This window comes from Dendrobium catenatum, unplaced genomic scaffold (genome assembly GCF_001605985.2).
Source record: "Dendrobium catenatum unplaced genomic scaffold, ASM160598v2 fragScaff_scaffold_827, whole genome shotgun sequence".
Classification (NCBI taxonomy): domain Eukaryota; kingdom Viridiplantae; phylum Streptophyta; class Magnoliopsida; order Asparagales; family Orchidaceae; genus Dendrobium; species Dendrobium catenatum.
In genome coordinates, this window is record NW_021319289.1 from 104,180 (window position 1) to 176,268 (window position 72,089).

Here is a 72,089-nt window from a genome sequence, read left to right on the forward strand (position 1 = left end):
AGACATCTATCTTATGAATCATGTTCCCTTTCTCAACAGTTTCAAGCATTTCAAGGTGCTCGGCGGCACAGCGAGCTGAAACCACATTGTATGCATTGAGGGTGAAGATCATGCCATAGCAGAATTTGGCACAAACCTCAAAGGCTGCAGAGCCACCAGGGATATCAGGAATGGCAATCTCATAGCTTCTTTCCTCATCAATAGTTGCTATCAACCTCTGCAATCTAAGGCTCTTGGACAACAGTGGAAACTGCATACAGGTGGTCAATAAATTTTTTAAAAATGCAAATTAGTTACCATTTGCTAAGTAAATAATTGTTTAGATAAAACTTCATCTAATTTCTGAAGAATAAAAAATGGGACTGCTACTATATACATCATTATGATTAGCTTTATCATAGTAATATAGGGACCCCTTAATCAATCCTTTCATTCTATAGGAAAGCAAATGATGGTAATTCTAGTTTTATTCAAATATATCATGACATATTTCAGCTACATCCATTCATTTAGTACTCTTTGCTTTCAAATGCCTGTCAACAATAATTTTATTTCCCTTCTTTCACACTTTCCAACATGCTCAAACCATCTAAATTTGCTTTGACAAAATAATTTTGATATTAACACTTTCACATTTTCCAACATATCCATCTCAAACGTTACAATTTCGCCTTACGAAAGTTAAATGTTTCTATTTTCTTTGTAGCCAAACATTCAAATCCATCCAAAAAAAGTTGTGCTTATAGATTATTTAGACAAAATTTACCTTTCTTAGCCATAATCATACTATTATGACATAGGCTTCATTTAGGACGACTTTCTTACTGCTTTTTAAAGAAGTTTTTTAGTACAAAAATTTTAGTAATAAATTTTTTTGATAAAAATGGATTAGCAGGTTAGGATTAATTGTTAGTAGGTTGAGATCTAGGAGTGCAAACAAGTCGAGTCGAGCTCGAGTCAAGGGGTGTTAGAGCTCGACTATCGAGTCATATATTGACCTTGAACTAGAGCTCGAACTAGAGTCGAGCTCAAGCTCGACTCGCAATAATGTAATGAGATTATCGAGCCTCTCATCCGGTTTTCCTGCCGGATTTTTGTTTTACCGCCCAGTTTTACCACTTGGTTTTAGCACAAGAGGAGAATAGAAGCTGCTGCTTCTGGAGAAAAGAAGGTTGCAACATTTATTAGCATTGATATTTGAGAGAAAACTTTTGAATTTGTTTGAATTTTCTTGCTGTTGAAGATTTTAACATAATTTTTCTAAAATTTAATTTTTTTTGAATTAGCATTTATTAGCTCGAGCCAAGAATACTGTTGTCGAACTTAATTGTTCTAAAACTTAATTTATTACTTTTAAGTGTAATCAAAATATTAATAATAAAAAATATTAGCTCGAAATATTGTTTTCGAGCCGGCTCACGAGCTCACGAGTCGAGACTCAACAAGCTCGAACTCGAGATTGTTTACTCAATGAGCTCCAGTTCGAGCTCGAGCTAGACACGTGAGCTCGATAAGCTCGGCTCGTGACCCCATAAAGAAGTCAAGCTCGAGCGGGCTCGGCTCACTTACAGCCCTATTGGGATCGTGTTCACTTTGTTAACCCATTTATTAAACAGGTTGGATTCGGATCAGGTCAATTTCAAATAAGACCCAAACCTGACTCGTTGGACACCCCCTATTTAATGGAGTTCAGTCACTACAAAGAGCATCAAATGAATAAAGTTTTCAAACAAAGAACAACAATACCTTGTGTAGGTAAAACTTCACATCACCCACATTAACAATAATGTCTGTTTCCAGCTCAGTTGCAGCAAACCTGCAGACAAAAATATTTACAATATCATTTCTGATTATTACCATAAAAGTAAGAAGTAAATAAGATTTAAAAAAAAAACATGGGATAGCCCTATAGCAGCACAGAAAACACGTTTATGTACAATAAAACAACGTGCAAGAACAAGCCTAATGAAAGATGAATTTAATAACTGCTTGGATCTCTTATTATAAGCCAGAAAAAGTTAGAAGGAAAAACAATTTTGCAGAACAAAGATATAAACAGAAAATAAGGTAATCAGCAAGCTGGCACATATGACATGTGAAAACTACATAATGGAGCCATAAGGTCTTCATAATTATATTAAGACACCAGAATCTCACTATATGAATATAAATACAAGTACTCGATCATTTTCTTTTTGATTAAATCCATATACTAAGAACAAAAGGAAGGCCATATTACAACTTGTCTAGTTGTATTATAAACATAGTTTTTGACAGCAATAATTGCAAATCTCATGGAATCATCAACACAATAACAAAAGTAATAACTTATTTTGTATGAGTAAATTGAAGGATGGACTTACGCTTTGTTTGAGCTTTTTAATGCTTTAGGAAACAGTAAAAAAATTGTTCCAAATGAAGTTTGAATTGGTTGCTTATTGATAGAAAATGAGGATTTAATTTAACTTAGTTTCACCTATTTCGAATGTGTAAATGAGATCATAACATTTGAAAGAGTTTTAAAGGAGCTTATTGAGTTTAAACCAAATATTGATTTCCTGCTAAATCAAAGTAAATGATGAAATCTAGCAAATTTCATATTTTTTCAATACATCTTCTCAAATTTCAAGCAACCAAATGGGCCCTAAGTCATCGATAAAAAAATAATCTAAATAATTAAAAAAAAAAACTTGATTTTTTATTTGCCTTTCCTATGTGCTCTGAAGCCAAAAAAAATCTAAAAATTTTGAATAATAACTGCACATGCATTATCAATAAATACTAGTTTACTCATTGGTCATCCAAGGGGTAAATTATTAGGTGCGGACACCGGACAGAGAGAATCATCCGGTTTTCTCTCTGTCTACAATGAAACCGCGGTCAAAGCGCTGTTGCTATAGTAAATGCGCTTTTATAGTAGACAGAGAGAAAACCGGACTGTTCTCTCCCTCCGGTGCCTTCACCTAATAATTTCTCCATCCAAGGTGACAACTCCCGTGTAATGAAATGGAGCACAAACAGGAAAACAGTTAGCAATAGCTAGAAAAAGATGATGTAACACAAAGAACAGAACTACAACCACCAAAGAAAAAAACACAGAAACTCTTTTAAAAAGGTTATAGAGTCATACCTGATATTTTCCCCATCGGACTGAAAGGCATCAGGCTTGGTTCCAAGCTTCATGTATTTCATATTTGAAGAAAATTTTGTGACCTTAAGCCTTCACCACCTCCTCACGGCTCATACCATAACAAAAAAACAAACTGGAAGCAACCATAAGAAAAATGATAAGGCTATCAATTGGAGTTTGACAAGACAATGGAGCCCTGACTGATTAAAAAGATGGAATCTTTAGCCTATACATAGGCTGAAGAAAGGAGAAAGAGATAGAACTACAATATTTCCGCACGAGTAAGAAAGGTTTGATTTTTAGGGTTTAAACGGGCATTGAATTCAACTATTTCCTTGGTATAAGCGATTGATGTTTCCCCGCCCAGAGACAAAGCCCACAGAGTCCGGAGACAAAAGGGACAGCAACTTCTCTACATTCGTAAACTAGTAAGAAGAGCAGAAACAACTACAAGCATTGAGCTAACAGCACCGTCAACTTGGAATTTCTTATCTTTTTTTTTTTAATCTCCCCTCTTTCCTCCTCGTTCAAATTCTTTTGTACCTATTTTACTCCTCTTTTGTTTTGTCAGCTATAATGGCGGAAAGCAGAACCAAATTCCTCCAACTCTGTAATCAAATCATCTGCAAAGCAAAGAGACAATAGCATCTTGGAGTGAGGAAATGAGAAGCTTAAACTGCAAAAAAGAGGCATCTTTGTAACTGAAGCATAAGAGATTAGGGGGACAAAAAACAACTACTGCAGAAAGAATCTTGGCAAGTGGAGGGAAACCTAGATCCAAACTCGGAGGTAACGAAAGCACTTGAAAGACATAGAAAAGGCCCTTGTGAATGCAAAAATCCAGAAGGAGAAAACGCCATTATAACTACAAAAAGGGGCACAAGCTTAGAACTAATGCAGTTTAAACCCAATCAGATGAAAAATCCAACCTTTGGTAAAAGGAAAGGCCTCTGATGATCAAAGGCGGAAAAAGTGGGAGACCTCTCAAATCCTCGCAAAAAACAGGAAGAACTGAGAGAATGTCGGGAAACTGACACTGCAAACTCAGTTTTTTTTTCAGCTTTAAGTGATTTCAAGCAAAAACACAAAAAAGAAGGAAATTTATCACATGTAACCAGACAGATAGCCATGAAAATCTCACTCAAGCTGAAGGAGTAAGAATAAAATCAGGTACAAAAAAAGGGAAGGCAGGTTGCGTAATCTAGAGAGAGATGAAGAGATACAATATGATGTCGAATTAAACGAAATAACATTACCGAATTTCAGGTGTCCTATAAGAATCACACTGAAAGGAATAACAGAGCAAATCAGTAATTTCCAAAAAAAAAAAAACAGAGCAAATCCGTCACCTTGGTCCCTGTCACGACCCGACCCGACGGGGACGGATCCCGTCCGAGCCGGACCGCGACCAAACCTTTTATCCAGGATCTGGCTTTGGAATTTGGTTACTGAACTGAATCTTTCTCTCACTCCCAAACAAACGCAGTGTATCTTCGATCTCGCGCGCTCTTATTTATCACATTGACAGCAGTGTAAGCCCTCTGCCTAACTTTAAATTGAGCCACAAGCAGGGGGAACCAGCTTGAATTTTGAGAGGGGGCAAAATACAACAGAAAAATAATTAAATATTTAAAAAAATTATTATATATCTATTTATTACGACAAGTTTTTTAAAAAAAAATTAAACAAGAAAAATAAAGGAAAAAAATGTAATTAAACAATCATGAAAAGCATGAAAGAGAATATTAGAACTAAATGTGAAGAAATTGAAGATTCCTGCAAAACAATGTTAGGTAGAAGAAGAGAAAACAGAGACAGGGAAGGAAAAGGTGTATGAGCTCATATTCTTCATTAACTCATTGTAAGTGTAAAGCTCTACAGTACGCAGGTATATATTAAGGTAGAATATGAGTTGGTTAGCTGCCAGAGAGGAGACAAGCCGTTGGTGATCTCAGACTGGCGCGGCAGGCTTAGTGACCACGTTCAGAAATGATTTCCTGTAAGCGGTGCTGGAGCAGATATAATGATTCCTGGAATATTCTGTTAGTCAACAGCCCCCCGCAAACTTATGATTCATGTAATTGAATCGTTAGTTTGGCTCGTAGTGTTTTGAATCGAGGTATCCGCAGGTTGCTCCAAGGTATTTAGATATTGAACTTCAACTTCTTTGGAGAGAATTCGATCCCGGATAAAGTGAAAGTCAATTTCAATATGCTTTGTTCTCGCATGGAAGACTGAATTGTTTGCCAGTGCTAATGCCGAGCTATTGTCACAGGAAAGAATAGTGGGTGTGGGGGATAGACCCCGAAAGTCCTGTAGTACTCGTCTGAGCCAAATGATGTCTGATGTTGCAGATGCCAGGGATCGATATTCTGCTTCAGTGGAGGATTTGGCAACAGTGTTTTGTTTCTTAACATGCCAAGAGATTAAGGAATTGCCGAGATATGTACAGAATCCAGAAATGGATTTGCGGTCTAGAGAGTCTGTAGCCCAGTCGGAATCTGAGAATGAGTGAAGTTGAAGAGTACCTTTTGTGATTGGGAGACCGTATTGTTGTGTCCCTTGGATATATCGGAGAAGGCGTTTGAGATTGTTGAAGTCCTTACCGGTTGGTTGATGCATGTGCTGACATACTACATTAGTGGCAAATGCAATGTCGGGTCTCCTAATTGTTAGGTATTGTAAACTCCCTGCTAGTTTGCGGTATTGGACAGGATCCAGATCAAGAAATGTACTGTGGTTCGAAAGTGGCTTAACAGCCATTGGAGTCTGGGCAGGTTTGGTCTGGAGAAGACCGGCTGCTTGTAGTACATCTTGGGCATATTGTTCCTGACTGAGAAAGTAGCCATTGGCTGTGTGAGATACATGAATGCCTAGGAAAAATGAGATCAGACCGAGTTCTTTAAGAGAAAATTTCAGCTGAAGTTTGGAAATGAGTGTTGAGATCTTGAGTGTGTTATTCCCTGTGATCAGTATGTCATCGACATATAAGAGTATGTAAATCTCGATGTTTCCTTTTGAGTAGGATTTCCTAGTCTATACCCTTGTGCTAATCCCAATTTGGAAAAGATAATGTATGATCCTTAATCGAGAGTTTTCTCGGGCTCCGGCCCGGGATGTAATTAACCATGGGGGCTTGCGCCCGTGGGAAACTTGGCCCCGCAATCTACTTTACCCCACTCGATCTCTCGTATCGGGTGGGGGAAACCCGTGACTAGGTCGTGTATATTGCTACCCATCGGGGTGTGCTGGCGACAGCATCTATCCCCAATGGTCAGTTGTATGCGCGATCCAATCTGCCCTCCCATCGACCCGTTCGTGTCGAGTGTAGAGGCCTACGATCGTTTTGTCCCACAGGGATAGTGCGGCCGTACCCTCTGCGTTCGAACCCCCGCGAGCGGTGCTCCTTCGGAGGTCCACAATGCATTAATGAGATTATGTGAAGATCTAATTAATTAATTATTCTCTTAGTACGTCTTTAGTTTGTCAGCACATGTGGACATTATGAAAAATTATATTGAATTGTTAATGGTATATGTTTATATATATATATATATATAAGATGGGGATGGGGATGCATCATAGTAATGGGGAATTAAATATTCTATGAGTTGATTATGCTGAGTGAACTATACATGTATTTTGTTTGCATGTATTTTATTATTTTTGAAGTTTGGTTAGAAACAAAATAAAAAAAAAATGAAATAAAGTTTTGCAATTTTTGAAATACTCAAGCCAGCAAAAACATAGTGAAATAGAAATTCGTTTGAATTAATAGAATTTTAAAATCCTGCAACCCCTTGCGCCCAGGCTGTGCTTCTGGCCAACTTGTGAGCAAGCTCGAGCTCATCTCGTAAATGAGCTCATAAGTCAAGTATATCGAGCTTCGAATTTTAGCTCAAGTCGATTTCATTGCTCGTTAATGAAACGAGCTCGAATTTGAGTCAAAATAAACTCCACTTGTTAGCTCATCGGGCTGCTCTAGCAGGGTAGAATTGCGAACTAGGGGCCTTCATAAATTACAATTCTCTAGTTTATGATTTGGCGTTTTGAATATAACCTAGGTTGTTGTTTTTGGCAATTGCACCTCTCTTGCCATGTTTGCCTCACATTGCCACTGCCTTCTTCTCCTTCACCACCACAATTTCAAAGTTTTTCACCGTTGGAACCATCATAACATTGCCTTTGACACCTTATATAGCGAGCTACCGTTGCAATGCCTTCTTTGACAAGCCATGTCATCGATACCTTCTCCAATGAGCCATTACTTCGTTGGTGCTTATCCATCAAGCTCATGTCGCGATACTTTGCTAACAAGTTATCGAGTCGAGTTCAAGCTTAAAATTTAAAAATTATTTTGACAGGTAGAGCTCAAAAAACAAGCTTGACTTGAGCTCGAGCTTGAGTTCGTGCTTTCTTAGATGAGTCAAGCTCGGATTCAATTTTTTTGAGCTCGAGCTTGAGTTCGTGCTTACCCAATTAGACAAGTCAAATTCGAATTCGATATGTTTATAGCGTAGCTCAACTTGTTTATAACCGTACTCTTCTCTCATGCCACTATCCTCACATTCACTACAACACGCCTCTTGTGACCTGCTATAAAACTATCATTCTGAATGTGCTCCATCATTTTGACCTGCTATAAAGAAAAAAGAGAGATTCTTTATTCTACATTTGAATGCATCATAACAAGCAAAAAAGTTTCTTTTTTTTAGTTTTGTATTTATAATTTTTGTAATTTTGAAATGCATATATTTTGGTCATTTTATATATTCAAAAAAATATATATCTTAAATTTATCCAAATAAATAATCTTTAATTAAAAAAAATGTTATGTTAGGGGTGGCGACAAGTTTGGCATATCCTTTTGAAGCCTATTTTTATGGAAGCCTCAATATTATCGTTAGATTGGTAGTGTGAGATCTTGCTTTAGAGAGGAAGAAACACTTCCTCATCTTGATCTTGAGAGAGGAGGGAGAGAGGGAAGGGGAGAGGGGGAGAGGGGTAGAGCTGAATTCAAAACTTTATTAGTTTATTTCTTTCACTCTTATTACAACCTATAAGGCCCCTAATCCCTATAAATAGGCACAAAAGCAACATAACAAGCTACACAACTAGCTACTCTATTGATCATACAAGCCATAAAAACAACCCAAATCTAGGACCAATATTTAACAATTCTCCACATTAATCATAAATTTACACACAAAAGAAAAGATAACTACTATTCGCAAAGAACAGCCTTTTCGGTCTTCCCCGCCAATAGCGTCCATCGGACGGTCAACATCACGCACCATATGTTTCTTATTTTTCCGCGTCCTATGCACCCACCTGCACCCTGTGCCTCATGCCCGCGACATGCGCCTCCAGCTCGCGTCCTACGCCTCTAACTCGCGCCCGCGCCTTGCACTCATGCGGTCTGACTCCAACCACATCCTGCACGTATCCACCCCTGCACCAAGCCCTGCGCCTTCACCCACGCTCTGCTCGTCACAATCCCACGCCCTGCACTGCCGCATCCGACCAGTGCTCTGCATGTCTTTCACTAGTGCCCTGCGCTCATATGCGACCTCCTCGTGCGCCGCACGACCTCGCACCTCCAAGCGTCCCGCACTCCCGGCACTGCTCCTCAAGAACAGGCCGACTCCACTTCTATCCCTCGGACTCCACCCGAAGTCCAAAAACTCTACCTCAAATCTTGATCGAACTTTAATCAAGAAATGAAAGGCATGCTTCCAGTCGGTTCGCTACCCTATCAATGCAGCCTGCAATCCCCGGCCAAATCAGTCCAGCCGACTTCTCGGATTCAGATTTTGATGCTCGATCCAAGCCCGTCTTGCAACGAAACCGCGTAAGTTCAACGTCCGAACTCGACTTCGGCCCGTACTTCCGCCTCCAGCATGTATGTCTCCGCACCCAGCGCCTGAACTGGCTTCTCCTGGCACCACCTCCACCAAGAAGCACATGCAGCTCCTTTGCCGCTCTCTGGCTTCCCTTGATTAGGAAGATCCATCCGCACCATAGCCGGCCGAAGCCTTGCTCAAGCTCGCGGAACCTTCTTGGCTCCCCATCGTCTACTATCTTGATTTCATCCCAAGCAAGTTGGATCTGCCTTTTGACAGTGATCACCGAACGTATGGTTGAACTGCTCATGTATCCTTGATCATTCCAATTCAACAGCCCTCTTACGTCTGAAGAATTTCTGGATCTTGATGGTAGCAGAAGTGTAAAATCCTTCAAAAAGCTGATTTTTTTTAGTGCAGTTCGTCTGTACGAACTGGATTTAGTACTGGACGAACTGAAGAAATTTGTGAAGAAATCTGCCATTTTCGTCTGTACGAACCTGGAGCAGTCGGGACGATCCGTCTGTACGAAATCTGTCCAGAGAGCTAGTCGCCCGGGACGAATTTGGTGAAGGCTAAATCTAATACATCTACTCTTCTAACTAGGTCATCAGAAGGCTGACCAAACTATCTAAGAGAACTCTCTCAAAGTTTATCTGTCACAAGAGTTACTCCAACCTTTTCACTTATATACATGTTTCACATTATGCTCATAAGACTCAGCCAATCATCCACCTGAGCATCTTCATCTCTGTAACTCCTAACTTAATTTTATGATTCTCTTTTAATAACTAATATTATGCATCATAAGGCATTGAAGGCTTCTCACCTCATCTCATAAATAATACTATTTAAAATAGGAAATAATTTTTTTAAAGGAAATAAATGAAACAAGAAAGAGCATAAATTTCATAAAATAATAATAATAATATTATTATTATTATTAAAATTCTTGAATGGAAAAGTGAAGGGGACAAGATCAGTTGGAATTCCAACTGTTTTTACATGTCGAAGAGGCCACACACATGAAATCAACATAGGATACCTTCGATTTGCAGAAAATTTAAGAAGATTAACGCACTGATAATCATTTGTTTAACATAATAGTGATGCTAACATGATGCATTAATGAGATTATGTGAAGATCTAATTAATTAATTATTCTTTAAGTACGTGTTTAGTTTGTCAGCACATGCATGCGGACATTTTGGAAAATTATATTGAATTGTTAATGGCATATGTTTTTTTTTTTTTTTTATAAGAAGATGGTGATGGGGATGCATCATAGTAATGGGCAATTAAATATTTTATGAGTTGATTATGTTGAGTGAACTATATATAAATTAGTGAGGGATTGGTTGTTTGCATATATGCAAAGTGTTATGTATTTTGTTTGCATGTATTTTATTGTTTTTGAAGTTTGGTTAGAAACAAAAGAAAAAAAAATGAAATAAAGTTTTGCAATTTTTGAAATACTCAAGCTAGCTAAAACATAGTGAAATAGAAATTCGTTTGAATTAATAGAATTTTAAAATCCTGCAACCCCTTCCGCCCAGGCTGTGCTTCTGGCCAACTTGTGAGCAAGCTCGAGCTCATCTCGTAAATGAGCTCATAAGTCAAGTATATCGAGCTTCGAATTTTAGCTCAAGTCGATTTCATTGCTCGTTAATGAAACGAGCTCAAATTTGAGTCAAAATAAACTCCACTTGTTAGCTCATCGGGCTGCTCTAGCAGGGTAGAATTGCGAACTAGGGGCCTTCATAAATTACAATTCTCTAGTTTATGATTTGGCGTTTTGAATATAACCTAAGTTGTTGTTTTTGGCAATTGCACCTCTCTTTCTAGTTTTGCCTCACATTGCCACTCCCTATTTTATTCTCCTTCACCACCACAATTTCAAAGCTCTTCATCGTTGGAACCATCATAACATTGCCTTTGACACCTTATATAGCGAGCTACCGTTGCAATGCCTTCTTTAACAAGCCATGTCGTCGATACCTTCTCCAATGAGCCATTACTTCGTTGGTGCTCATCCATCAAGCTTATGCCACGATACTTTTGCTAAAATTTTGTCGAGTCGAGCTCACGCTTAAAATTATTTTGACAGGTAGAGGTTGAGCTCAAAAAACAAGTTTGACTTGAGCTCGAGCTTGAGTTCATGCTTACCTTGTTTAGACGAGTCAAGCTCGGGTTCGATTTTTTTGAGCTTGAGCTTGAGTTCGTGCTTACCCTATTAGACGAGTCAAGCTCGGGTTCGGTATGATTCTAGCTTAGCTCAACTTGTTTATAACCGTACTCCTCTGTCATGCCACTATCCTCACATTCGCTACAACAGGCCTCTTGTGACCTGCTATAAAACTATCATTCTCAATGTGCTCCATCATTTTGACCTGCTATAAAGAAAAGAGATAGATTCTTTATTCTACATTTTGAATGCATCATAACAAGCAAAAAAGTTTCTTTTTTTAGTTTTGTATTTATAATTTTTGTAATTTTGCAATGCATAATTTTTGTCATTTTATATATTCAAAAAAAAAATCTATATCTTAAATTTATCCAAATAAATAATCTTTAATTAAAAAAAATGTTATGTTAGGGGTGGCGACAAGTTTGGCATCGCCTTTTGAAGTCTATTTTTATGGCAGCCTCAACATTGTCGCTAGATTGGCAGAAAGAAGCTAGGAGAACCAAGTTATTTTACTTTGAAGGAAACAGTTTTAGAAAGAGTTTTGTTTGGGGCAGCTTTTTTTACTAATTTTTAAACTAAAAAATTTTTGTACAAAAAATTATTTTAGAAATCAGGTAATAAGTTGTCCTAAATATGAGAAATTATTACGTGGGGTCATTGGAGTGTTTAGAGGCGACTCATGATGATTGGTAGAAAGAAGCTAGGAGAACCAATATTTGACATGACACGAAAATCCAGGGCTCGGGAGCAGGAGATAGGAATTGATCCAGATCTTCAGGTTTTTTTTGTCTTTTGATCGATAGATGATTCTTTTGTACTCAGGACAGGATAGATTTCTCTACTTGTATTGATAGTTTAGTTCCTGAGTATTGTATATGATGTTTTGAGATATGAATCGACTTGAATATTGATGTTTAAATTTTATAGATGTTTGATAGATTGCTTACTGAAGGTTTATAGATAACTCTGGTAAATTGTTGTGAAATTGATTGACATTCTTTCCAAGTTAGATCTCGGGGCATCACAAGAAGTCTCCAGCCAAAGGGCTAGCAACTGCTTCTGCTTAGCCCGCTTTTGTCCAACCATCGATCACACCTCCAAGATTCAATCTCAGGCTCCTTAACACAAAGCTGCGAACGAAACCACCTCTGGTTTCTCCAGTCAAACCAAGCCTCCCCGCCAAGATCGCGTGCCTTGCATCTGATCCCAAAGTCAGAGGCTCCACCTCCTCATGATCAAGACTCCCGCACGCGGATGCTCATAAACTAACCGGCCGGCCGCCACCTCTTCCGGCCCAACTCCAACGCATGCTGCCACGCCGCCAAGTCCAACCCCTCTTGGCCGTGTCCGTCCCTGCTCCCGATCGTGTTCTTCCTGATCTAAATCAATTTCTTTAGACAAGAAACCTCCTCTCCTCCACCTCTAGATCGCTACTCCCTTAGCTCTGATACTAGATGTGAGATATTTCTTTAGAGAGGAAGAAGCACTTCCTCTTCTTGATCTTGAGAGAGGAGGGAGAGAGGGAAGGGGAGAGGGGGAGAGCTGAATTCAAAACTTTATTTCTTTCACTCTTATTACAACCTATAAGTCCTCTATAAATAGACACACAAGCAAAATATTAGTTAAAAAAGGATGAAAAACTATTTTTCAGAATTAAAATAGCTACTCAGTCATTTTATAATCAACTTTATAAAAATTGAACTTGTCCCAAGCAGGCTCAAGGACATATTTTTTTAATTTGATTTAGACTTTTATATTTTTTTGGTACACAAAACTCTATCATAAAAACACTTGCATCATATTTTATCAATAGCTTTTCTAATAAATTTTTATTAAACTAACAAATAAAAATAAAAATCAAACTAGTGATTGCATAACTTTATCCGTTTAATTAATGTGATTACGAGAGATTAAACAGACATTGCCAATTAAATAATATTTAATTTAATTAGTTATATAAGAAAGAAACGTAATGTTGTTTTAACAAACTTTTTGACATCTTTATTGACTTGAAGTCTTCCAACTTAACAATCAATGCAAACATGCCAAGTCATGCCTTTCTTGTTGGGTTACTTCCACTCTTGAATCCCAAAAGATTTAATTTTCCCAAAGAAAGTATCCTAAATATTACATTTTTATGTTCCAATTAAATATTTTTTATTTATAATTAAAGGAGAAAACTTCTTATACTCTTTTTTCATTTTAATTTCTCCAAAATAAAATCATTATTTTTTTAATTTCTCAAAATAAAATCATTTTTTTATAAGGACAAATTATTTTGTTGAGTTTTTTGGAGGTAGGTGTGTTTTTAAATGAGAGGGAGAGGGAGAGGTAGAGATATGGAGGTAGAGTGCTCACAAGAATCTCTTTTATTCATTTCTTAAAATTAGTTGTCTAGACAACTAATTTACATTGATGTGATGTCTTGTGGATCAACATAACTAAAATTGGACCAATCTTAACATGTTTTTTTTTAATCAATTATTCCGAAGGGACGGAACCTGCTTTACTTTTAAGGATTAGCAAAGTTGATGGCATGTGTTAAAAAACGTGCAGGTGGTTGATGGGGTGTTTTTAGTGAGTTGCAGAGGAGGTAGAGTCTAAGAAGCAATTCAACAAACAAGAAAAAGATAGGAGAAATAATGAGTGGTTGGGCCTGTATAAGTTTGGTCGAAACTTGTTGCGAGCAAAACTCTTTAAGATAGGGCAAAAAACATTTTTATGAGGGTAAATTTTTTAAATTGCCCACACTCGGTTCAATGTAGTTCATCTTAGCCTCTTTTTAGCAACAAAAGTTTATATTTTTCTTCACAGATGGGAGAGAAAACAGAACAAAGGGAGAGGGTGGTGTACAAGCAAGTTCCTGGAATGCAAACCAACGACAATACCCATATATCACAAAGAAATTTTTAATGTAGATGATGATGAACTCATCCTCAACGCCTTATAACAACACAAACGACTTGTTGGTAGACTAGTCGACCTCACTCTATTCTGACCAGATATTACTTTCTTAGTGCACAAGCTCAGTTAATTTTTGGCTCTATCGCAGGAAAAAATTATTATGTGCGAGTCCTCATCGATGTCATTTAGAGACCAACAAAAAATGCGTCACGTCACCCAAAAAATGTACCGCACTCATGCGGTATCAACACTCGGTACCAAGCGGTACCAAACAATTCTCCCGTCCGGTATCCGCAAAGAATAATCTCTCCTACCCCCAGGCTCCACATTCTGCTGCAGCTTATGATTTCCTCAAATATCTCATAGCCACAATCAGCCAGGGCTTATTTTCCAAGCACACACGACGCTCGATTACGGAGCTTATGTCTTCCTCAGGATTCATCTATTGCTTGGAAGGTAATTAAAGAAGCATCAAACTGCTTCCTTATCTTTAGCAGAAGCGGAGTATTGCCCATTGTTTGCTACTGCTAGTGAATTAACTTGGCTAAGTCAACTTCGACAACATTATCGGCTTTGTTTTAAACAGCTTTCTTACTTTTTTTTTTAAGTAACTTTTTTTTTTTTTGTGATTAAAAACTATTTTAAAAAGTAATAAAAAAACCGTTTAAAATGAAGTCTTAATCTTATCATTTGTTGCTCAGCTCCTGTCCTTTGTGATAATAAAGTCAGCATGCACATTAGTAATTTTTTTTCTTTTTTGGAACGGGGGTATCTACTCGCTGTCACTCTAAAGGGAGCACTTAGATGCGTAACTAATCCCTCGGCGGAATCTAACGAGGTCACTCACCTGCATCGGGCCCACACTTACCCCACTGAAGAGGCGAGGCAGTAGTAGCTAGAGGGGATTCGAACATCTAATACCTCTACTCTCCTAATCGGGTCATTGGAAGGCCGCCGTTTTATGTGACCAAACCATCTAAGGCGACTCTCTCTAATCTTATCTTCTACTAAAGCTACTCCAACCTTTTCACGTATATGCTCATTTCGTATCCTATCTCTAAGGATAAAGCCACTCATCCACCTGAGCATCCTCATCAAACCATCTAAAATAAAAACTTGCTGATGTTTTAAAAAAGTTTTCTTACTGAAAAATTACTTTAGAAAATAATAAAAGAGATATCCCAAAGGAATCCGAAATCATACGAACTTGCTGAACAAAATTCATTAATTTCATTGAAATCAATTTCCTAAGGCGCAAGCCGACTTGCTACATATGAAACAAGTGATTAAGCTAATGAACCAATTGGCCTGGGATTACTGATTTCTCAAGCTTTTTTTTTTTTATGTGTGCACAATTTATTGTAATTGCATTTCAGAATAAAAAAAATTGCTAGAGCTCAATAGATAGCCGGCGGTTGACCAACCAAACAATAGGGAAAAAAACAAACTCGATTTGTCAGCAGTCAAACTCCACGTGGTAAACTTTGTATAATTAACACACGTGTCAAGAGAAGCTTCGTTCACATTTCTTTGGCGTGGCGGTTTGCATAATTGGGTGAGCCTGAGAAGCTTCTTACCGCGAAACTATGATGCCGTCCACTTAAACGATGCCACGTAAGCGGGATAAAGTTAAGGCGATCATGCCACGCCAACAACTCACATTAATTGAAGAGGACTGTATCGGTCCCAATATTGACACGTAAGTTGGATATTTTGTCGGTCATGCCTACTTATGCATAGACGGCACATGCTACACAAAGTGATCAAGAGCTTCGCATAGGAGTGTAAATGGTAGGGTGGAGCCCGAGTCATGACAAGCTCGAGATCGACTCGTTATAAAGTTAACAACTCGAACTTAAGCTAGAGCTCAAGTCAAGCCTAGAAAACGAGCTCGAACTTGGCTCGAGCATACGTACTCCGGCTCGACTTGATTCACAATGGTCGGATATCCGCCTGCAAAACAAATTCACGGACCGCGGCGGAGCCAACAACAGGAGCATTCTCTACCGATCAACTAGATATCGAGTTCCGAGAAGAAGAAGGAAGCTGGTATCCTCTTAAAGCTTTTTCTTTTTCTTTTCTTTTGAATAAGCCGACAACAACTTTATTTTAGACAAATAAGTACAATAAAATTAATGTAATAGGACAATTGCTTTTAAAAAGTTATTGTTTGGTATAGTACTTTTAAATATTTTATAATTTAAGCAATATTTTTAAATAATTATTACATCTAAAACCTATTTTTTAATATTTAATTTATTTAAACGGGCTCGCAAGCCGCCTTCACTTCACATGCATCTAACTTTCCTATTTCTAACTTGTTGATATAACCTTACATTGTGGATTATAGAGAGAATATTCAATAAATTATAGAGAGAATCAATGATTTGGAGTTGGTGGATGATTAGAGGTGATTAGGCTGATCCCTCTCTTTAGAGAAGGGTGAACTAGACAACACAGACTTAATGGGTATTTGAAGGCGGCTTGAGTAGTCATTTTCTATAGGTAGGTGAATCAGACAATTTGAAATCAACAAGGCTTATTAGAGTCAATGTGATATTAAAACACTAAAAATGGTTGAATGACATTCCACAGAGTCTTTAAAGCTTTAGAATTATTTATAATTTATAGATTCATATTGGTTTTAAATATTTAGAAAGTGTAAAAATATTATATAATTTGAAAATTTTGGATTATTTCTAGGAATTGAGTTGGCTCGATCGCGACAATTTAAAACGAACAACGAAGTGAGGATCTCGAGTGACGTATTTGATAATTCTAGAGTAAATATTAAAAATGTTTCCCTCATTCAAACTCTCTCTCGTACCAACTCCCTTGGACCGTTCATATTTGCCTATATCTCGAATTATGACATCCAAAATAATTAATTCAATTTTATCATTAAAAATCATTTTCATTTTGTTAAAAAAATTATTTTATTGTAGTACATGGCACAAAAATAATATTATTTATCTTAAAATTAATCAATAAAGTAAATTTAATGATATGTGGGATGCTTGTGATGGACATGAATGTAATAACCTCAATTTTCATTTTCTTGAAATTCTAAAAAATGGCCTGTGGGAGTGCTGCAGCATCGGTATGGGCAGCATCACGATCTTGAGCTCTCGAATTTTTGGGGTGTTATAGTTGGTATCAAAGAAACAAATTCACGGACCGCGGCGGAGCCAACAACAGGAGCATTCTCTACGGATCAACTAGATATCGAGTTCCGAGAAGAAGAAGGAAGATGGTATCCTCTTAAAGCTTTTTCTTTTTCTTTTCTTTTGAATAAGCCGACAACAACTTTATTTTAGACAAATAAGTACAATAAAATTAATGTAATAGGACAATTGCTTTTAAAAAGTTGTTGTTTGGTATAGTACTTTTAAATATTTTATAATTTAAGCAATATTTTTAAATAATTATTACATCTAAAACCTATTTTTTAATATTTAATTTATTTAAACGGGCTCGCAAGCCGCCTTCACTTCACATGCATCTAACTTTCCTATTTCTAACTTGTTGATATAACCTTACATTGTGGATTATAGAGAGAATATTCAATAAATTATAGAGATAATCAATGATTTGGAGATGGTGGATGATTAGAGGTGATTAGGCTGATCCCTCTCTTTAGAGAAGGGTGAACTAGACAACACAGACTTAATGGGTATTTGAAGGCGGCTTGAGTAGTCATTATTTATAGGTAGGTGAATCAGACAATTTGAAATCAACAAGGCTTATTAGAGTCAATGTGATATTAAAACACTAAAAATGGTTGAATGACATTCCACAAAGTCTTTAAAGCTTTAGAATTATTTATAATTTATAGATTCATATTGGTTTTAAATATTTAGAATGTGTAAAAATATTATATAATTTGAAAATTTTGGATTATTTCTAGGAATTGAGTTGGCTCGATCGCGGCAATTCTAAAACGAACAACAAAGTGAGGATCTCGAGTGACGTATCTGATAATTCTAGAGTAAATATTAAAAATGTTTCCCTCATTCAAACTCTCTCTCGTACCAACTCCCTTGGACCATTCATATTTGCCTATATCTCGAATTATGACATCCAGAAGAATTAATTCAATTTTATCATTAAAAATCATTTTCATTTTGTTAAAAAAATTATTTTATTGTAGTACATGGCACAAAAATAATATTATTTATCTTAAAATTAATCAATAAAGTAAATTTAATGATATGTGGGATGCTTGTGATGGACATGAATGTAATAACCTCAATTTTCATTTTCTTGAAATTCTAAAAAATGGCCTGTGGGAGTGCTGCAGCATCGGTATGGGCAGCATCACGATCTTGAGCTCTCGAATTTTTGGGGTGTTATAGTTGGTATCAAAGAAATGATTGTTGGAAAAATTGGATTGTAATCAGAGCTATATGAATTGAATGAGATGGGTAGACATGAGTAGTGTTAAGATTTATTTTTTTTACATGCATAACATGCACATGTATGATTGGGATATTAATTGATAGAAAAGAGAATTATATTTAGTACAATGGAACCATATATAGTACAAAATGAACATATTACAATATCTCCAGTGAATTTTGATAGTATGATTTGCTAGTCTGATGGCACATTCAATGAGTGATATACAGAGCTAACATATTAGGATCAAGGAAACTAAAAAGGATAATTATTTACAAATATTCATAAATTGAAGCCTCCACTATATAAGGGAGTTGTAGAACCATAGGTAGCAAAGCACTGATTGTTAAAAATTGAAAAGATATTTAATAGTGTGTGGTGTCTAAACAGTATAAAAGTAACACTAGCAATGTTATTGTTAGAAGGTGAAGCTGAGAGATTGTAAACATGACAAACGAGAGAAAAGTTTCATGACAAGTTGAACTCACTGATTACATATAAGTGGAATTCGTTAGCACTTTTAGAGATTGGTTCATATCTCCATTAGATTGACTATAAATATATGAGGATTTCATGATATTAGAGCAGGAGAACATGACAGTAATGCAATATGAAGCTAAATTTACTTATTGTTGAGACGTGCACCTCAACTAGTCAGTACTACTAGGGATAAATGCTATAGGCTCTTGAGAGGATTCAAGGATGAACTGAGACATTTACTTATACCTTTGAGGATTCAAGAGTTTTAAGAGTTAGTAGAGAAAGCGAGACTAGTAAAAAATGATTTAAAGATTTCTTAGCTTAGACAGAATATGAGTAGGAAGATGATAGGTGAAGAAATAAGTAGAGGATAAAATAGTGAGAAGAAGGGAAGGTATACTAATATTAGGAGAGGACCTATGATACAAGCTGACAGTGTGTAGGAGTGCCCTAGATGTGGAAGGAGGTATACATGATAGTGTTGCTTAATCATATGATAGTTTTTTTGATGTGGGTAGTATAAACATACGATGATGGATTGCCCACAAAGAGGATTTGAAGAGAGATCTAGATTCATGACAGATCAGTCTAAACAAACATATGAACATATTATTGCATAATCTAGAATGTTTAGTCAAAGTTTTGTGATTGGGACATGTGGAAGGAATGTGAGTGGAAGCCAGAGACAGCCTACACCTTCAATGATGACATCATCCTCAGTACAATCGTGGGTATATAATTTGAATCAACAAGAAGTAGAGATGCACTAGAGAGGGTCATTAGCACTAGTTCTTTGTCCTGAATATTATTGAAAAAATCTTATTACTTCTTATTAAAATGGAATTAAATAACGTGTTATATAATTAATTGATTGATATGAATACATGTGTGAATGAATGAATATATAATTTAATTGATGATTGATGTGGCCAGTGATAAGTGATTTTGTACTGTCTATTAGTGGTTTGTAGTGAGAAATATCAATGTCGATATTTTATTTAAGGCTAATAGATTGTAATAACTCCAAATTTCATTTCCCTGAAATATAAAAAAATGGTATGTGGGACAATGGGAGTATTGTGGCGTCAGGATGGGCAACTCCGTGATATTGAGCTTTTGGGTTATTGGCTTATTACAATGAAAAAGGCTAAAAGAAGGTCCTGCACACAATTGGTTAGGCACTGAGCGCTATTTTGGTTTCATGGACTTCTTTGTTGACAAGTTTGATGGCAATGACAAATGGAGAATGATTTAACAGTGAATAAGATAAATGACATGTGATATACATTTTATTTTTTATTTTTGAAAATACTAAATCCATAAAAATAATTATTATGTTTTTCTTATATATGTATTGGACTAAAAGCAAATAAATAAAATTGATTCTAAATAATCATTTAATGATTAGAATCAGAATTTATTTTAAATAATATCATCTATATCCAAACATTTGACAAATTATTGAACACAATGACAATCATTAGAACTTGTGAATGCTTTACATATCAAAGTTGAAGAAGTAAAACCATGCGGCGAAAACAAACAAGAAAGAAAAAATGCAAGGGAAGAGAAACAACATTAGGATTTAAAGTGAAAAAGTGAAACCATGAAAAACTATGGACCCACATCACACAAAAAAATCACTATGAAAATTGAGAGAAATTATACAAATCTCTCTTTCCCTCCCTCTCTCTCCTTGTCTCGCTTCTCTATTGACACCGTTCTCTTACATAATTGATAAAGAGACTCACATTAACAGCCCCAAGGGACAACCATGTCAAGTTAAATATGAAAAAAAAAAAAAAATACTTGACAAGACTACGAGCATCACGTCGATGGGGTTTGGAGCACCTCGCCACTTCGCTCTCTTTCTCCAGCTTGACTAGCAGTGCCATAGTGCTGTATTTTGAGTGCCGCAGTGCTCCACTTTCTGTCTCCATCCAGATATAACATTGTATGGTTGTACAGGAAAAAAAAATTTCCTAGACAAACCCCCCCTGCAATTTCCCACTTGTTGGGCTCGATCGATGGATTGAAATTTGAGTCAATAGTACAATCAGAGTGATCAACACAATAAAATTCCATACAAAACTAACAATCGAGACGTACAACAAAACATTCATTTGAGACAATTTTCTTACTACTTTATTTTTTAATGTCTCGACCAAATTTTTGTTTCACAATTACATTCTTGGTGCTTTCAAAAAATTCCTATCATAAAAAGCAAACATTAATAAAAAATATTTTCACCAAAATAATTTTATTATCATCTTTATGAAAAGTTGAAACCATTCCTAACAAATTCCAAGTCTCACTCTTCTTGATTACAGCACTATTTTGTAATTATATTAACCTTCTTGATCTTTCTTAATTATAGCCTCTAATCATCGCCATTATGTTAATCCACTCCTAATCCCACTAACAGGCGTTACCTTGTGGACAAAGAAACCTGGGGGAATTAGCCGCCGGATAATCCAAGCCAATTAAAATAATAATAAAGAACAGCACGTTTTTTTTATTTAAAACTCCACACCTCGAGCTGCTTTCCGTGCAACGGCGCAACTCTATTGAATTCTTCAAGTTGGGAATGAACACGGAAAACTACGGCAATCTCTGTAAGTAAAATATTTAGCTTTCGAGATAAATTCATTATTCAGAAAATTACAATATATTTTTCTATTGATTAATTTATACTAATTTTATAAATTTTGAACAGAAGTTTGGCCCAAAATTTTCCATTGTACAGATAATTTTTATGAAAAAGTTCGTCAAAATTAATCTTTGAAAACACTCCCCTTTGAAATTCACTGTACATTAAAAAATAAAAATAAAAAACTGACCTTGAAAGCACAATTGTTCTACAAAGAATAAATCAAATATTCTGTAACGCTACTACTTAGCCAGAATTCGATCTAAATTCAAATGAAATAATAGAAATTTTCAATCTTCACTGTAAGAAAACAAATCCAGTCACGATTTAAACCTAACTTAAAATATCTAAAATAATATGAATAAAATCAAATCAGAGGCTATTGGCCCAGAAATCAAATCCCAATCGTCTTCTTCTTCTTCGATCGAAGACTATCCCATGAGAAGAAGATGCGGCTTCTTGAATGGAAGAGGGCTCTGTACTTCATCCTCTTCCTCAGCTTCCAAACACTGCCGCGGTATGTCAAACGTAAACTCCATCATCGGCGGCATATTCAAATCCAACCCAAATCCCCGTTGACCGCCGCTTGCGGCCTCGGAGGAAGACGACGCCGCGCCTCCGCCGCTGGTTCCGACACCGCTGCCGGCGCCTACGGCACTCCCAATCGTCCCGTCGTAGTGCCTCCGTTTATGTCCGCCAAGCGCTTGCCCTGTCGGGAACGTCTTAAGGCAAATCAAGCACTGGTGGACCTTACCGCCGGCGGAGCTAGAGGAGACCATGGAGGCCGCTGGCGACCCGGAGGACAAGCGGTCATCAACGCCACCGCCGCCGCCTGCGACGGCGGAGGGGGGAGGTTTCCTGTGACTGGCCATGTGGCCGCCGAGGGCTTGGTAGGAAGGGAAGGCCTTCCCGCAGACGGAACAAGAGTGCTCAAGCTTTTGCGGCGGCTGCAGCGGGGAGGCAGCGGCAGCGGCTGCAGCGTCACGGGAGAGCATGAGGAGGCAGAAGGCGAGGTACTCTTCTTCGGAAGGGGCGCGGTCGAAGAAGCGGGGGTGCCGCTTGGAGCGCTTCCGCTTGGTCCAGCCCTCGACATGGAGGACGTGGGATTCGTCGGAGCTTGTCGAAGAAGACGCCGGGGTTGGGGCCGGAGGCGGCTGAGCCGTTTCGACGGAATCTATGGCCATCAAAGCAGGCTGCTTTTTTGAACTTGAAGCAGAGGAGAAACAGAGGAAGGCTTTGGCCAAGAGACTTGTTGATGAGGAAACTAAAGATTGCTGTGTCAAGAAAGCTGAAGAGCCCCGTTTATATGCATCTTTGACGCGCACGCGGAGAAGGTGCGTGTGGATGTGAATTTGACTCCATAAATAGAATATAAATTAAAAAATTAAAAAGATTTACGCAGTTGTTATTCAAATTAGGAAATAAATCAGGTAACTATATTTTGATTAAGATAAATTTATTTTATGGTTAGTAGAATATATGTACATATATTTTTATATATAATTAATTAATTTTATATTATATTCATCTCAAAGTAAAATTAATAATTTTGACATTTATTCATCTAAATAATTTACTAAGATATTCTAAGTCAATTTTTTCCTTGAAAGTACTATATTTATTTAAAAATATTTGATTTGTTGAAAAAATTAATGCATAATAAAATGAAAAAAATACAGTAAAATAAAATAACTGTGCATTCAAAGTAATAGTTTATTAGATGTAGCTAATAAAGAGGATATTGAGTGATAGAGGATGACAGTGGAGATCTCAATAGGTTGTGAAGTAGGTTGGAATTAGACATCTCGCAGACGAGAGATGAGGGTATAAATAATGGCATGTGATGGCTGATGACGAAGTACGATGGCAATGAATGGCATCTATAAATGGTAGCGGCATCTTGTGATGGACTATGACAACATAATTGTGGATGGGTGATAGTTGACTGAGCGTTACTGTTTACGTATGCTGCATATTTGAAATTTAAAAAATGAGAGAATTCCAAATACACTAAAAAAATCAAGAGAGTAATTTCCAAATATTATTCCCAACATATATCGCATTTGAAACACAGCAGTTCAAACATCAAAATTTTCCGGACTTCTTGGAATGCAACGAATTAAATAGCCTCTAAATTGTTGGAAATTAGGAAAAAAAAAACTACTGAATAAAATTTTGTCATAAAAATAGGAGATAATTAGTTTTGCAAAAGCTAAAATTTAGAAATATGCTAAAATTATCCAAAAATAAATAAACTTTTTTTAACTCAAATTGATTTTGTACAAAAACAAAAGTGCTAAATTTAGCTCTAACGAAAATCACATAAAGTAAAACAAAATTGAGAATTAAAATTACACCTAACTGAAAGAGAGAGAAAGAGAGAGACGTGGGCCGGCTGAAGGAGAGAGGAAAGAGTGGGAGAAGGAGTCTTCTTGGAGAGTATAGTAGTGGAGTGGAGGGCGGCAAGAGATTGTTGACTTGACACGTGGGAGCAGGAAAGTCTTCGTTGAACGGCCAGCAGTTAATATATGGCTGATGGCAAGTGGGAGATAGGGAGGTTTCTTATTGGCTTATATTTGTCTTATGAAGATGCCTTCTCTCCATCTGTAAGCTTAAGAGTTTAGAATAATGGGTTTTGCTTATAATTACAAATTTTGTTTGTGGGTTAGTGATATAGTTGTCTGAGAAGTTGTTTCTGTTTTGTGGGCTTTATTAGTTCTCTTTTTATTTATTAGAATTTTACTTGGTATTATTTTAATATTTATATTGTAGAAATTATTAAAAATAGTGAAAATATGGATGCCCTAAGTACATTTCATCTTGTTTATTTAATATATTTTCTTATAATGTTTATATAATTAAAATGAGATGTTATACAACAATCAACATGTTATCATCATTAGGATCAATTGATCAAATATGTTTGGGCTCTAGCTGCGCAATAAGAGTTGGATGGATATCTTCCTCCACTCATTTCATGAGGTTCTCCCCCCACTCTTTTGTGAGTACTAAACTCTTGTTATTATTATTATTATTGCAGCTCTTAGGCACAAAGTGGTTTGAAACAAAGTTCTACGTGATGGGGTCATCACTTGAACTTACAGGGGCAACATATAGAATCATAAATGTATGGTGGATGATTTTAGGATAAAGATGCTGATGAGGATATCAACTACTTAAGCAAGGGAGATTGTGAAATCCAAGTAAAAGAACCTAAACTCTTAAACATCGATACGACATCTTTTATTGTAATGATTGAAATTTCATTTAAGCAACTTCATAGTAAAGCCTGGTCATCCCGGAGAAATCCTAAGATGGGTGACCTCTTGGTAGTTACATCAATATGACAAAACCGTGAGACCCTTAGGCCAAAACAGGCAATATCTCGATAGTTAAAAGTTTGAGTTATAACACATCTTAAGGAAGTCATAGCTATAAATTATTTAAAAACAAATTATCCAAATATTGGTTGGAGAGTCATAGTCGGTTGATTGTGGGCAAAAGGTTATAATAAATCAATGATGGTTAAAGGATTATAATCAAGAGTTGATGGTCAGTAGACCATAGACAAGTTAAGGTGGTTTTAAATTGATAGTCCAATAGTGGTGATTGGATGGTGGCATCTCAAAAGCGGTAGTCTGATTAGGGTGATCAATTGGTATTCCGATGGAGTTTCATGACTTCTTAGGCCTCTAAGCTCTTCTTAATTTAAAGACGAGGGGGTATAAACTCCTACCTCATGTAGAGAATGAGAGCATATTTATATATTTTTTATTAAAGTGACATGCCTCAATATAATTAAAATCTAGAACACTCCATCTGATGACCTGCATTAATTCTCTGGATCATATATTATTCTTTCAATACTTAAGTATCTTAATGATGTCAACATTAGATAATTTTGAGCTCATTAGATTTATCTCATTAAGGCGCTCGATTGGACTATAAGCATATAAGATTTGGATAACATTTGATCTTTAATTAATATTTATAAGTTTTCGATTTACTTTAAGTGCTTGATTTGAGCTCATTTGAAGCTGGATCAGATTAGTTTTTGTGTCGATGGATGCATATTGTTAAGATATTCAATTTGACTTTAAGTTAGCTAAAATTAAAGTTTGTATGGTCCTAAAATTTATTTTAAAATTTTCTAATTTAAATGTGTGTTGAGATTTGTTCTTCCAAGCTGGTTTTTAATGACATGTCACTTTTTATCAAACCTGGAAATATTGATATAAACTAACTTTGAAAAATAGTTGGGGAATTTACTTACATAACAATCCAAATTTTCTCAATTATATATTAAATATCTAAATTTAAATATTTACATGATTAAACACCTTCATTAACCTTGATATATCATCAAAAAATTATCTTGATCGGGCATGAATCTCGAGGCAAAATCAATTCGGAAACTTCAAAAAATTAAATCTGTGATCACCTGAACTCTGATTTCAGTGAACTTATAGTCAAACAGAGTGTCTTGGAAATACGAACTCAACGACACCAAATTCGACTCAATCCGAGCCCAAATGAGTCCAAATCAAGCACCCGAAGCGCTATTGGAAAGTTTGAACCACAATTTGAGTTACCAAACAGTTTCCAAATATGAATTGCTTATAGTCGAATCGAGTGGCTCGACGAGACGAATCTAACGAGCCCAAGATCGCTAAATTTTGACATCATTAAGATATTCAAATGTTTGACAAACCGTACACGATCAATAGATTCAATATCGGCCATCCATCCGAACGACTCCACCTTTTCGCCTTGCCCTAGCGAGATCCATCACAGCTTTCTTTTTTTGGTCCCGTTGATGTGTCGTGGCTTCCTTTTCTCTACATTGATCCTATTGATGCATTGCCATAGTGGGCTTTGTCTCAACTTCCTTATGCTTCTTCATTGATGAACGTTTTGGAAATAAAAGAGGCAGGGTTACTGCGTGTTGGCATCGTAGTGATGCATTGCCATATTGTATGAAGGTAGCGTTTAGATAGGTGACAATAAAAGGTTTGTAAAACCATGATGTGATTTAGATATCATGGGCCAAGTGGTATTTTTGTTAATATTAAAAAAAATGTTAAATATGCAATTTAAAATATTTAATTTGAATACTATATATGTAAATCCTCCAAAATAGCTTTTTCACCAAAGGGCGAACATACAGATTTTAATGGTCAGTCAAAGTCCCATCATAAGCCAAATTCCTATAGTGCGAACAAACAAGCACTAGAGTAAAACAACTGCTACCTGGTAGCATATATTGATCCTCAAAGATAGTAGACTAAGTGTGTGGATGATGTGGCTCCTAGTGGGTCCATATTTCAAGATTATTCGATGTTTGAACATTTTTTGCCTAATTTACCACTCATCATTTGAAAAAAAAATAAAAATTAACATAAGCCATAAGGTAACTCCTTGCTTGATTGATCTATTCATCCCTCATTAAAAAAATTCAAATATTGAATATGGCAAATTGGTTGGTATTAAACATTTATGTTAAATATTTCTCTTGAAATCCTTAAAATTTAACATAAAAGTTATGTTAATTTAAATTTATTTTTTTATATAGTAAAATATAATATATAAATAAAACATTAATTACTAGAAAATTCAATATATGATCCACATCTTAGTTTTTATGAAGATTCACACACACATAAAAGAAAATATATAGTTACATACAAGTAGAGGGTATGAAGAATTTTTATGAGAAAAAATAGAATGGGAAAAATCATGTGGTTAATACAATTGAAATAGATTCCATCAAAGTTTGAAGTTAAAAAGATTTATCATTTTGCATAATTGGAGAATACATGGATACAAAAATAGAAAATCTTTTCTAATTCTGGAAAATATTTATAGAAAATATTTTTCATCAGTTCTTGGTTGACATTAATGAAGTATAATGAAATCTATAGGGATGTTGAAAATTGAGCAGCAATGTTTGTGAAGGAAAATAAGGCTTCGTTTGGGACAACGTTCTTATTGTTTTTAAAGTAGTTTTTTAGTACAAAAATTTTAATTTTTATATTAGAAAATTATTTTAAGAAGCAGTAAGAAAGTCGTCCCAAACGAAGCCAAATCTTGACAACAGGAGCAAAACATTAGGAGTCAAAGTTTAAGGGATATTGGGATATTGAAAGCTGGTCTTTGGTTAATTTTGATCAACTACATATATTGAGCAATATTGGTCAGTGATTTTGAATTATTGTGAGCTGACAATTGTGAGTGAGGGAATGACATAAGTAGTTATTGAGATTGATTGTTTTTCATATATAATAGGGATCAAGTGGCCTCACATACAATTTTCAAACATTGATTATTTTATGAATAAATTATATATGCTTATAAGATTTTATGATGCCAAATTACTTGTGTTATTTAATTTGTAAAATTTTTGTTATGTTTTTATATCATATCAAAATCTTATTATCATAAATTTATGAGAAAAATGAAATAATTATGTTTATGCTCAAGCAATGACTTCAAAGGTGTAGACTGGATGGTCAATGTTATTTTTTATGAATGTAAAATCATACAACAACAACAACAAGCCTTTATTCTACTATGCCGGGTTGATTACATGAATCATTTTTCTTTATTGTGTCCTATAAAGAGTCAAATTCTAATTTAAATCTAATAAAGAAATGTTATTTCTAATATTTTTTAATCAAGTATTTTTTGGTCTACATCTATCTTTTTTAACATAAGTCAAATCTAATACATCTACTTTCCTAACCGAGTCATCGGAAGGCCGCTGTTTTATGTGAGCAACATCTAAGACGACTCTCTCTAATCTTATCTTCCACCAGAGCTACTCCAACCTTTTCATGTATATGCTCCTTTTGTATTATGTCTCTAAGAATAAAGCCATTCATCCACCTGAGCATCTTAATGTCTGCAACAGTTAACATAATATTATGCTTCTCTTTTAAGGGCCAACATTATGCACCATAAATCACTACATGTCTCACTACCATCTTATTGGAATTTTCCCTTAAGTTTGAGAGGGACTTTTCTATCACACAACAAGTCTGATGCATTCCTTCATTTCAACCATCCAATTTGAATTATACTAATAATATCCCAATCTATTTCACCATCACACAAAATTATAATTTGAGTAAATATTCCACAATATATCACCAAGCCAAACAAAAATATATCAATGACATTTTTAGGTTGGAATAAAAGTGAAATCACTTAATATTAACGGGCTTTGAAATTATTTAATTTATTTTAAAATAAATATAAATTATGGATACTTATTATTATTTTTTTTTACATTTCACTTTAAATAAATTAAATATGTTTAAATCAAAATTATGTAAAATTATGTACGGGACATTCTTTTTCTATCATTTGGTCGCACCTTGCTTGTCCGCGTTATATTTGTCGGTCTTTCGCGAGCTTCGTTACCACCTGTCGCCTCTGTCCACTTTTCTGGAACCCGCGGACTCACTCTTTTCCAGCTTCTTACGCGCTTACACCAAGTCACTCTCTGCCGCATCGTCTGAAATGCTGAATTTAGGGTTTAGGAAGAGCAGTTTTTCAGTCAAGTGAGCACCTTATTGCTAACAACTTCTCATCTCTTTGGATTTTAGATCATGAGTTCAGATCTAAGGAAGTTACTGTGAGGTTGAGGAAATCCGTCGACGCTTTAATAGTGTAGATTGGAAGTTGGAACAGTTCTAGAATCAAGACTAGATGTTAGTATGGTTGTTTTCACAAAATTTAGTAAAGTCCAATTGAATGTGACCAAGCCCTTGCTGGCGGATGTTGATCTATGGTTCCCTGTGCATTCATTATTTGAGGTGACTGTGTTTCAGCTATTTGAGCTTTGATTGTACATTTGATCTATACGCTGTCAGATTGCTCTATTCCAATCTGAAGCTTAATGCACAGTTTACCCTAGCTATTTTTTTTTCTTATTTGACGAGATTCTGGTTGTGTATATTTGTGGGCCTAGCATGTGGCTCATTAACCGTGTATTCCGAGTCTCTGACCCTAATTTTGACTGGAATTAGGTGAATGAGCTCATTCATGGATGCTCTTGTAGATAACACATTCACTTGTTCAACTATTTTACGGAAGATGCATATGTGGTTCGGCATGGTGGACTTGCATTAGGAGACCTGATTCAAGTGATGCCGAATCTAAACTTTGGTGGCCATTGTTGCTATCCTTTGGCGAGTTCCTGTACCATTCTTGTGGTCAGTTTAAGGATCTTACTGTTTGCATTGAAAGATTGAATGTCATCATGAGCGAGCGTAGTCTGGTTTTAGACTTGCATGTTGACACCTGCTGAAGTATTGCAGTAAATGAAATACAGAGCAAGAAGACTAATAAGGAAGAAGCAGCTTTGTTTGATATTAGTATTCCGTACATATTTACAGCAGTAATGTAAGTATATATATAAAGAGCTTGGAAACAGAAACAGAAAATCAGCCATTAGATGAAAACCTTTAGCCATCAAGGGTGCTGATTGCAAGCTTGATAAAAAGGTCAGAATGCTGCAGCAGTAGTTGTGGCCCAAAAGGTTGAAGATAAGAGCTGGTGATAGGCGATATAAAAGTGCATATCAGTGCTTATTACCCCCCTCAAGTTAACAGTCTTCTCATTTTCAGTTATTAACTTGTGCCACAATTGTTTAAACAAATTAATTGGCAAAACTTTGATGAGGATATCTGAAATTTGATCCATTGTATTGATATGTCGAACTTGGATAGTTTTATTTTTAATGCAATCATGAATGAATTGAAAGTCTATTTCAATTTGTTTGTTCTAGCATGAAAGATCGGAATTTCATGGCTTACTAAACTTTTTAATACTATTTTGAAGATTAAAAAGATGCCAGATGAGTGGAGAACGAGTGTGTTAATTTCTATTTTTAAGAATAAAGGTGATGCACAAGATTATGCGAATTATAGAGGTATTAAGTTAATGTGTCATACTTTAAAACTATGGGAGCGGGTTATGGAGCATAGGTTGCAACGTGATACTAATGTTTCTCAAAATCAATTTGGATTCATGCCGGGTAGGTCGACTATGAAAGCCATACATTTATTAAGAGGTTTGATGGAGAAATATAGAGAAAATAAGGATGATCTACATATGATATTTATTGATTTAGAAAAAGCATATGATAAAGTTCCAAGAGAAGTGCTATGGAGAGTTCTTGAAAAGAAAGGAGTCAATAATGCTTATATTCAAATCATTAAAGATATGTATGCAGGAGCTATTACTTGTGTTCAAACACAAGGTGGACGGACCAAGTATTTCCCTATTTCGGTTGGGTTACATCAAGGATCAGCCTTAAGCCCATATCCTTTTGTTTTAGTCATGGATGTCCTCACTAGACATTTACAAGAGGATGTACCTTGGTGTATGCTTTTTGCTGATGATATTCTTCTTGTTGATAAGACTAGAGAGGGAGTTGAAGGTAAACTTGAATTATGGAGGTCAACTTTAGAGTCTAAAGGTTTTCGCTTGAGTAGATCTAAAACGGAATATATGGAGTGTAATTTTAGTAGTAATATACCTAGTGAGGGGATTGTGACTTTGGGCAATCAAGTCATTAATAAGAGTACACGTTTTAGATATCTTGGATCTATTGTTCAGAGTGATAGTGAAATAGACGGGGATATTATCAGCAGAATTCAAGTTGGATGGTTGAAGTGGAGGAATGCATCGGGCTTGTTATGTGATAGAAATGTACCCATCAAACTTAAGGGAAAATTCTATAAGATGGTAGTGAGGCCTGCAATGCTTTATGGTGCCGAATGTTGGCCATTAAAAGAGAAGCATAATACTAAGTTAAGTGTGGCAGAGATGAGGATGCTCAGGTGGATGAGTGACTTTACCCTTAGAGATAAGATACGAAATGAGCATATACGTGAAAAGGTTGGAGTAGCTCTAGTAGAAGATAAGATTAGAGAGAGTCGCCTTAGATGGTTTGGTCACATAAAACAGCGGCCTTCTGATGACCTGGTTAGGAGAGTAGAGGTATTAGATTTGACTTATGTTAGGAAAGGGAGGGGTAGACCTAAAAAGACTTGGCTAGAAAATATTAGGAATGACCTTTCTTTATTAGATTTAACGAGAATTTGACTTTTAATAGGACACAATGGAGAAAAAGGATTCATGTAGCCGACCCCACGTAGTGGGATAAAGGCTTGTTGTTGTTGTTGTTGTTAGCATGAAAGATCGGATTATTGACAAGCACGATGACTAATATATTGCCACTATAAAGATCAGTTGGTTGAAGAAGGAGAATTTGAAATTCTTGCAGAATATGATGCAACCAAATAAGCTCTATGGGAGCAGTTGCTCATGCCCTATATTAAGCTTTAGTAGGTGATCGAGCAATGGTTTTTAGCTTTTTAACTTGCCAAGAAACTAATGTATTTTTCAAGATAGGCACAATAACCAATTGTTGATTTGTGATCTATAGGATCTCCAACCTAATCTAAAATAGAATATGCATGAAGAATAAGAGTGCTTGATTGAATCGGTTCCTAAGAAATCTTTTGAGAACCTGAAAGTGAGAATTCAGCGGATGCTGCATAAATTGGTAAAGTTTGTTGACTATGAATGCCATGTCATGCCGAGTGATTGCTAAATGCTACAAAGAACCAACAATTTGCCTGTGTGAGCAAGATAAGTGTAAGCTTCATTGCTATCAGTTGAAGTGTGAAACTTGGTGGGCATTAGATAGCAAGTGACTTGCAGGTTGTCATTCCAGCTTTGTACAGCAAATCAACAATATAATTTGATTGAGTGAGATGAAGACCAATAGATGTTTGTTAAACTTGAATACTGAGTAAATAGTGGACAACTACATGATTTTTTAAGCTGAAAAGCTTGATTTAAATCAGCAAGAAGTTGCTGAATAAGAGTTATTATTGCCATTAATAAGATATCATGGACATATATCAAAATACAGGTAGAAAATTGTTCTTGATGGTAGAGTAACAATGAAGGATCTACCATGCTAGTTTGGATGCCAAATTTGAGTAAATGTGTGGAAAAAGTAACTAAACGTTGTTGAGGAGATTGTTTTAAACCCTAAATTGATCCCTTTAGGAGACGAACATAATCCAAATGTTGTGGATCTTGAAAATTGGGTTGTTGAGTCATAGTTAGTGTCATGAAGTGTACCATGTAGGAATGCATTTGAGGGAGCCAATTGCAGTATTTGCCACTTACGGGTCAGTTCCATGATGAGAAGAATGCGAATGGTAGGCAATTTTACAATTGTGCTAAATGTGTTTAAATAGTCTAAATTATATTCTTGCTTAAAGCCTTGAGAAACAAGGCAAGCTTTATGTCTAGCAATTGAACAATCAAAATTATGTTTTGTTTTATAAATTCATTCGCTATCTAAAATATTTTGAGACGTTGAAGGACGAACCAAAGTCTAGGTGCCCTGATTTTGAAGAGCTTCAAACTCTTTTGACATTGCTTGTCAGAAAACAAGCTCTTTGCTAGCTTGAGAATAACAGGTTGGATCCACAAAGGTTAGGACAATGAGACATGATAACTATATGGTTAGGTTTCAAGGAATGAGTTTATTTATTTGTTTGCCTAATGAACGCAATCCAAAAGTTCTTTCTGGATCTAGCATCAATCAAATTATTTATTTGCCTTATGAAAATCCATATTCCCTTGCCTAATGAACCCAACCCTCTGCAAAACACATACAGGTTAGAAGTCAAAAGAAACTAGAAAGAGAAAGAAACAAGATCTTCCTGCACTTTCATGCTTCTTCTATTATTTTTCAAGTGGTTGGAGTTTATGAACTTTGTTAAGGTCTTATTCACCTCGAGTTAGATGATTTAAAGATTTTTCTCATCTTATCCTTCACATTAGCGTGCATTAGTTCATTCAAGAAAACTTCCTCATCTGATACCATGTCTGGGTAAGATCTTCGATTAAATTTTCTTTTGCAAAGATGATTTTTGTCATGCTTCTCTCAGAACTTGTATGAGAAAGGCACCCCCATAATTTCACTAGTGTTTGTTTGAAGTACAAAGACCGATTCGTCTCACAAGTTGAGACAATCAGTTTACAATCAGTTTCTAACAAAGTTACAAAGTTCTGCAAAATACCGCCATTTTCCGAAAATCCGGCAGAGTTCCGACGTATTCAGGCGGCGGGAAGAGCTCCGGCGGTGGTCGAGGAGGAGAGGATTTTCCCTTTCCCCTTTCTCTTCTTCTTTCCTTCTTCTCTCTCTTCACTTGAGTCCCCTTTGTGAAGAATGAGGGCTCTATTTATAGTTTTTCTGGAGTGAAATAGCTCGTAAATAGTCGTGAGATCAGGGGCGAATAGGGAGTGGTCGAATGGACGGCCGATATTGAATCCTACGATCGTGCACCGTTCGTTTGACATTTAAAGGCCTTAGTGATGTCGGAATTCGGCGATCTTGGGCTCGTTGGATTCGTCTCGTCGAGCCGTTCGATTCGAGTATAAGTTTGTTAAAATCAGAGACCGTTTGGTAACTCAAATTGTGATTCAAACCTTCCAACAGCGCTTTGGGTCCTTGATTCGGATCCATTTGGGCTTGGATTGGGTCGAATTCGGTGTCATTGGGTTCATGTTTTCGAGACGCTCAGTTTGACCATAAGCTCGTTGAAATCGGAGTTCAGATGCTCCTGAATTTAATCTTTGAAGTTTCCAACTAGTTTTTAGCGTTGAGATTCATGCCCGATCAAGATAAATTTGTGATGACGTATCAATACTGTTCTTAACAAAGACAAATCCTAGACAACTTTTAAGTCAAACCCAACAATACATACAAAATAAAATTCTAAGTTCAATTGTATTGTTGAGTTCTTCTCAAGTAAAAGTAAAAAAAGAAAACTTTGAGAACTTAGAAGCCAAAGCTAGTCTTACTCCTTGAAAAGTAGGTTTGAACTAAGTTATTCATTTCTGCACTCCTGGCTTCGCATATGGTGGCTAAGAAACGTCTATGAACAACTCTAAAATAGATGGAAAATACTTACATAAGAAAACTTCAACAGTCAAGCCTTAGAATTGCATATTTGTAAAGTCAATTATATAGACGCCGTAGGGGACATATCTCATGTTATGAAAATGAAACACATTGAACTAATTTCCTGTAAGTGACATAAATGATAACTGATATGATGCAAGATATTAAAAACTGTTGCTGAACCTAAGAACTATGAAGTTATTTACCCTAAAATACAATGCACAGGTTAAACACTCTAATTATCAAAGTAGAAACTACTATATTGTCAATCATATTGAAGAACCAAACATAACTCCCTTCTTTACCATCTTAAAAGGGGTTACAATCAAAGAAACAATGAAAAACTAAGCTACAACATACAACATACAACATCAAGCCTTTATCCTACTATATGGGGTCGGCTACATGAATCATTTTTCTCCATTGTGTCCGATTAAGAATTAAATTCTCATTTAAATCTCATAAGGAAATGTCAATTCTAACAATGAAAAACTAAGTTCTTGACAAAATTTCATCAAAGATCCTAAATGAGGCCTAAAATCTCACCCAGTCGTATTGACACTTAGCATATGATAGTTGAAATGACACTTAGAACACCTTGGATTAAAACTTGCTGTGGATTTCGCCAACGGTGTCCCCTTTCCTCTTATTTGTTTATACTTTGTTCAGAATTACTGTCTAAAGCATTTGTGCAGATGGGGCAACAAATTGGGATCAAAATCACTGGAAATTCAAAAAAGATTACACATCTGCTATATGCAGATGATATTCTAGTGTTTGCTGATGTTTCTAGGAAGGTTCCTATGGAGATAAAACAGATTTTCCATTATTACTGTTTTTGGATTGGGCAAAAAGTCAATAAACAAAAGTCTGTTATGATGTCTAGCAAAGTGTGTGTTGGATGGAAGCAGAGAAGAGTTGCCAACATACATTAGATAGCACAGGGAATTGATGCGGAGCATTTTACCACCGGACTCCTGCGGTTTAACTTATTAGCATTACTCAACTTTCTGTTAGTTAGGATGTTTCCACTACCTATATTCCCTTTTTATTCTCTGCTGCCATGTGTTTGCTTTTTAATAGTTTAGCCATTTTAGTCCTTTCCTGTGAAAAAGAATACTTAGGCGATAGGAGGAAGAGGTCAATGCATCTTTGACATTCTCAAAACTCAATTGCTGCTCTTCACCCCACATGAATTTCTTCATTTTCAAAACATCTGTTATCAGAGCCATCAACATACTAAAGCCTTTAATAAATCTTCGGTAAAAATTAGCCAACCCGTGGAAGCTACGGATGTCGGTGAATGACACAGGCGTTGGCCAATCTCGGATGGCCTTAACCTTTGCTGGTTCGGCACTTATGCCCTCACCCGAAATTCTGAAGCCCAAAAATGAAACCATAGCTGTAGCAAATTCACATTTTGTGGTATTCAAATACAACTTATTTCCTCTTAGTGCCTTCAAGATTTCAGTCAAATGGTTTAAATGCTCCTCCAGATTGTGGCTAAAAACCAATATATCATCAAAATACGCAACGCAACAGCGATTTAAAAATGGTTTGAGTACCTCATTCATCACCCGCATAAAGGTTGCAGGAGCATTACATAATCCGAAAGGCATTACCTTCCATTCATAAAGACCTTCCCTTGTTTTAAAAGCTGTTTTCCACTCGTCACCGGCCTGATTCGTATTTGGTGATAGCCGCTGCGAAGATCTAGTTTAGAAAAAACTGAGGAGCCGGCCAGCCTTTCGACCATTTCTTCCATTCGTGGCATAGGAAATCTGAACTTCACAGTTATTTTATTAATTGCCCGACTGTCCATACACATTCTCCAATTACCATCCTTTTTTGGTACCAACAAAACCGGTACGGCACAAGGGCTCAAACTATGTTGTATTAAGTTCTTTTCCAATAGTTCCTCCACTATTTGCTGGTTATACTTAGGCGATAGGAGGAAGAAGGCAAGTTTAGTTTTTCAAGTTTTCTAATACAGAACTTCTGCTTCCAGTGCAGATTTCGGAACAAGCTACTGTTCCATTGAATTTCTCTGTTTTACTTAACGTTTCTAGTGCAGGTTCCTACATCAGGAATGCTCTATTAAAGTATTATTTTTGGATCTCTAATTGATGTTTGGCAGTAACGATTGTTTGCTTAGTCATCTTCAATTGCCCATAGTCGAATTTCATAAGGACAAGCAAGAACCCTCATTTCTCACTATGGAAGAAACTAAAAGAACTACAAAAGCACTTGGAGGAAAAAGCTTGAGAAACACTTGAAGCATTTGATGTTGAAGGATTAAATAATTGAAAAGGTGGCAAGTGAATCCCATAAATGCAGTACCCAATGATTATGTAGAAATAGCAAGCAAATCATATTTTTCGATAGGTATCGCACTATAGGATTGTTCAAATTTATGTTCTAAAAAGTGGACTCAATATTGAATCAAATATTGAGATTTTATATGCGTATACATGCTAGCATGATAGTCTTTTATGCCATAATTAAGGTTCATCTAATGAGATTTTTTCATATTTAATAGAATTTTTTCATATTTTATGCAAATCATTTTTTACTGTTTTTTAAATTAAAAAATTGTGTACAAAATTTTTTTGAGCTATAAATTTTTGTACTTCAAAACTATTTAAAAAAAAACAATAAAAAAGTGTCCCAAATAAAGCATTAGGCTTTGTTTGTTTGGGCGTTTTTTTGCCTTCTCCGTTTGGAAATGGAGAATTTTTTTTGTTGTTGTTTGTTTGTGACACTTTTGCAGAAATACTTTTTGGGAAACTGTAATTTTTGTACTGTTTTAAAAAGATTTAAGGTATTTACTTCTCCGTTTGAAAACTCCGTTTTCTCAAACAATTGTTTTAAAACTGACTTTTATAAAAGGTGGAGAATAACCAAACGAAGCTTTAATCTAAGCTTATAAATATGAGAGATGTGTATTGCTTAACATAGTAATAACAAGCAAATGATGGTATCTAATATTGATGTGCGATCTATAGGAGTAATGCCTTTTGTTATTCTTTGATTGTGAATAATTTTTTTTTTAATGCAAGCATTAGTATAATCAGGAATTTAGAAATTATTCAAGTGCAAAAATTAATACTGGCACTACAGGAAAATTATTCATTACTAGCGGCGATTTCCGGTGGTAAACGTCAATTTTCTGGCGGTTTTAAAACCATCGGAATAAACCTGGTAGAAAATCTAAACTCGAGGTAGATTTCTGACGGTAATATTTTTTGGCAGTTTTTCGATGGCTATTACAGCCGGAAATTACTTAGCCCAAAATCGCTGGAATATTCTGACGCAAATACCGCCGGCTAACTGCCGGTTATTACCGGCGGTCAAACCGCCTGTGTTTCTGGCAGCCAAGGCAAATTAAAATAACCGGTGAGCGCGGGTGCGGGTTTCGGCAAGCGGGAGCGTTCTTTAGATGAACCAAACGAGCCAGGCGAAATGAGAAAAAAAGAGGGGGGTCAGTTTTAGGGCACTTACCAATGACGTTTCCAGCGGTTTACATCATGAAAATACATCATGAAAAAAATTACCAGCGAAACTTCTGGAGGTTTACTCTTTTTTTCGAGCGGTCAAGTCGCCGACAAATAGCGGCAATCAGATCGATGATAATTCCGGTAATCAAATGACCGCTGAAAGTTCCGCCGGTTTTCAGTAAATTTTGTATAGTGTGGAGCATTTCCTCCTTGCTGCTTAGTACAAAATAATAAATAAAAATTATAAATATATAATTATTTTATTGATGTCTGTGTAACACGCATTCCAGGACTTTGTGATAATATCCAATTCAATATTTTAATGCGCAATTAGTTGCGCTGAAACGCAGGAGAATGACATGAGATGACCAAGTTCTTAGCTCTAAGCTGTCTTTTGTTCTGTTTTGTGTTCTGCTAACCTTTCTGATCTCCATTTGTTAATTAAGAAGAGCTGGACTTAGTAATTTCATGAAGAATTTTATTGTTTAACGACATGGAAAAACAAACATAGCCAAACAATTATTAAGTATATTTATTTGCTGCAAAGTTGGGTGCTCGAATGGCCTCCACATGCTTCAGAAAGCTGAAGCAATGTATTGAAAATAGAAAAAAAACTGGTTGCGTTAGTTCTTAGGAGAGAATAATGCGAGGGATTTCTTTAATTTAATGCCACTTAACAGAGCAAACGCAGCTCTCATTGAGCTGTAATTTTTAATCTGGCAAAATAAAAATGTTTCAAAGCATTCTTTAGTGGAGTTACAATATGTATGGACTGTTAGAAAGATGGAATATCATCACCCAATTATACTGAAAGCTACGGAATTAAGTGTCTGTTTGTTTGGATTAATTATTTTGTGCGGACGCCGAACGTCTTCCGAAGATTAATTAGAATGCGTCATGTCACCTCTTTGTTCGGTATCGCGGCTTGGTACTGCTCCATATCACTGACGTGGTGCATTCTGGTTGGTCTCTGGACGATATTCTGCGTACGGTCTCCGCACAGAATAATTTCTCGTTTGTTCGAGTCTTTGAGGTGACTGTAGCTTTTTGTAGAGGTGGATGTGAAGTTATTATGAGGAAAATAATTTTTTTTAGAGCTGTTGTGGGTATTAAAAATTTATTTTTTTTTCTTTTTAATTGGATAACATTCTGGTTGCATCCATCATATATTAACAAATATAATCATAAAAAGCAGTTTCTTAGCCCCAATTTTTTTAGAAAGTAGTACTAAAGCAATGGCAAGTTATAAGCATAATACTTTTCTAAAAAAATAGAGCTCTTAGAAAGTTGATCCAAAAAAATCCAAATTTAGGCTTCGTTTGGCGGCTTTCATACTGCTTCTTGAAGAATTTTTTTAGTACGTAAATTTTATTTGTTGTACTAAAAAGTTATTTTAAAAAGTATTAAGAATGTTGTCCCAAACGAAACCTTAAGATCTCTTTATGCAAGTCGAGCTTTTTGTAAAGATGACCATGATATTATTGTGGAAAAAATAAATATTTAAAAATTGTTATATATATATTAGCTTAATTTCTTATGTTTAATAGATATTAGTAGATCTGAGTCTGACTAAAAAAAAACTAAGCTTTTTATAATAGAATTTTAAAAAAAAAATAACCTAGAAAATAGTAGCCTAATAGAGGTGTGATTGTAGTCTGAATGAAGAAAAAAAAAAAAAAAAAAACTGCTCCAAACAAAATCAATGATTATAATTTTTTATAAAGATGATTACAAAGTAGGAGAACAAAAATAACTTTCATGAAAGCTGATGAGAACATAGTAGTTTTAAGAATTTTGATCTTCTCTCTGATTTTTTCTTCTAAAATATCCCAAATTTTTTTATGTTAAGATTTCTGGTCCATCAAAACCATGCATAAAGATAGAGATAAACTCAAATTTCTCTAAACGAACTTTTTAAAACTCTGGATAATCGATCAAAATTTAATTTTTATATTTTAAAAAAGAAAAAAAATACAATTATGAAGTTTAAAAATAGTCAACACCTAAAATATTATATTTTAATTAAATAAGCTTAATCAACTCAATTTACATGCCCTTAATGCATGTCCACTTCACATGTATGACAAACTTAATACAATAAGAAAATTAGGCCGAAATTACATCATCTTTAGGAGTGTCAAATACGACCCAAAAATTCGACTCAAATCCGACACGAATATTTCGAGTAAGGGTCAACCCGGATCTGAAATGGGTCGGGTTCGGGTACATCAAATCGATCAGTTTCAAAAATCGGGTCGGATTCAGATTGACCCAGTAACCCGATTGACCGGGAAACCCGAGATTGACCAATTGTGGCCCATTTTTACTCGAAAATCAGATATTAACCCATTTTTTGACTCGAAATTAGCAATTTTTTGTCTGTACCGGGTCATTAGGGTCGTGTCTGGTTGACCCGGACCCAAAGCTGGTCGGATTCAGGTCCAAAAAATCGGCCCGTTTACAAAAACGGATCTGATTCGAGTTGATCCGAATAGTACCTGATTAGTTCTGAGTTCAACCCAAATCCAACGACCCGTTATCTGAAATTGTACCCCTAATCATCTTTATGCTAGAAAATGAGCAATGCATGCTCTACCATCCAAATGTATCCATTTTACAATATTGATATGATGTTAAAAATTTAATGAATGAATAGTACACTCTGAAATTTAATAATGTTTGTTAAAACTATATTGACTGAGTAGGACTGATAAAATCTATATAAATGGAGGTTTACCGGCCTTTCACCTACATCGACTTCTTATCCCTCTCCTAAAGCTCCATGGCTTACCTATCTGTTACTAACGGCATCAACTTCCTCGTCGGCATGGCGTTTATTGCCGTCTTCCTTCTCATTGCAACAGCCATAATCATTCTTGTTCCCTCTCCACTGCATGAGCTTGAAGCCTTTCTCATTACTGCAGGACTTAAGACATATAAAGGGAGAAGAGAAGAGTTGAATCGCCGGATTCCGGTCAGCAGATACCAAAGAAGGGAGGAAAATCAGCTTGCCGGGGAATGCTCTGTTTGCCTGTCTGAACTCGTCGACGGCGATGAAGTCCGGCGGCTTCCGGCTTGCAAGCATGTATTTCATGTTGGTTGCATTGATGTGTGGCTTCTCAGGCATGATAATTGCCCGCTGTGTAGGGCAGAGGCGCTTGAGAGCTCATTGGATACGTCCAAAATTTTTTAAGGAGGATCTTGTGAGCTCATTGATCACTGAAGAGGCGGAGCTAGGAAGAGCTCAGGGAGGCTAATTATTCATTCTATTTTTTTTTTTTCATAGAAAAATAAAATTTTAACTATTTTGTCTATCTACCATAACTAGAGTTGATCAAATTCTAGGAAAATATTTTCTTTTTTATTTCATACATAAAATTATGTATTTTACAATTCTATTTCGCCCACCGTCAAAAAAAGTGGCTGATTTCATCCCTGCTAGGGGGTGAATTTATCATTGTATTAGTTTGATTAACGAGAAGAAATATCAGAGAAGTTGGGTGTTGTTAGAGTTGAGAAATTGATCTGGAAGACTGTTTAGTAATCTCAATTGATTGTATTTTTTTTGTTAGATTTTACAAGTTTAATTAGATAAATAAACTGAAGCAGGTGAAAGGATATACAATTTTTCACATAAAAAATATGAAAAACTCTTGAGACTTTGGCTAAGGTTTAGTTTAGGATGACTTTTTTACTCTTTCTTAGAATATTTTTCTAATACAAAAATTTTAAGAAACAGTAAGAAAGCCGTCTCAAACGAAGCCTGAGTTGAATGACTCTTACTATTTAGTGGAAACTCGGGTCCAGAAGCAGCGGAAGTTATGACTATTATAACAATTAGACTTTGTTTGGAATAATTTTTAAGTACTTTCATTTAAAAAAATTAATAAAAAAATAATGTGTACTTGAAAGATAAATTTTTTTATTGTTTTTAGAAAGTTATTTTTGAAAAAAAATATATTTTTGAATGAGTTTTCAAAAATAAAAACTGAAAATTTGAAGGAGCCCCAAACAAAACGTTGGACAAGTGGCGGTTTGTAGGTGGGTGGGGTGAATTTCAATTTTTTCTAGATTGAGAAAACTCTAACGCGGTTATATATATTTGATTTAAACATTTTATTATTAAATTCTCTTATAATAATGTATATTATGGAAGCTTCGCCATCTTAAGTTTTGGATAAATTCTGTCGCGCATTCTCATTAGAAATCTTAATTCTATCACTACAACTAAGTCAATGATATGAAGCATGATATTTGGCAAAAAATCAAATATCTATTGTTGTCGAGTTGAATTATGCTTAAAGTGACGAGGGAATCAAAAGCTGGGTGAGAATAGAGATTTCACAATCTGAATTACAGGATTTAGCATGGTAGCTTAAAACTTTTATTCTTCCGTGTATCATGTCTAGGAGAGATTATTATGTGAAGAGTCCGAACATAGAAGTAGAGAACCGTTTGGTTTTGTGATCGTGAACAGTAACTGCGCTTTTATTGTTCACGATTACAAAACCGAACGGTTCTCTGCGTCCGGACTCCGCACGTAATAATCTCTCCATCTCTAGGGGCGTAATAATTCATCACGGATATCATAGATAAAGTATCTCACTCTTTAACCCTTTGATAAGTTGGAGGATCAAAATACTCTTCACCCAAGGGCATTTTGGTCTAGTGCAAATCTCAAAGATGTGGTATCACCTCCATCCACCATCCATCTTAACAAAAGTGCTAAACTAGTTTCACCATCATCTTTATAAATACTCCCTTATAAATGAAGGTAAAAAACTTCTCTCATTCTACCATCAAAGCGGGAAGGCTTTCCTATAGATTCTTATGCTTCTATCTTGTCACTGAATTGACTTTGCTTCTCTCTTTTGGATTCTCGGTGGTGCACTAGGACATTGGATACTTGGAGTTACTGGCTTTCCGTTCGTTGAGAAGAGTTACCAAGGATTGGATGATGGATGCTAAGGGCTTGATTGTAGAAGGAGACAATTTTAATGTCATTAGGCATTTACAGAACTCGGTTTGTCTTGACAATCGAGCGGTGGACCAATCAATGAGAGAGGACTTGGAATTTTTGAAGGAGTTTGATGTAATTCTATTTCATTTTGTTAATAGAAGTTATAACAAGTTAGCTCATTGGTGTGCTAATTATGTTTTGAAAGGTGATTTCTTTTGGGATGTTCTAGAAGTTAATAATATTCCTCTTATTTTTTATTCTTTGTTAAAGAAGGAAAGTGATAGGATAGATATCACTTAGTTTTTTGTTCTTGTTTTCTTTCTTGCTTTTAATGCAATTGGTAGTTTCATAAAAAAAAAAAAAAGAATTGGCTTTGCTCCCAACACATCACAAGTAACATTAAAAAATTATTACTATGTATAAATAGGTTTTTTTTCCAATTGACCCCCCAATACAATATTTATTACACAATTCCTAATAAATCTCAAGATGCTTATACATTAGCATTGAAAATATTGTGCATATTGTAGTAACAAATCTATGATTATATAGAAAGAGGAGTGCAAGTGTGTGTATTTATATGAAATATGATTATACTATGTTGTTTTTCTCTTTAAGAAAATAAATTTAAATTTGCATAATTAGAATGACTAGATGAGTAACAGTCACGAGACTTTGGTTAGCTATACTCGGATAAATAAGAGAAGTGTGGAGAAATTTTGGGAGTTAATTTTGATATTTTAGTAATTTAGCAATTTTTGTAGATATTCTTTGGTAATTTTCATCATATATATATATATATATTTGAAAATTGTGAATTTTGATGTACTTTTAGGATTTATTAAATGCCTAAACAATACATCACAATAAATCAAGTTTTGATATGAGTTGAAAGCCTCAACCTAATACAAATTCTTTGAAAGAAACCAAGGCCCTCTAATTCTTTAGGCATTCAAATAATCTAAAATCGCCACCAATTGCTCCACACATGTGAAATTTTGGTTAATTTTAATCTGCCCTTTGAATTACAATAGAATTCCCCATAAAAGAGAGCCGATGAGAACTGAAGATATGTAATGAATGAGTAATTAGTATTTCTTTAGAAAAATAAAAATAATATAATTCACATTGAAAAAGACATGCAAATTAATTTATAATAGTTTTTTTTTTTGTAGATTTTTTTCTCTTTCTTAGAGTAAGGAATTATGTAAGGTTTATTTAGTTTTGAGTTCAGGTTCTTCATAAGAGAAAGATCATATGAAGTCGAGCTCCAAAAAAACTCTTGATCAAAAAATCATAGTTAATATTTCAAATATCATAGAAAGCTCTTAAAGGAAAGAGTTTAAGAATATTAAGAGGAAGCACTCAACATAAATGAAGGATGATATGTGGAGTCCAAAAAAAGAAACATAAGATGTTTTGGCCTTGAGAGACTTAGGCTTCGTTTAGGATGGTTTTCTTACTGTTTCTTAAAGCAACTTTCTAGTGTAAAATTTTTAATTTTTATACTAGAAAGTTGCTTTAAGAAGCACTAAGAAAGCCATCCCAAACGAAGCCTTAGAATGCTTAAAGATATTGTCATATAAGTAGGCTCATTAGCATTCTATGGAGCATTTTTATGAATACTAACAATTGGATTAGGACTCTATCATCAGACTATCCAAAATTAGGATTTAGATTGATATATTTGGTCAATACCCTCAACTACTAATAATTGGAAAATTCTATTCATGTTAAATCAAGTTGTCTAATTATTAAAAAGAAAAATTATTAGCCCTCATAGCATAAAATCATGTATGGCCAACCAATCATTTGAGATAAAACTATGATGAATTTTCAATAATATTTGTTTTGAAAGCATGTAAATTAAAAAAAAAATCAGCCTCTCACATGACAACAAAACAAGCTAAAGAATCATAATGTTGTAGGAATCATCACAAATGCTAAAATCATTTTTCGTTAGTTCTTAGGACAATAATTCCAGTAGAAGATGCCAATGATTTTCTTAGTTTAAAAATAAATAATAAATATTATTAGTGGCGCATTTTAATAAATAATCATTAAATTAATCAATTATCCTTGTCTTTCATTACTAAAAAATAATTAATTTAAATTTTCATATCTTATTAACCTACAAGTTGGTAGTTTAAACTTTGAAGGACTTCTCATACACAAAATTATTGGATTGGTTCCCCGACCTTTTATCTAATGATTTTTCTATCTAAATTCTATCGACATTAAAAACTATTTTTGTCTTTTAGTAATTAAAATTATGAAAAGCATATTACTCTTCTTATGGTAAAAAAGTAATGGAAATTATAAAAATAATACTATTCTTATTAATAAAAGATCTAACGTATTCTTTTTGCATTATTGTTATCTTCCTTTCTCCCATATTGCAACATTCATGCAGATCCTAGTCTATTTTAATAGCCTATATATTCACACAATATTTGTATGGTGTTAGGCATTGATATAAAAGAGCGTTGTATCTATAATGAAATCCCAGATGGACCCAAGGGAGCAAGGCTAAAAAATGTGTTTATCGAGAGCATGGGCAAAGTTTTATCAACTAGAAAGTACTAAAATTGTAAATTAATAGATAAAAGTTGTTAGTCAAAGAAGTGTGCTTAGATGGTATTAGATAAGAGTGTTGTCAAATAGAGATGCCACCAAATAAACAGATTTTAAATGCATAGTTAGGCTAAGATTGGGACTAGCAAGTTGCAACCAATAAAAAAGGAAGGATCTATGGGGATACTAGTTGGTAGGAAGTTTTTTGCTGAAGGTGATTAGAAGGAAGCCAATGCCTTAGTTCCAATTTTGAGATATGAATGCCATATAACAAGGGATTCTAATTTGAAATCAATTAACAAAAGGTATCCCTAAGAGGACACTATCTGACAAAAGAGATGTCTAGGAAGGAAACCTAGCTATGAGGGATCCCATAAGACCAGCATTGAGAAATCGATGTCAAGCAATGTATAATTAGTCAAAGACATTGGGGTAGTTGTTATAAGCCAATAATATCAAGATGGAGGATGGCTAAAAGTTTAAGAGGATAATGTCAGGAGACGACATTGGTGGCTAGCACCAAGGCTCAAACTGCTAAAGCAAAGTCTTGGGCCATAATAGGCAATGACAAGGTTTTCCCAGAGGCTAAGAGGGAGCCATCAAGGGGTTTGGCAATTAGTGATGGGGGCCAACTTGAAAGGTGCTTAGATGTTGATGTCGAAAGGCAACATCAAAAGTGGACCAAAAGGATGGCAAGATGACGTTGAGAGAGATAACACCTGACATGAATTACCAGTTAATCTAGACTGAGAGGTTGGGACTTTTTTTTTATTTTCTCTAAGAGAACTTGAGAGATTGTTAGGCCATCTTTGAAGGGTTTAAGGCAATGATGGCTAGTCAAGGAAGTGACTGTTAAGTTCCTAATAGTCTTGATAAAGGTCAAGGTTGCCTATGTAGGCTACAATGTTTGGCTTTTGGCATGAAATAAACTAACTAAAATGTAAATTTTGTTTTAGGTCAACTAATCTAAGGCTCGACTTTGGGCCAAAGTTAGGGTATCTTCTTGATCCATTAAAGGGGCTAAATCCACTTACTAAGCTGAGATGACAGGGAGGCTTTCTAAATCCTACCTAAGTCAGTCCTAGGACTAAGGGGAATGGATGAGATTAGGGTTATATGATTGTCATACCCCAAGGTCTAATGAAAGAATTAAACATAACCTAATTGAACAATGTAAATTTTCATATATACTAGAGCCACTAAATATCCAAAATTATACGAGAATCAAAGATTTATATAATCATAATTCACTTTCTTTTAAAAAATGATCATTTACAATAGTCTAAAATACATGTAGAACATCAAAGTACATAGATGAAAATTAGATTGTCAAAAGAATACCTCTAATGAACTAGCTCCTAATGAACTCCAAACTTATCAACTTCTACTTAGCTACACTTTTTCCTTTTCCTAAAATAAAAGATAATTTATAGAGTGAGAAACTACTTGCTCAGTAAGCTATCCCAAATCCTATCAAAGAACTCAAAGCCTATATTTGTATTTATATAAATAAAAATGTTAACATTGAGTTTGTTTGTACATATATTTTTAACTTTATCATAAATGAGACATATATGTTTCTTGAACTTGGACATGTATCAGAAACATAAAATTGAACATAACTTGGGTATTACTTGAACTTTCTTGCTAACATCAAAAATAGCATTTTTAACAAAAGTGTCAATATTCATTACTTAATGAACTAGTAATACAATATGTGAAATATGATGCACATGTCTTGATATCTGTTTATTACTCTACTTCCATTTATACCTCTTTGTTGACCAACACCTGCATAAGGCAGATGGAGTAGACCAATGCAAGCCCGATTTCTCTTATAATTATACTTGATCATATCACACATGCATAAGATAGATGGAGGAAATAAAACAGAAACATGTAAGAACCCTTGTAACAGTACTTGTAGTGCATTTGAGTATCCCTCACATCGCAACTTCCACCATATGATCACACACACACACACACATGACCTCAAGGAACACGTGTGTGTGTGAACATGTATGAATTGCCACATGCATGAAATTTTAGAAGAGAACACATATGAATTTTACATGCATTCTCAGTATTTTCTAATTTTAAAATTAGTCATAGGAGATATTTAAAACATCATATTAAAGCATTTAGTGAACTATTGTCAATGTCATAGTCCTCACATACATCATAAAATGCCCAATAATTTACATAGATAAAACTAACCGGTTAAAATTTATTTTCATACTATTAAAATGATCAAAAGAAAATATTCTACAACATATCAAACTACCCTCATATAGAGAATTGTTACACTTACCTCAAGGAACTTTCCTCCCCATGCCAATAGAGAGGGAAGCATCACATCTCTTTCAAGCATAACGCTGTAGTGCTAACCCTTACGTACTTTAAATAAGTATTAATTAACTTGAATTTCATTTAACATATATAGGGAAAAATAAGAAATTCTTATCGGGTTTATTCAGGTAGATTTATTTATATGATAGCAATTATTACATTGATCAAGATATCTATAAACATGATTTAGATTGATATATTTGGGGGGCTAAAGAAGTGCTCAGCACCTACAACCATTAGTAATTGGAGAATTTCCCTTCTTATTAAATCAAGTTGTTTAACAATTAAAAAGAAAAAATCTCAGCCCTCATAGCATAAAAAACATGCATGACCAACCAACACTAGAGATAAAACTAAGAGGAATTTTCAATAAATTTTTTTTTGAACGCATGAAATTAAAATAAATCAATCTCTCTCTCAATAAGAAAAAAAAATTGTAATGTTCATGAATCAGCACAAATGTTAAAATCCCTATTTTAGCATGAAATTAAAATAAATCAACCTCTCTCTCAATAAGAAAAAAAAAATTGTAATGTTACATGAATAAGCACAAATGTTAAAATCCCTATTTTATTATTTCTTTGGTCACAAAAATCAGAGTAGAAGATCAGGGGAGGCAGGATGAGGGCACTGGGGGCACGTGGCCCCACTGGCCGAATGAATTTTTTTGGTAACCTTTTTATACACAAGCTGTCAATGCAAAAAAAAAAAGGCTAAAAACAACATGAATATTTTCTCTCTCTCTCTCTCTCCTCCCTCCGTAGCTGTATTGAAAATAAAAGCTAAAATCCACTCCGTTGTTCTTACAAATTACAACAAGCTAAAAACTGTTTACCAATAAATTTTTTAGTATTTTTTATCACTTTTTCAAAAAAAATGTTTTAGTTTTATTTTTATGATTCTAATTTAACTTATGAAAATTAAATTAAATTAAAAAAATTAATAGTAAAATTTTATTAGAGATAAAAATAATTTTAAATTTTTAAATGAAAAATTTTCATATAGTTTGTGTTTATTTTTGTTCACTTAAGAAAAATTTATTTTTTTTTTATAAAAAAGAGTTTCAATTTATATAATCATTTTTTTATTATTTAATGATTATCATTCAAATGATAGATATATAGTGAGAAGAGAATACTTATTAAGAGGACGACATTGTGAGCCTCGTGATATAAATTCCTACAAACACAAGTTGGAAATAAATTAATTTAAAATCGATGATGCGGGTCCTAAGATATTTTAATATTTATTATTTACTGATTTTTTTTTCAAATTTATATATAATGCATTTTGATTCAAATTCATGCTTTATTTATTCAGCCAATACATTGAAAATAATAGTATTTTAATTTAGATCATTTATCAAATAAATGAGCTGAGAATGAGCATAACAAAAATCTAACCCTCTATTTTGAAACTAAGGCTTCCTTCATGTTGTCTTTCTTAATGCTTCTTAAAATAATTTTTTTAGTACATAAATTTAATTTTTATACTATAAAGCTACTTTAAAAACTGCAAGAATGATATATTTAATAGCATTGATAATGAATTGATTGTACAACGGTTTCAAAAAATAAAGACTTGACGGGAGAAATTATAGATAATATATAAGCATTTTTTATCATATATTTTATCTTTTTATAACTAACCATTTAAAAAAAAAATTAAAATCGCTATTGCCGGTTGCAAGCCCGGCTGAAGAGGTTTAGGTTCTTTTTTTTACATCAATGATTTGTGCCCTCACTTCAAAAAAATACTAGCTCCGCCCCTGTAGAAGATGCCGGTGATTTTCTTTAATTTAAAAAATAATAATAAACGATATAAGTAGTACATGTGAATAAATAATCATTAAATTTATCACATTTGTCTTTCATTACTAAGATAAAATTCATTAAATTTCTTTCATCTCTTATTCACCTACAATTTATTAATTTGAAGGTCACCTCTTACACAAAATCATTGAATTAGTCTGTAGATTTTTATCTAATGATTTGTCTATCTAAATTCTATCGACATTAAAAATTATTTTTGCCTTTTAATAATTAGATAGAATTATGAAAGGCATGATACTCTTATTATGATAAAAAGCAATCAAAATTATAAAAATAATATTGATCTTATTAATAAAATTTTAACTTAATCTTATTGCCTATTTTGTCATCTTCCATTCCCCCCATCTTGTAGCACTTATGTAGTAAGGTTGTCCTAAAGGCAAAGAGGGAGCCTTTGAAGGGTCTAAGGCAAGGATGGTTAATCAAAGAAGATATACCGGCTCCCAATAATTATGATAAAGGTAAAGGTTGCCTATGTAGGCTACAATGCTAAGCTTTTAGCATGAAATCAACTGACTACAGGGTAAACTATGTTTAGGTCCTAGTCCAAGGCTCGGTTGTGGGCCAAAGTTAGGGTATCTTCTTGATCCACTAAAGGGGCTAAGTTCACCTACTAAGGCTTCATTTGGGGCGACTTTTTTACTGTCTTCTAGTACAAAAAATTTAAAAATTAGAAATTTTTGTACCAGAAAGCTGCTTTAAAAAACGATAAAAAAGTCGTCCTAAATGAAGCATAAGTAGACATGATAGGGATGCTTTCTAAGTCCTAGCAAATGAAGTCCTAGGACTAAGACGATTGGATAAGGTTAGGGCTATATGATCAAGACATTCAAACATAAGATTTGGGGGGCCAAAGAAGTGCTCAACACCTACAACCATTAGTAATTGGAGAATTTCCCTTCTTATTAAATGAATTTGTTTAATTATTAGAAAGAAAAATCACTCATCGCATAAACTTGACTGATAGAATTATGTGTGATAATAACGCAGTTCATCTTGATCTGTTGGTTGAGAGTTTTGACTACTAACCAAGAGGTCTTGAGTTCGAGCTTTACGTATGTGATGTGTGTGTGAATTTGTTTTAATTGACTTAAATGTCCCCCACCAAAAAAAAAGTATGATAATAAGATATTCATAGATATGCAATTATAATTATTTAAAATTTTTAATTAGGCGTGTGTTGCGCACATTCAGATTTTATATTGTAAAAAAAAAAATATCATTGATATATTATCAATATAATTATGAGCTAACCCTGCAGCAGTTATAAATAACAATCAAACGAATAGGACTTGCACTATTAAATTCAAAAGCAACAAAATATTAAAGAATCAATTGATTAAATCAATTAGACCAAAATCAATTGATTCTTTTGAAAATGATAAGGATTTATTCAGCTGATTTATGGGCAGCACGATTTTGATGCTTATCTTTAAAAAAAAAAAATTGAGATTTTATGATCTATTTGAGCTCATAATGGCTTCTCTCAAGAAGAAACGAACTTGCTTGCAGGCCAATCGAACAGCACAAATATGGAAGATTAACAGTCATGTAAGATGCCAATTTTATGCAAATTGTGGTTTCGTTTGGGACGGCTTTTTTACTGTTTCTTAAAGCAGTTCTTTAGTATAAAAATTTAGATTTTTGTACTAAAAAAGTGCTTTAAGAAGCAGTAAGAAAGCCGTTCCAAACGAAGCATGTGTGTACTGAATGAAGCAGTAGAAAGGTGTAAAGTAAAACAAGATTGGGAGTTTCTTGGAGGGACAATTACAAAGGTGTAGACACGTTGATTTAGGAAGTCTTGAGGCCTTAACGAGTTTTCTGACGCAAAAAAAAAAAAGGAATGGATTCAGGTGCATAAACATTCTTAGTTCATAGGCCAACAACTAAATACCTGCTTCCTTTTTATGCAAGCTAAAATATTAAAGTTTTTTTGGGACAGTTTTTTTACTGTTTTCTAAAATGAATTTTTAGTATAAAAATTTATAGTTAAAATTTTTTTATGTCAAAAAACTACATTAAAAAACAGAAAAAAACTGTCCCGAAAAAAACCTAAAATCCTACCAGCATTGAAGCACCCAAAAGAAACAGGGAACTCGAAAACATTACTACTGAAAAACTATTTTACACAGCTCATCTTGCCCTGTTGGTTGAGAGCTTATGCTTTCAACTAAGAGGTCTTGGGTTCGAGTCTTTGTGTATGCGTTGTGTGTGTGAGTTTGCCTTAAATGGCCTAAATGTTCAAAAAAAAAAAACTATTTTTACTTGACTAAGATATCCTTTATATGTAATCTAGAACCCACCTCCTTTTTTTGGGACATTTAGGCCATTTAAGGCAAACTCACACACACAACGCATACACATAGACTCGAACCCTGAACCTCTTAGTTGGAAGCCAAAGCTCTCAACCAATAGGCCAAGGAGAGTTGTGTGAACCTACCTCCTCAAATACAACAAAAGCTAACCTTAATAAAGAGGCAGTTCTGAAAACAAAAAAATGCTGAAATCTGCAAAGAGATTGCAGCCTACAACAGCTTCTCATACTAGCCGGAGTTAATAAGCACGGCAGCAGAAGCTGATTTTGAAATAGATACAATCCAGGAGGGATTGAACTGAGAAACAGTTGAATCATATGATACACCGACAGTTCTCCTCAAAGAGGCATGCAGTGTCCGACATATATCCGACACGGCATGTGTCGGACACGTCGAAAAGGTGTCCTTTTAAAAAAATGTTTACACGTGAATCTTAAATATTTTATGAATTTTTTTAAATATAATTTCTTATATTTAAAATTTTTACTTATTTAAAATATAAAAACTAAATATTTTATTTTCTATCCACAGCACCAAATCAATTGCCCGCCCTTAATACCCATTCATGGAATATTCACATTTTCATTTCTCTTTGGCACTGAAGTTATTTTCATCTCCTCTATCGATGATTGAGAAGCGACATCGAAGCCTGACTCTCGACATCCTAATATTAATCATATTAAACACAAATTTTAGTTAAATGATTTATTATTTCGAACTTATTTTAAATTATACTTATTAAATTTTTATATGCTATTTTTAAAATATAAAATTTATAATACCGTGTTGAATCCGTGTCCGTGTCCTATATTTTCAATAATTAACGTGTCCGTATCGTGCCGTATCTGTGTCGGAGCATCATAGGTTGAATCTAAACTGAAGCAAACCAGCATAAGAATTGAATCGTATCAGAGGGGAATAAGATCAGATCATTAGAATGAAATAAAAAATCAGAATGTCAATTTGTATCATACACTAATGTCAAATCATCTTCACCTTTTATTGCATATAAAACTCTTCTATAGGTTCACAATTATAGACAAGGCATTTGAAGAGAAACAAACTAGCTCATAATTGTGATTCGATAAGACCGGCCTAAGTCAATTATGGCAAAATGACAAAAATGTTCACTAATAACATAGATAAAAGTAAAATATAAATATCACCACAGAAAAAATGCTAATTATCGATAAAATTTCTAGTGAAAATTTTACTTCAGAAATGTGCCAGAATTTTCGACGAATTTTCTTACGGATTTTCGACGGAATATTTCTGATAATTTTTCGGTAGAGTTCCAACAATTTTTTGGTGGGATTCCGATAGATTTCCATCGGATTTTTTTCTGCCGGCAACTAATATTTCTGCAGGAAATTCCATTTTTTCCTCCCTAAAAATCCGAAAAAATAGTATTTTTTCTGTAGTGTATCTACTCACTTTTATTCCACTTGTATTGCTCTCTTTCTGTTCCTCTCTCTCTCTCTCTCACCAAATCATAGCACAATTCCTTCATGGTTACACTCACCGCATTTAGAGGAAAGTTTAGTGGTACATTCAAACTAATAATTTTTCTCCTTCTTATAGGGCAAATTATTGTGTCCGGTGTCCGAATTCGTCCGAACATCAATAAAAACGCGCCAAGTCACTTAAAAATATCGGGGCCCATTGCATCCGGATGAGGTGGCGTGTCCGGATTGGATGTCCGCATATCAGGTGACCGGACACAATAATTTGCCTTCTTATAGAGCAACAATATGAATAGACTACTTAATCTTACAAAAATCAAAATAAGGCTTTATCTACATATGACTTTGGGATTAAAATTATTGGGAAATGCTAAACTTCACACCTAACAAATATTCGTTTAATTATTCAACACTATTAATTTTCCCTTATTCAAAATCCTCTAAAATGAAAATATAGCTTATATGAAGAGAAAGATGCATTTATATGTACAAGCAGAGATATCCAGAAAAATAAACTATAAATCTGTACCACTACTATAAAAGGAATTTGAGTTTTCTTTCACATCCAATCCTCATCATCAATTTTTATTAATTTTAATAATTCAAATCAAATCTCGACCTTTTATTTTAATTATTATAATTACAATTAATTAATAATTATAACTTTATTCATAAAGTTGATGTATTAATGAATTAACTATGTATTAACATCTCTTCGGATCCCACTCACAACCATAAACTCTTTCTCTTCACGTGCTTCTTAGCGAGTGGCTCTTCGTATTCCCACTCCAAACCCATACCTTCGGATTCCCATTCACAACAACTTTACTAATCTATCTATACTACTATTATAAAAGTAGATTGAATTTCCTTCTGCATCAAATCTTAGCCATCTGTTTTATTTCTTCTAAAGTTATCTTATCACTTCATTGTATTATAAATAATTAATAAATATATGCTACTATTACAAAAGCCACTTGAGAGACCTCTGAAGCTTCAAGGAACTTAGAGCTCTACCCAAGCATCACCGTTGATAAACTTTTGTTGAGCACCGTAGGAGCACAACCCGTCTGTTTACCATCTGTAATAACTCGTATTTTAACTCAGATAAATAATTGTTTTAGAGACAATATAACTCCAAATTATAAAATGTCTTCGCCATATCATTAAGATTACGACATTTTAATTACATGAATTTTTTCGTAATTTTTGGACGTTAGTGAAAATCCTTAAGAAATTGACACCTATCGCTACAAGTGGAGATTTTGATATCATCATGAGTCCATTTTGTAAACCAATTTCACTAAGATTCTCTAAATAAAATGTATTACTTTATGGATATTTTTTCTATAATTTTTAATGTTCCAAATAGATTTATAAAAAATTTCTATTAAAAATTAAATAAAATAAATAATTATATTAATAATTTATTTTTTTATCTAAAATATCATAAAGCATTATTAAAAGCTTTTAAATCCATTTTTCCCTAATATGTTTAGAATAAATGTTTTGAGAAAATAACATAAAAAGTGAGGAGAGAGAAAAAGAGAATTAAGATTTGGATGTCATGGAGCTAATTTCGCCAATCAAGCATGTTGGGAGATTTGCTCATCTCACTGTAAAGAATCTTTACCCTATTTATGATTTCAAGGATTTTATATTTTTGATATTTTTTCAATCCAATTAATGTTTTTTGTTAGTAAAAAACAATAATTATTTTTTATTGGTAAAATTTCCACCATATAACTTTTTATATATTATAGATATTGAGATTATGAACATTTTTAGTATTTATTTAAAAAATTTTACCAGGTAATTTTGAAAATATAACTTTTTTTTTCCTACTCAAAATTTAGTTTAATATCTAGAAATAGCGATTTAATTAATTCAACTAAAGCTTTAGAATATTATTTATGCAATATTTAATTATTTGATTAAATTTTTAAAAATGTGAATTTTTACCCAGTATAATTTTTGTTGTCTACCATTAGTATATTTTGCCCTTTTTAAAATTATGCTTAATCAATTCATTGAAAATGAATGTGAATATGTATTTAAGATCACTACGGGAACCCGTTAATACCGGCGGATAAAATCTGCCGCTAATATGGAATATCCGTCGGAACCATAGGTTTCCGACGTCCTTTACGGCGGAATTTCATGCGCTAGTTTATATATAATAATAATGTATGTATAAAAGATAAGTAAAGATTAATTGACCCATTGGTTAGAAATTGATTGATTTATATAGGATTGTGAGCCGACTAGCTTTCCTTTAATTACTATGATTTGGTGTAATTCTCTACTAATTCATGTGACATACTTATTTGAAAGTTATAAGAAGATAATTACTGTGCCGACAGACAAAGAGTGACAACTCTGTTTATTAAGCCAACGATTTACTAATACTAATACAATATTGAAAAACATTGTGATAGCTAGAACTTCTTACTTGTTTAGTGTGACTACTAAAATGCATGTTTTTAAGCCATTATTCTTATTACTGTATGAATTTATTGTTAATATATGAATTTATTGTTATTACATTATTATGCTGCTCCTGCCACCAGATTATTATTATTACTAATTTAGATAGTGATTATTATACTATTGATTCTCTATACTGATAGTAAGCATGTGATATACTGAGGACGAGATATACATAATTTATTGAGTATGTGATTGAGACACTGATTTAATCTGACATAAAATTTTATTATTATTGCATATGAATTTTATTATTTGTGCATTGATTCAATGATCATATGAATACCATTGCTATAATTTGATCGCTGACATGCATATTACTCTTTTACCATGCTTTAAATTCAGTTGTAAGTTTTGGTGAATTGTTGAGCTTTTTAGCTCATTATATATGGTTATATGATTTCAAGTCAGAGTAGAGGATTAGGAGTGTGAGGTTGGTTAGGATTCCTTCAAGTTCAGGTGTGATAGATCTTTGTTCAAAATTAAGACATAAGCTCTTTATCTCTCTGCTACCGTAAATGTACAATTCCGCATAAATACCAATCTTATTTATACTAATTTGAGCTGATTTGTAATATCACTTTAATTTTTTCACATAAAAAATTATGATTTATTACAACTTTTATTTATGCGTAATAAATCTGTAAACAAATTTGATACAATAAATACATGCTTCTGAGCACTTAATAATAAATTATTTTTCAATTAAAACATCTTAACATATTAGGCATTAGCCAATTATGACTTTAATTGCTTGAATCCTATTTGATAGCTAAACGCTGTTCGCTGTGACATCTCCACAGCTGTTTTAAATGCAAATCTCCCCTGAGGCGCGACCTCTCACATCACGCTCCTCGAAATCTATATAAAATGGCAAATCCATTCCTCGGGTCCCCGCACATTTCCGTGGCTCGCAAGTTGTTGATTTTCTTGCTCGCATGGATCCCTCCAGAATCAAGCTTTTCGAACTGGACGAGATGGTCTCTCTCTTTCTCCTATCCCCTCTATTTCTCTTTCTTTCCCTCAATCTCGATTCCCTTAGATCTTTTGTTGGCTGGGGATCGATCTCTGGATTTTCATGTAAATTTCGATATGGTTTCTTCGACAGGATGAAATTATGAACGGATGTGTTGGTGCGGGCGCATTTGCCGAAGCATTGCATAAGGATATCGAAGGGATTGATTCCACCAATCTGGCAGCTTCCATCACCAATCGCAATGCTGGTAAGCCTTCTCCGAGTAGGTGGAAGAGAGCCAGATTTTACGCCTATAGGATTAAAAGTGGGTTTGACGCTTTCGTATTGTTATGTATGGAAGCATCGAGAAGTCCAGCATTCAAAGACTGGCCCCCTCTATTGCCAGGATGGCAAATTATTGGGTTAGGTGACCGGAGGTGAAAAATAAGTTCGGACATTCAATAAAAATTTGCCGCGTCACCTGCGCTTTTAACTTGCGCTTTACCTGTGCTTTACCTGTACTTTACTTGCGCTTTTTTACTTGCGTTTTACTTGCGTTTTACTTGCGCTTTACCTGCGCTTAATTTAAGATAATATTTTATTAATATCCGGATCTATCTCCGCGTCCAGTCACCTGACCCAATAATTTGCCCTATAGGATAAGCTATCCAAGAAACTAATATCATGAGGTAGGGTTGAGGCCAAATATATTGCCTCACTAAAATATTATTGAGAACCTGTACTCACTATTTTTTGCCTCATTAATGGTCTGCCATCGATAACTCTATATTTAAAAACTCGTGTTTAGGTCCTCATCGAAATGACCCATAATTAGACTCATCTTCACTATTGCCTGCAAAGTTTTTGGGTGGTTTGCATTAGGGGTGTAAATTTGCTGAGCTGAGCCAGCTCGAGCTCGACTCATTAAAGAGCTCATGAGTCTAGCTTATCAAGCCACGACTTCGAGCTTGGGCTTATACTTGTGCTCGTATGTTAAATGAGATTGAGCTCGAGCTGAGCCTGATTTGGCTTGAAAGCTTGTTGAGCAACTTGATGAACTTAAAATATATTTGAAAAGTAATTTAAAATAGCATTATATAATATATTTTAATATTTTTAAATTAATTTATATTAAAAAGAAAAATTCTAAAAAATAATAAAATAAAAATAATTTAAAACTAAATAATCGTGCTCAATAATTGAGTCAAGCTTTAGCAGTTGAGCTCAGCTCGAGCCTGTAAATTTTCTTAAGAGTCAAGCTCGAGCTCAAGTACGTTCAGTAAGAACTAACAAAATATAACTCGATTAGAAAAATAGTAGACTCGTTTATATCCCTAGTTTGCATTTGTTCACATGCCACCTATTAAAAAGGGAAAACTCAACCCAAAATTCATAAAATTTATTTTTATTGGTTACTTAACCAATAATGATATAAATGTTATTGTCCTCGTAAAAGAAAAAAAATGCTACAATACGATGTAAATAACATCTTTAGAAAATCAAACACTCTATCCCAGAACTCGCATTTAGGAGGATTCCAACGCTTTTAATAAATATTAGTTTTGCGAGAATATCTTTCTCTCGTTATGTGCCTATATCTCTTCTAAATCTTCCTAAAGCTCACTCTTCTGACCATACTGAAAATTCTCAAGATCACATAGAATGAGCTATATATGAAGGCTTTGTTCATTATTATACATTAGGAGAATTCAACAAACAAAGCTGATCCAAGCATTCTTCCAGAAGAAAACCACTCATCTTATCCAAGACCCAAATGTCCTTCACAAGATAATGCTAAGTATGATATTAACATCCTTATTGCTCAAAGAAATGTGCAAGGACTACAAAAAGATACCCATGCAATGAGAATGTTTCCTAAGCCATGTTCTCCTCAATTTTGTGTCTTTACAACAAATATTTCCAACATGGATGTTCTCAATAATATCTATGATGCATTGATAATACTTGAATGGAAAGATGTGGTATATGAAGAATTACAAACATTAGAAAAATATGGCACATGGAAGCTTTTGACCCTGCTAGAGGGAAAGAAACTTATTGAGTGCAAATAGATCTTTAACAACAAATATAAGGCTGATGAGAGTATTGCAATATCTAAGGCTAGATAATTTGAAAAAAAAAATTCAAACTTATAAGATTCATTTAAAAAAAAATCTTTACACCAATTGTTAAAATTAATTTGATAAGAGTTATTATCTCTCTAAAGTTTCTCAAAATCAATTTGGATTCATGCTGGGTAGGTCTACTATGGAAGCTGTATATTTATTGAGAGGTTTAATGGAGAAGTATAAAGAGAATAAGGAAGATCTACATATGATATTTATTGATTCAGAGAAAGCATATTATAAAGTTTCATGAAAAGTGCTATGGAGAGTTCTAGAAAAGACATGAGTTAATAGTGCTTATGTTCAAGTCATTAAGGATATGTATGCAAGAGCTATTGTATGTGTTCAAACACATGTTTTGAGTGGTTTGAGCAATTATTTTCTTATTTCAATTGGATTACGTCAAGGATTAGCTTTAAGCACATATCTTTTTGCTTTGGTCATTGATGTTCTTACTAGACATTTGTAAGAGGATGTACCTTGGCTTATATTTTTTGTTGTTGATATTCTTCTTTATGATAAGACTAGAGAGGGAGTTGAATGAAAACTTAAATTACGGAGGTCAACCTTAGAGTCTAAAGGTTTTCGTTTGAGTGGATCTAAAACAGAATACATGAAGTATAATTTTAATAGTAATAGATCTAGTATGGGGATTATGACTTTGGACGATCAGGTAATTAAAAAGAGAACACATTTTAGATATCTCAAATCTATTATTCAAAATGATGGTGAAATAGATGAGAATAATATTAGTAGAATTCAAGTTGGATGGTTGAAGTGGAGAGTTACATTGGGCTTGTTGTGTGATAGAAAAGTACCCCTCAAACTTAAAAAAATATTCTTTAAGATGGAGGTGATACCTGCAATGCTTTATGGCATAAAATATTGGCAATTAGAAAAGAAATATAAAATATATTAATTTAAGTGTTATAGAGATGAGGATGCTTAGGTTGATGATTGTCATCACTCTTAGAGACAGAATGTGAAAGAAGTATATACGTAAAAAGGTTAGAGTAGCTCTAGTAGCAAATAAGATTAGAGAAAGTCACCTTAGATGGTTTGGTCATATAAAATGTTGGCTTTTCAATGATCCAATTAGGAGAGTAGATATATTAGATCTAACCTATGTTAAGAAAGTTAGAGATAGACCTAAAAAGGTTTGGTTACAAAGTATTATAAATGACCTTTTTGTTAGATTTAAATGATAATTTGACTCTTAATATGACACAATGAAGAAAAAAGATTTATGTAATTGATCTCATATAGTGGGATAAAGGCTTGATGATGTTTTTGTTGCTATAGTAGTAGAGTTATTGTCTCTCTTGTTGTTAAACTGAATTGACCTTTTCAACAACTTATGTCAAAAATGTCTTATAAATGGAGATCTTGAAGATGAAGTTTATTTGATTGTAACTCCTGCATTTGAGACCACTATATAGGCTCCAAAAATTCACGCCCTAACCTCTATAGAGAGTTTTTGGATTTTCGGGTCAAATTTTTTGAAGAGAGATTAATTTGAAGATAAGCTACTACCAAAAATTTCTCCCTCATTTTGCAAAGATTTTATTATAAGGTTTCAAGTTTTCCATAAGCACAAGGCCCAATAATTAATTATCTCTCTCAGTAAGAAGAGAGAACATTCAATTAAGGCTAGTTGTTGTATAGATGCTAAGTGTGTAACAAATAGTTGTAGCGACTTGATGACTTGATGACTTGATGAAAAATTAAGAAGCTTACCACATTCAACTTAAAGCGGATAGTATAAGAATTATGATGAATCTATTATGATTGTATAGTTCTATTATCTCAGGTTGTCATAGTCTCTAGTCTACTTGGTCAGTGAGCTATCTATCTTAATTTGATTGAAGAAAGCTTTTTGGCAGCTAGGATTTGCTTCGTCCAAGTGGACCGAAATAAACCTACGTGATATTTATTTAGAGGAGATAAATTGATCTTAGTTAATAAAGAGTTCTATGCTCTTGAGACATGGATCATATGATTCATCTTTCAAGAGTTTTTTAGCTGTTGGGGAACTTGTAGGTTCTAGTTGTAATCATAATTTAAATGTATCAGTTTTTTGACAAAATTACCCAATTATAGGGCCTCAGATATAATCATTTAATTATAGTGTCATTTGGTGTAAAGATTGCTGGTTAAATGACTTGTGATATGTCATTAGTTGTAGGAGATCATCTGAAAATGAATCATAACACATGCTCACTAAGACATTGAATTTTTATGAGTTGAGATTATTCTCAAATATATCTCATTTGGCCATCAAATGATGGTTCGAGGGTGAATAAATTTTGTTTTAAATTTAAGGCGATATATTTTGCTTGAATAATTTTAGATTTTTAGAAATATTGAATTTTTAAATTTTAGCAGAATTCGAACCCTAGGTGATTATATTTAGAATTTGGGGGTGTTTTGAAAACATACAGTACCCTTCAGTTGATACTTTTCATCAACACAGTCATCTTCAGGGTTTTTGAATATTTTATTATTATTTAAATTTTGTTAACTCTGGCCACTTGTTAACAAATGAATGAGTTCAAGTGTCAATTTTGCGAGCTTCCATACAAGCGGTGAACCCCAGAGTTTGTATTTTTGTAATTTTTTTTTTGTAAATGATATTGAAGGCTTATACACGTAAAACTAAATATCTTCATGGGTTTTATAGTTATATGCTCATTAGTGATGATAAAATTTATAGTGCACCATTTAAAACTTAATGTTTGAACATTTCTCATGAGGTTCAAGTCTCAACCTCTATCCTTGCAATTATGTGTATTAGGCTTGAAATTTGGACTTACGACTGTGTTAGTTGAGACCGTGCATATATAATGATGCTTTTTCATTTAAATTTTAAAATAGAGTTTGAATTTTTGAACATAATTACAGTATTTTAAAATATTTGCACACATTTGTGGCAAAGCAAATTTAAATTCATTCCATTTTACCCGCGCAGCATTATCAAATCTAGAATTTAGAAATTCAATCCATTAGTCAGAGCATATGTGATTAGATTGATTTCAGTGGTCCAATGTGTTGTGCAAAGTGTGTTTGCACATTTCATGGTGTATTCGCAAACTACACTTAATATACTTTTTAATACACGTGCACGACACACTTGCATATTTTTTTGATGCACTTGCATACTTACACGATCTTCAATGCACATGCATAGTGCATTAGCACGTTCATCATCATATTTGCTCTATACATTTAGGTTTTTTTGGGATGGTTATAGTATTTTGTGATGGTGGTTGTGAAGCTATTATGGGAAAAGTAATTTCTTTTAAAGTTGTTGTGTATATTATAAATATGTTCTTAAAAAAAAAATCAAACAGTTATTTTAATAATCTATCAAACATTAGTAATTCTAATTGTAAAAATTATCTTCTTAACATGAAAATTTTAGGAAAGAGGCAAGAAAGAAAAAAGAAAAAAATAGCCAAACAAAGCTATACATGTTATATGAAAAACAAAGCAATGAGAAAGTTTTCCCAAAGAGACCCTTAGTAGACGCATGGACAATATTGCTTCTAGTGATTAGATATATCTTGCACACTTTATCAAAATGGCCCTTTGGTCTGTGACACACATTAGTGCATTGCTTCATCTCATTTGAAAATTTTCATTCACGGGTATGTATTATTTGTTCACAGGATGTATGGGCTACTCACAGAACTTGCTTCTTGTTCAGGAGATATAGTGTTTGTTTATAGGATGTGTTTGTGCTTCCTTTTTAATAATTAATGTGTGCATTCCTTAAGAAAATCATACACTTATAATGTGCAAGAAGTTGGGCTACTTTGGTCTATTTGAAGGTCATTCATGTGAACACAACTATTTGAGATGTGTGAGAGTTTAATGTAGTAGTTTAATGAATAATTTATCTTTAAAATTTGCACATGGCTATGGATTTTGGTTTGATTAGCAATCACATTATTCGCCTGCACGTGTATTGCAAATCCGATTGTGAGTATCAAGAATCAGGATCTTTCATGTATCTTTTAAATGGTACCATTTATTTGTACCTGGCTTGTATTTCACTTTGGTGGGCTGCATGGGGATTTATTTTTTAGCTATAAAGAGGATCTTATTTTAGTTCATTTACATTCTTAGATCATCTAATTAAGAACGCTCTTGTAGTTTCTAAATGTTCAAGATAGTTTTAGGAGCGGAGGGAAAGTTCTGTTCACAGTTTTTGGCGAGTTGTTAGAGTTCATTAAAAGTCCTCTTAGTGTTATTTCAATGTTCAATTGTTGCCACATAATTTTTATCTTTAAGTTTTTATTTTATCATTGTTTTGTAATTTGCATATGTTCATTTTGTCAATTATGCCTCTGATATAGTTTATAATCTTTCTTAATTTTTCTCTTTTAATATTTTACACATGTCAGGTTTACCATGAATTTCGACAGCCTCCCAGTTCCTTTCCCACGTAGAGTGTCTTTGAGAGTGCTAGGCTTGCCACCACACTTAAAAAAATTGCATGATCGATGTAATAAAACACTATAGCTAAGGGGTCTTCTATCCTACGATGCCATGAAAGGCATGTGTGGGTCTTCGTGTACTTACTCTTAACTTGTAATGTTTCCCTACTGCGTCAAAAAAGACATGCACGAGTACTTATACTTGAATTTTTCTTGTCTTGCTAAGAAAAGCATATAGAGGGCTTACTTATTGTGTCGCAAACGTTGCCTACGAGTTATTCCGCAGCGCCAAGAAAATCTCGCATGGATTTCACTTGTTGCATTCAATGTGTCACATTTAAGATATTGGAAATTTTAAAGATTCACTAATTTATAATTTCATATGTTTAGTGGTGATGACAACGATGGGGGTGAGGCAAATACTCACAATTTTTTTTCCTCTCTCTCTTATTAGAGAGAGAACCCGGGACAACGGAATCTTAATCTTGTTCATCGTAATTCCCCCCACAATTCGCTTTAAGTGTGGTGATATAAATTTCAATTTTAAATATCAAATATTGTTGCTACTATACACCGGATACTACGTATCTGTTTGACAACTAGCCTTAATCAAAATTCTCTTATTATTGGGAGGGGTAATTAATTATAGGGGCTTGTACCTATAGGAAACATGAACTCATATCATGAAGTTCTCATAAAATGAGGGTGAAATATCTGGTTAATATCTTATTTAAAAACCTAGTATACTTTCTGAAAATTTGTCTCGGAACCTACTTGTTAAAACTCTTCTTAATGACCCGAAAAAGAAGGGGTCGTCGAGCGGGTGAGAATTTTCGGAGCCCACAATAGATCATGAAATTTGTGATGTAATATGGCTTGAACGATTTATCTCTAAATCTAGTTGAAAAAGCCAATGATGATGATATATAACAACCAAGCCACAATCAACATAGCTAAGGATCCTATTCACCATGATAGGTGTAAACATAGAAACTGAACAACAATTCATAAAAGAGAATTGAACAGGAATTATAAAATGATCTATACTCTTACAAAATACATCCTCAATAGGGTTCTTATCTAAAATCAATTCGACAACCTCAATTCTGGCTAGGAGTGATCAATATTTATTCCGGGTTGAAGGTGAGTGTGAGGTGAGTGTGGAAATCTTGGGTTCGATGAAGGGGGCAAACAGATGCCATGTTAAGAAATTATGGTTTGCTAGAATTCAGGATGCCAATATGGAAGAAAAAAATGGTGGGAACAACAATCAAAGAGGCACTCAATGGCAGCCGACACATGGATCCGGCAAGCATTGCTGGCTACCAATTAAGACCGTGGTATTTGCTTTTGCTTACCATTTTTTTCTAGTTCTCTCACATGGGTGGTAACTTTCTAATCCTTCTTAATCCTCTGATTGTACTTTATATCAAGGTTTAAAATTGCGTAATTAAGCCTCGAGGCGGTTTTCGTCCGTGAGGCGAGGCGTAAGCCTCGAGGCGGTCTGAGGCGTAAGCCTCACGGACACAGAATTGCGTAAATGAAAAATTAAGGGTTTTAGCAGGAAAATAATAGCAATATTGTATCTTACAATAAAAATATCTAAATGATATATGAAAATAGTGGAAAGTAAGAAAGTAGATGCAATAAAATTATGTCCCAAAGTACAAAATCACAAAATATTAGTTTAACAAAACTCCCAAAATATAAAAAACATATAAAATGCAATCATATCCCATCACTAAATGCTATATTTCCAAGAGGGGTCACGCCGCAATGACGTATTAGCCTTTTCTTTACCTCTAACCATGTCTCCTAAAGAAAAAAATCCAAAAACACAAAAAAACAATTAAATAAACAGAAACCCTAGATTTTCTTACATTAGAAAAATCTAATCCTAAACTAAAAAAAAAACCTAAAATCCAATGTGGAGTACTCCTAGAGGGAGGCCGGAACTTTCAACTTCGCCGGAGAGAGGCGGCGCCGGCGGGAGAAGCTGTGGGAAGGGAGCCGGCAGTAGAAGCTGCGTGCAGGATTTCTCTGTTTCGCGAATAGGAGGCCTTGCGGGAAGCAGAACATCGGGACCGTGTGGTTCAAGGAGGCTAAAAACCCTTCATTTTAAGTGGGTGGGCCCTAATCCATGAGGCGTACGCCTCACCAAGAGTTGCGCAATTGCGCCTTAGGCCAAGTGAGGCATACGCCTCAGCAAGAGGAGGAATTGCGTAAGCTTTGAGGTGGTTTTTGGCAAAATTGCTCAAAGGCGGTCCTCTTATTGCGCAATTTTAAATAGAGCTTTATATTATTTATATAAAGGCGCCCTTAGCCTTCACTTTGGAGTAAGGAATACAATTGAGATTTTCTCTCTATGTTCTACTTGTCTGTTTTTTTAACACTTGTTTGCAAGGTTAAGTAGTGGGTTGGGTCTGCATCTTTAGTTACTTGTATTCTTAAACTTTGTACATCTTTTAATGAATTAATTTTGAACTTGTAGATGGTTAAGATTAAGACTTGTACGATTCTGGGCATTATCAGGAATATACATCTGTGCATGATTGAAATCTCCTAGATCCGTACTGAAACATAGCGTTTAAATTTAGGTTTATTAATTTAATATATAGTAGAATACAGTATTTAAGTATATGTTAGTAATTAGTAATATCTGAATGTTGAATTTAATCAAGCAATTACAATATCTTACAGTAGCCTGATATCTATCCACATAAAACTCATCGTTTTATATCTACATATAGCTTATCAATTTATGGATAACATGCTTCATATGATTGGATGCAATGTTAATTTTTTTCTAGAAATATCAATGATATTTCTTATCTTCTCTCAGGAGTATTGACTCTGGATGATAGCTCCACCACATTGAAGAATAATTTGCAATTCACTAAACATCTAACTCAGTTGGAGCAAGTTAAAATTTTTTCTTCTCGCTATCAAAATCAGCATATTGATTCTCAATTACAATGTGATCATAGACTACTACAGCATGGAAATACACATTGTGAATGGCAAAAAGGGCATTCAGATAATTTTTCTCGGCAAAATGTTGATAATAACCCATCCCAAGACATACATCAGCATTCCAAGGTACAAAAGCAGAAAGTCCAGCAGTTCAATAATCAACAACCTCCCAATACTGACCTTTCAAATAATTCCTTGAACTGGAAGATACCGAAAAATTCCCTGGAGTTGAATATGTTAGTTCCACAATTACAGCCTCTCCTTGATAAAGACAGGTCAATGCTGCTTCGGGATTTGTATATTAAATTATTGGTAATTATACTTTAATTTGTTTCTTTCAAACATGTAGTTTTATTGTTATGTTGAAATCTAAATCATTAATTAAGTTTCTGTTCTCAATCTACATGATATTGCCAAAGTTAGGATAATAGTACTTTGAAATAAATTGTGAGTGTGAGTTATATGATCATTGGCTATTGAAACTTAAAAAGGACAATGATTTATTGATTTTTCTTTCTCTAGGTTGGTTAAGTGGTTAACCATGGCATAAAAGGTATTTTAAGATAGACTTGGTGATCTAACTTTATTTATCCATGAACATAATGATATACTTGTTTAATTTTCATATAACACAATTGACTAATACTTTAAGTGAGTTTAATGAATTATATGTATGCGCTAATTTCTTTTGCCATATTCGATGTAAAATTTCCTTAGACCAAAGTTTGATTTCATATGGAAAAAGTCCTGAACTTCTACTGGATGTTTTTTCATTTGTAGAATAATGAAATTAGTAAGGAGAACTACTTAAAAGTTTGCAATAAAGTTGTTGCGGACCGAATGATTAGAAGAGAGGCTGCAGTCCATCAAGCGCAGATGCAGGTATGTAGATGAACGATTTAGTGGAAATTTAATTATTGTGTTCGTTAGGTAGTTATAGCTCAAATTTGTTAGTTCAATATTACTGTTGTTGTTCTCCAGATGATTTCTTCTATCAAATATTTTCTGATTCTTTTCTTCAACTACATTTAGAACCCAGTGCAGTCACAATCTCAAAGTCTCTATCTAATTCGTGGAACTAGCATAAAATTTCCTCCAAAGAAACGTCCCATTGGTAAGAAAAAGACGCTTGAAACTTCAGGGAACTCCCAACCCCAAGCAAGGTGAACAGTTCCATTGATCATTTTTTAGTTATCTTGATTTCAACAAAAACTTACTAAATATTTACTTTATGTGATTATCTGATTCCAAGTGATGTTTAATAGCAAAAAGCAGAAGACTAGTGGAGCTTTCCTGGATCAAAGCATTGAACAGCTTAATGATGTGACTGCTGTAAGTGGAGTCAATCTAAGGGTATGAGGCCATCCTGATCATATTCAATAAGATTTTTCGGTTAATTAGTTATCTATGATCTTAGCCTTTTTATTGGGGTACATAATTTTTTTTCTTCTTAATCCGACATGAAGTTTCTCATTATTTGTATAACAGGCAGAAGGGGAGCAACTACTTGTTTCTCGGACAGAAGGAACACAAGCTTCAGAGGCAATTCAAAGAGTTGTACAGGAGGAAGAAGAAACATCAATTCTGCAGAAGGGACCTCTACTGAAAAAACTGACGCAAATCAGTAATTACCTTTTTTTCCTGATCTAAGTTATCTTTTTATGACATTTTCGTAGGGTTGGAAATAGCAGGCAACTACTTATTTGTGTCATTTTTAGTTTCCAGATGTGGTTTAGGAGGTATAAGTAAAGACGTGGAGTATTGTCTATCTATGGTGAGATGTCACTTGAGCAATTGTACTCAAGTTACTTAATGTACTTGTTCTAACTCGAGCAACTTCAGTGTGTAGAGGAACGTTTGCGGAGTTTCATAGGCAAATTGATAAGATTATCTAAGCAGGTTTATATCAATTTTTCTTTCCGAAGTCTTTGTCATGTTTCACCTCACATATTTCTTTCAAATGCCTTTAGAGGCTTGACATTGAGAACAAGAGGCGCAAACTTGTTGTCACTTCTGATATTCAGCACCAGATTTTGTCTATGAATCAAAAAGCCAAGAAAGACGGGAGAAAAAACAAGCTGAGGAATCAGAAAAGTTTTGTAAGCTAGACAAAGTAAGTAGTCTGAGCAACTTTATTTTGTTCAATGTTGCCTTTATTGACTTTATTGAAAACAAAAATTGAAAATTGTTAAAAAAGCTTAACTTCTAAATAAGCATTTTCGAGCATGTGCCAAAATATTTGACCGCATATCCTGATTTGTACCAACATGTTATTGTTGCATAGCAAGTTTTCTACCTAGGAATTCATGAGTTGTCTAGATTGAACCTGGAAGATATTTTATGTACATGTAAAGTTGATTCCTAAATAAGCCTGCCCCAAGTAAAAACCAAAAATTGGAACTGGAAGTTGTTCCGCAGCCCCTTTCTTTTTGTGTCGGCGAGGAGAGTTCTAACGAGTTTAAGTTCCGGGATAAATTTTTAGAAGGCATATTGGGTTTTTAGATAAGACACTACCTAGAGATTTCACCCTCATTTTGTGAGGACTTTATGATCTGAGTTCTTGTTTCCTATGGGCGCAAGTCCCTATAGTTAATTACCATGAGTGAAAACTTTTAATTAATGCTAGTCATTGAACATATACGCAGTATCCAGCATATAGTAGCATCAAAATTAGATGTTGAAAGTTGAAAATTTATCATTGCGCACTTAAAATGGATGGTGGGGGGAATGATAATGAGCCCGATCAAGTTCCCATGGTTCCGTCGTCCCAGGTCATTATAGTCCCTAGTCTACTTAGTTAGAGGAGGTAATCGACTCAACCTGGCTGAAGGATCCTTGTTGTAAGCCATGGGTTGCTTCTTCCAACTATTATGTGTCATATCGATTATACCATATTGATTCGTTACTCAAAGATTTAGACCCATTGGGAAACATAGAGTCTCTGGCCATGATCATAATTTAGTGGTACTATTTGGCAGCAAACTCACCTGGTCATAACCGTTTATCTGTGTTGTCATTTGGTGGCGAAACCACATGTTAGAGGACACGTGCCACATCTTTACTAGCAAGAGATGGTTTGAGAATGAATACTAGTGATATTTTTTACTAGACATTCGCTTTTTATTAGCTTAAGTGATTTTTTAAATTTATCCAGTTTGATAAACTGTTTCGAAAGGTGGATGAATTATAACTTTAAGTGTTTGAGTGATTTATTTTGATTAGATATTTTGAATTTTTTTTAAAGAGCAATAGATTTGAATTTTTTATTTAAGTTTACATCTCGTATAATTACCGTCGAGATTTGGGGGCATTTTTTTTTTAAATTTGTTTTGGCCCATCCGCTTGAGATTTGCATTCAACACGACAATCATTGAAAATTATGGGTAATTTCATTTCATTAGTCTAATCTTGTTGACTATGTTTACTTGCCAATAGAGGATTGAGTTCAGCTCTAATTTTTGAAGTTATCGTGTAGATATCAGAACCGGAGGTATTTATTTTAATATGTGAATTTTTCTCATGAAAGACCTTGAATGTCTAATATGAACATATAAAATTAAATAATTCGGTTAAACTCAATGAGTGTCGGTTCTAAGAGTTTATGCTTTTAGCAGTGAACCTTTTTTGTAATAGATTTTGAAAGCCTAATATGAACGTATAAAACTAAATACTCCGATTAGTTTTATGATCGTGTATTTGTTCGATGGTTCAAGTCTTGTCAACTTGTCCATTCAAAGATGATTGGACTTGAATTTAAGTTCACTTGCGCAATATTCTCAGGCAAGGTTTTAGGAGTATAACACACTTGTCAGAGCACATGTGTGTATCTTAAATTTCATTTTAAAAGATATTCCTGTGTATGTCAGCATGCTTATACAATGTATTTTGTATGCTTGAAAATTCATTCATTATTTCCTTAGTCCGCACAACATCCTCAGACGTCATGTGTATGTGTCACGCTCGTCGGGGCTCATACGTTTTTCAGTACATTTTGCATAATGCACACACATATGAGATAGTGTATATTTACGTTGCATTATTGGACAATACTATGTATGATGTATTTTCATGGTGGCTTAATGCATTTGCATAGCGTATAATATATTTTTATTGATATAATGCGCTACTACGATATATAATGCATTTGTACGTTGAATGATGTGCGTTGTATACTATATTTTAGACATTGCATGGCATGTATGCACACAATGGGTGTATATGATGTATATGCATGTTCACATACTTATTTGCACGTGTATTTATATATTTGTATGCTTGCATATGCATTTACATGTTTGTATGTATACTTATATATTTGCATATACCTTTACATGTTGTTAAGCAAGTGTGTAAAATATAATTGCATTTGTATGATGCACTCGTGCAGTGCACTCACATATTTTGCTTATTGTGTTTGTGTGATAGACCTGGACGAATTTTGATGCACTTGCATAATGGCAAATCATAGGCATATGTAGGAAGTGGTTTGCATGATCAACAACATGTATGCATGTTACTTAGTGCGCTCGTATGACTGAAGGTATGCATATGTGCCACTATATACGTATGTATGTATTTGGTATATACACATTATACAAAAGGGGGCTCATAGACGACACCCTTCGATGATTTGGCGTTATGCGCATTTTAATCTAGGGGTCGTACAACCCATGACGCATAATAGTATACTATTTTATTTTTTTGCAAAAGCAAATGTTCATGGGATGTACGACACATTCACGAGCGTACAAGTCTCCGAACTTTAATAGCTGGCGTTGTGGGCTCCGAAAATTCGGCCCCGGCCTCCACTCGCTTTTCTTATTTGACGAGGGAGTTTTAACGAACTAAGTTCCGGGGTAAACTTTGGAAGGCAGATGGGTTTGTAGATAAGACACTACCCAGAGATTTCGCCCTCATTTTACGAGGACTTTATGATCTGAGTTCTGGTTTCCTATAGGCGCAAGCCCCTATAGTTAATTACCCCTCCCGATCACGAGAGAGAACTTTCGATTAAGGCTAGTCGTCAATCAGATACGTAGAATATACGTGTATCTGACATATAGTAGCAGCATAGGTTTCGGATGTTGGAAAATGGTTGGAAATTGAAGAGTTGGGTTTGGAAGATTTGAAGATTTGGATTGGGATATTTGGGAAAATTTTATATTTAAAAATAGAAATTTCACTATCTAGCACTTAAAGCGGATGGTGGGGGAATGGATGATGGACCCGATCAAGATCCTATGGTTCCGTCGTCCCGGGTCATCATGGTCCCTGGTCTACTTAGTCAGAGGAGGTAGTCGACCCAACCTGACAGAAGGATCCTTGTCGGCAGCCATGGGTTGCTTCGTCCAAGGGAACCTTGTAGACCGGGGTTGGTGTTTGTCTAAGGGGACAAATTTAAATCCACCTTAGCTGACAGAGGGCTTTGTGCCCTATCGATCATATCCTATTGATTCATATCTCAAGGATTTAACGCCATTAAGGAGCGTATTGGCTCTGGCCATAACCGATATATCGTGGTGCCATTTG

At 34.4% G+C, this 72,089-nt stretch overlaps 4 protein-coding genes and 1 pseudogene across 4 annotated transcripts in view; 2 read left to right on the forward strand and 3 right to left on the reverse strand.

Moving 5' to 3' along the window:
* LOC110095502 overlaps window positions 1–3,486 on the reverse strand; it is a 5,655-nt pseudogene extending 2,169 nt beyond the window's left edge.
* Window positions 3,487–21,772: 18,286 nt separating this feature from the next.
* LOC110095530 (zinc finger protein ZAT10-like) lies at window positions 21,773–22,888 on the reverse strand. The gene has a single exon (XM_020821117.2). The coding sequence runs from the start codon at window positions 22,775–22,777 to the stop codon at window positions 22,025–22,027; it is 753 nt and encodes a 250-aa protein (XP_020676776.1). The 5' UTR covers window positions 22,778–22,888; the 3' UTR covers window positions 21,773–22,024.
* Window positions 22,889–35,666: 12,778 nt separating this feature from the next.
* LOC110095518 (uncharacterized mitochondrial protein AtMg00860-like) lies at window positions 35,667–36,355 on the reverse strand. The gene is made up of 2 exons (XM_020821101.1): window positions 36,213–36,355; window positions 35,667–36,093 (listed from the first exon to the last, which is right to left on the reverse strand). The coding sequence occupies exons 1-2, from the start codon at window positions 36,353–36,355 to the stop codon at window positions 35,667–35,669; spliced, it is 570 nt and encodes a 189-aa protein (XP_020676760.1).
* Window positions 36,356–40,869: 4,514 nt separating this feature from the next.
* Window positions 40,870–41,280, forward strand: LOC110095517 (RING-H2 finger protein ATL74-like). Its single transcript, XM_020821100.1, has one exon. It carries the CDS (start codon window positions 40,870–40,872, stop codon window positions 41,278–41,280), a length of 411 nt encoding a protein of 136 aa, XP_020676759.1.
* Window positions 41,281–56,983: 15,703 nt separating this feature from the next.
* The window catches only part of LOC110095516 (transcription initiation factor TFIID subunit 4b), a 35,763-nt gene continuing 20,657 nt past the window's right edge, over window positions 56,984–72,089 (forward strand). Inside the window, exons 1-10 of the mRNA XM_028696732.1 lie at window positions 56,984–57,047; window positions 57,176–57,290; window positions 66,430–66,872; window positions 67,341–67,442; window positions 67,593–67,723; window positions 67,826–67,913; window positions 68,049–68,184; window positions 68,279–68,334; window positions 68,403–68,459; window positions 68,531–68,659. Of these exons, the coding sequence (XP_028552565.1) occupies window positions 57,006–57,047; window positions 57,176–57,290; window positions 66,430–66,872; window positions 67,341–67,442; window positions 67,593–67,723; window positions 67,826–67,913; window positions 68,049–68,184; window positions 68,279–68,334; window positions 68,403–68,459; window positions 68,531–68,659 (1,299 nt within the window). The 5' untranslated portion in view covers window positions 56,984–57,005. The remainder of the gene's footprint in view (window positions 57,048–57,175; window positions 57,291–66,429; window positions 66,873–67,340; window positions 67,443–67,592; window positions 67,724–67,825; window positions 67,914–68,048; window positions 68,185–68,278; window positions 68,335–68,402; window positions 68,460–68,530; window positions 68,660–72,089) is intronic.

Excerpts from the sequence above, each read along its gene's own strand:
- LOC110095530 (XM_020821117.2), bottom strand. The coding sequence starts at position 22,777 with ATGGCCATAGATTCCGTCGAAACGGCTCAGCCGCCTCCGGCCCCAACC.
- LOC110095518 (XM_020821101.1), bottom strand. The coding sequence starts at position 36,355 with ATGGAAGAAATGGTCGAAAGGCTGGCCGGCTCCTCAGTTTTTTCTAAA. Across the intron at positions 36,094-36,212 it reads AAGGTCTTTATGAATGGAAG|CCACAATCTGGAGGAGCATT; the intron begins GTAATGCCTTTC and ends ATTGGTTTTTAG.
- LOC110095517 (XM_020821100.1), top strand. The coding sequence starts at position 40,870 with ATGGCTTACCTATCTGTTACTAACGGCATCAACTTCCTCGTCGGCATG.